This window comes from Marmota flaviventris, chromosome 12, assembly GCF_047511675.1.
Source record: "Marmota flaviventris isolate mMarFla1 chromosome 12, mMarFla1.hap1, whole genome shotgun sequence".
NCBI classification, from domain to species: Eukaryota; Metazoa; Chordata; class Mammalia; order Rodentia; family Sciuridae; genus Marmota; species Marmota flaviventris.
This window is the reverse complement of record NC_092509.1, coordinates 106,848,828-106,918,432: the sequence shown is the minus strand read 5'-3', so window position 1 is coordinate 106,918,432 and position 69,605 is coordinate 106,848,828. Positions and strand designations below refer to the sequence as shown.

At 55.1% G+C, this 69,605-nt stretch overlaps 1 protein-coding gene across 6 annotated transcripts; it reads left to right on the top strand.

Moving 5' to 3' along the window:
- The first annotated feature begins 11,278 nt into the window (after positions 1–11,278).
- Positions 11,279–63,470, top strand: Rcsd1 (RCSD domain containing 1). 6 transcript variants are annotated; one of them, XM_071600352.1, is made up of 9 exons: positions 11,363–11,383; positions 42,847–42,936; positions 47,252–47,353; positions 48,256–48,345; positions 52,224–52,295; positions 55,027–55,230; positions 56,585–57,277; positions 59,069–59,158; positions 62,097–63,470. In XM_071600352.1, exons 1-8 carry the CDS (start codon positions 11,378–11,380, stop codon positions 59,132–59,134), a joined length of 1,323 nt encoding a protein of 440 aa, XP_071456453.1. In that variant the 5' UTR covers positions 11,363–11,377; the 3' UTR covers positions 59,135–59,158; positions 62,097–63,470. The 6 variants fall into 6 exon arrangements, with proteins under 6 accessions (XP_071456455.1, XP_071456453.1, XP_071456452.1 ...); XM_071600351.1 differs by having other exon boundaries at positions 42,805–42,936; XM_071600355.1 differs by lacking the exon at positions 11,363–11,383 and adding an exon at positions 42,075–42,140 and having other exon boundaries at positions 42,805–42,936.
- Positions 63,471–69,605: the final 6,135 nt, after the last annotated feature.

Here is a 69,605-nt window from a genome sequence, read left to right as displayed (position 1 = left end):
CCAGTGAGCACTTACTTGGCCTTTGACCCGAGGAGTGGCACTGATGGCAATTTGTGGTCAGGCATATTCAAGCACTTAAATGTCTTCTTTCTGTCTTTCTTTTTCCTTCTTTCTTTCTTTTTTACTTTCAATTGCTTTGAGATACAGATGCGCACGTGCCCCCCCACACACACACGCGCGCGCGCGCACACACACGCACACACGTGTGTGTGTTTTGAACCAGTTTTGAGTTCAGTAGCACTGACTGTATTCGCATTGTTGTGTAATAGACCTTTAGCCAAGTGTGGTGGTGCACACCTGTAGTCAAGCTATTCGGGGGCTGTGGCAGGAGGATCAGTTGAGCCCATGTACTCAGGACCAGTCTGGGCAACAAAGTTGAGGCCCTGTCTCAAAAAAAAGCAGATCTCTAGAAGTTTTCATCTTGCAAAATTGCAACTCTAAACCTACCAAACAACCCCCTCTCCCCCCACCCCCAGCACTGGCAACCACCATCCTACTTCCTGTTTCATAATTTGACTGCTCTAAATATAAGCCAGCTGGGTGTGGCAGCACATGCCTGTAGTTCCTGCACTCAGGAGGCTGAGGCAGGAGGATCTCAAGTTCAAGGCCAGCCTCAGCCACTTAGAGAGACCCTCAGAAACTTAGATATTTTAGTTTTTATCTAGTTGTTATTTTAGAAAAATAAAAAGGGCTGAGGATGTAGCTCAGTGGTAAAGCATCTGAGGATTAGATCCTCAGTACCAAAATAACTAGATAAATAAATATTAGCGGAATCATATGGTCCTTGGTGACAAGCCCATTTCACTCAGCATAAGGCTCATTCATGTCGTAGCCCATGATAAGATTTCCTTCTGTTTCAAGGTGACATAATATTCCTCTGTATGAATGTAACATATTTTCTGTGCCCATTTATATGTAAATGGTATTTGCTTCTGTGTCTTGGCTGTTGTGAATAATGCTGAAATGAACATAGGTTTGCAAGTAATTTTTGAGAGTCTGCTTTCAATTCTTTTGGCTGTATACCCAAAAGTGGGATTAGGACTCACATGGTAACTCCAGTGTTAGATTCCTGAAGACCTCCACATTGTTTTCCACAGGGACCGCATGGGTTTATAGCTCCACCAGCCGTGCACAGAGGTTCCAGTTTCCCACAGCCTTGCCAACACTATTACTTTCTGGTTTTTAATCACCTAGTTTCAACAGAGTCATTCTAAGTGGATGTGTGGCTTTGGTTTTCATCTCCAGAGAAGGTGACATCGAGCATCGTTTCGTATACTGTGGACCCTCTGTGCATCTTCTTTGAGTAATTGTCTGTGTGGGTCCCTTCCTGTTCTGTTTCACTGAGGGGGACCTTTCTGTGTCCTGGGTGTGAAGCTCGCAGCAGAGACGCATAGACTCGGGCTTCCCGCTGCCTGCGCCACCTCTTAGCTCTGTCCTTTGCTTCATGGTGCAGGGTTTTCAGTTTGATGTGACCCCTTTGTCCACTTCTGCTTTTGTCACGTGGGCTTTTGGTCTCATAGTCAAGGCATCATTGTCACTTCAATGCCTTGAAGATTTTCCCATTTTCTTTTGAGAAGCTTAGGTCTTTGATTCATTGTGAATTAATTTTTTTATTTGATGTAAGGTAAGGGTCCAACTTCATTCTTGTTTTTATTCGTGCTTTCTAGTTAATACATAGATCTATAACGACGTGATCCTACAGGGAGGGAATATAATTTGTCCATTCCAGTCCCTATATGTGGATATCTAGTTTTCCTGTTCCAATTTTGAAGACTTTTTTTTGGTGTGGGATCTTGCTGAAGATCATTTGGCCAGACACATGATTTCTAGACTCTATTCTGTGTGTCTGTCTTCATGACAGTAAGTAATCACATCATCTTGATTACTGTAGCTTTAAACTCACAATGAATAAGGCCTCTAACTTTGTTCTTCTTTTTCAAGATTGTTTTGGCAATTTGGGGTCCCTTGAGATTTCATATGAATTTTGGAGTGTTTTTTCCTATTTTTGCAAAAAAAAAAAATCATTGAGATTTTGATAGGGATTACTTGATCTATAGATACTTTGGGTAGTATGGAAATTTTCATATTATTATGTCTTCCAATCCATTAACGAGATATATATTTCCATTTAATTTTGAATTCTCTAATTTTTCTCAGCAACATTTTGCAGTTTTTAGTGTAAGGTCTTTTACCTTCTGCATTAAGTTTAATCCTAAGTATTTTACTCTTTTTGATGGCATGGTAAATGGGATTGTTTTCTTAACTTCCTTCCGGATTGTTCATTGTTACTGTTTAGAAACACAGCTGCCTTTAATATTAATTTTATGTCATGAACTTTGCTGAATTCATTTATTAGTTCTAACAGTTTTATATGTATGTGTAAATCTTTAGTTGCCTACATATTAGATCATGCCATTTGCAAACAAAGATAATTTTTCTTTTTCTTTTCCAATCTGCATGCTTTCTATTTCTTTTTCTTGCCTAATTGCTCTGGCTAGGACTCCTAGTACCATGTTGAATACAAGTGGCAAAGGTAGGCAAACTTACATTGCTCCTGATCTTAATAGGAACGATTTCAGGGCTTGGGGTTGTGGCTCAGTGATAGAGTGCTTGCCTAGCATGTGTGAGGCACTGGGTTCAATTCTCAGCAACATATATAAATAAATAAAAATGAAGTTCTATCAACAACTAAAAAAATAAAATTTAATTTTTTAAAACAGGAAAGATTTCAGTTTTCACCGTTGAGTATGATGTTCACTATGGACTGTGTACAGTTTTACTTGTGATTTATTTTGGAGGACTAAATTTGGCAGGCACTAGCCAGGCATTAAAAATGACAGCTCAGCTGGGGGTGGAACTCAGTAGTAGAACATTTGCCTAGCTTGTGTGATGCCCTCGTTTTGATCCCTAGCTCCAAAAAGAAGAAGGAAAAGGAAGAGGAAGAGGAGGAGGAGGAGAAAAGAAAGGAAGGAAGAAATGCCAGCCTGCTGACCTAGGATGACCTAGAAGATCATCGTATGGGTTTTTCCAGACGCGGCTTCTGGAGACGTGGGGTACAGGGTCTTGTAGGCTGCGTTCTCTCAAACTCGGGTTTCAAGAGACGTGAGTATTGTGTGCTACTCGGAAGCATTTCCAATGTGGGTGACGAAGGTGAGCCATTTGCCTGGTGGTCCTCAAAGCCAACCCTGTGTTCAACACGAGTGAGCTCAGCGGAGCAGCTGCTATAACAAACAGGACTTTCTCCTTGGGTCTGTTGAAGAAGAAGGAGGACTTGGAAGGACTGTTCACCTCTAGGCTCTTGGTGGCTTTAGAGACTCCGGACCTCCAAGTGTAGAGGTCTTTCTCTCTGGACCAAAGGGGAGGCAGTAGAAGGACAAACAACCAGGAGAGAGAGAGTTGTGCCCTGGCAAGTCCCAGGGCCATGCAGAAGGGGTCCTTCGGCAGGCGGGGGGTGGAGCTGCGACTGAGGTGAGGAGAGCCAGAGGCACCACCTGGAGCAGGACCCCGCTGCCTTCGGGAGCTGTGCTGACTTGGGGTGAAAAGAGGGAGAGAAGCTTCCCTCATTCATTAACCGACCGTTTCCTGCGGGTGAGGAGGAGGGAAGAGGAGCTGCTGAGCAGTGCCCTGGGACATGTCCCTGCCACCTGAGCTAGAAAAGTGCACTTGAGGGAGCTGGGACAAGGCACACCGCGCATGACCTAGGGAGGGATGCCTCTTCAGCATTCGGGTCTCTGCCCAGCAATGACCCTGAGCCAAGATGGCCATCCTTCCTAGAACTCCCTCCCCACTGTGCTTTCTCAACACCCACTTCCTTCTTACCAACCCTAGTTCTCCTTCTGGTTGGGGCCTTACTGTAAGAACGCCTTTGAGAGAAAGCACCAGACAAAGAGCCAACCAAGACACAGCCAGAGAGAGCGCGTGAGCCCTCAAACACAGCTGCAGAATTAAAACCCAACAGAGGAACAGAGTGTTCCAGCTGATGAACTTCCTGTTGATGGTCTCTGGGGAGCAGGGGAGAGCTGGAGTCCTAGAATTGGGGTAGAAGGAGGGCAGGGGCCTGGCGGGGGTGGGACTTGAGTTTCCCAGCATGATCACCAGGACTGGGTCCCACCTGCAAGCGGAGACACACTTCCTGAGGCTGGTCAGAGGAGGCCTTGGGCCACTGATGTGCCCAACCTACAGCAAAACAGGATGTTAGCTCAGACGTGACTGAGCCAAGAGATGCAAACTCCTCCCGGGCCCACCCCACCCCACCCCACCCCACCCCCAGCCCCTGCACCCACACACGGCTGCAGAGCCACGGCTGTCTCCAGGGTGACTGGCGTCTGCGTCCTGGCCAGCCCTGCAGTGGGGGTTAGATTTAGTTCTGACCCATTTCATTAGGGTTTCAGACTTTCGGTCACTCTGACAAGGAGTCCCTTACCACATCCCTGGGGACTGAAGGCAGTTATCCAATGAGGAAGTGAGAGTGGACAGTTTGCCCTCTACAGTCCCCATGTGGTGGGCCCTAGGTGCCTGTGCTCATTGGGCCGTCAGCTGCAGTGTCCGCAGGCCAGCATCTGGGGTCTCTCTCTCTCTTGCTCATTCTTATCTCTTCTCTTGCTCTTCACTGCCACCAAAAAGTCCCTTCCTGTGCCTTGAAGGAAACAGAAATTACAAACCGGAAGCAATTCTGCTCAAGTTCAATTATCTTCAAAATGCAAATATCACTTCTTTTTATGGGCAAATGCCAAGCTTAAAACACCCCAGAACAGCACTCTGGGTGTGGCCACCTTTCCTGTGGAGGTGAGTGGGGGCTCTTGAATGACCACTGCTTGAAGGCCACCTGTGCCCTGTTGGAGCAGGTGCTGTGAGCCAAGGACACCTGAAGCTGGCCCTCCCCACAAGCTCCTCTGGCTCTGGGGCTACCTGTTCATAGGCTCCTTCTACCCAGGGCTCCGCTGTCCACTGTCCATTGTCCACCCACCACCAAGCACACCTAGGTGGGCCTCCTCTGCCTCTTGCCCCTGGGTCTTCCTTGACCACTCCGTCCCTGTGGCCCTGGCTTTCCTCAGGACCAAGCGGCGGTCAGCTGTTGGCGGCCTAGGGACACTGGGTAGTGTATTTAGCGTGCGTTCTGATTCAAACATTAGGGACTGTTGTCACTTTCTCAGATAAATGACACCCATAAGGCAGGCTCCTGGGTTTGCCTCGGGGGGCCAGCATAGCAGGGGACACCAAGAAGAGAAGACTTTTGGAATCCCAAAACCGGGAAGCAGAAAAGGTAAAGAAGACTTAGGCCATGTAATAATGATGCCCCCCCCCCCAAACAGCAAAAGCACAGAGAAGGGGGGCAGGGGTTTGAGAGCCAGGGGGTGGGAGCAAGTGGACCAGCGTATGGGAGGCAAGGCCTGGGAAGAGACCAGAGCGCCCCCTTCCCTGGGAGGCCTGCACCAGCACCTCACCACTGAGCCACCTCCCCAGCCCTTAGGTTTTATTTAGAGACAGGGTCTCACAAAGTTGCTTGGGTCCTTGCTAAGTTGCTGAGGCTGGCCTTGAACTTGTGGTCCTCCTGCCTCAGCCTCCCGAGCCACTGGGATTACAGGTGTGCGCCACTGCACTGGGCTCTGTAGACCTTTGCAGATGTGTTAAGTCTGAGTGATATAAAAACCCCTTTCACCTCCCCTCCTCCTCCACCTCTTTGGCAAAAAATGCAGAATTGCATCTGAACTTGGAATATTCAAGAACCGTCACATAAAACAGGTGAGAAGAATTAAGGCAAAGACAAGTCCTTCCTTTGAGTCGGGCTATAGTCGAGTAGACCCATTTATAAGTAGAAATCGGAACCACAAGCGGAGGCTTGGCATTGAGAGGTGAACTTGGAGTCCCGCTGTGGAGGAGGCTGCGCATGCTGCTGGAACCTGCCCCTGGCTGTGACCTTTCCTTCACGAGAGCATGTGGCTGCCCTTCCTGTTGCTGTGACAACCATGACCCCACGTCTGTCACACATGCTACATGTGCTGACTGTTCCCCTCCCAGCAACCCTGTGTGGTGAGTCCTTCCTCCCCATCTACAGATGAAGAATCTGAGGAGCAAAAAAGTATCTCGTCCAAGGTCACAGTTGGACCCGGGCGGCCTGGTGCCAGAGCTGACCCTAAGTGGCTGTGCTACCCTCTGTGTCACCACAGTTTTAGGTGGGCGTGTAGAACTGGATTATAGATTTAATCGCCTACCTTTCACACAGGGATGGTGCACATTTATTTGTTCACCCGACATGTATTTTTACCAGACTTGAACCCAGTGCTGATCATGGAACCTGAAGACAGGGTGGACTGGGCCTTTGTTGGGCTTGGAGTTTGGTGGAGGACACAGCAAACAGGTGGTTCTAAAATCCTCACCATGACAGGAGCAAGAGAGGCAGGAGCTGGCCATGCCTCCCCTCAGGTGGCCAGGACCGTCTTCGCAGGAGCCTACGCTGAGAACTGAAGGGTGCGAGAGGCAGCTCTCTGCAAAACAGGGTGGGCTGCAGTGGAGGAAAGAGCCCACCGGGAGGCCCACCGCTGGGGGCCGTAGTGAGAGGCTGGGGGTTCTCTGAGGGAGGCCAGGGAGCAGCGTGAGCCCCGCGGGAAGCTGGCTTCATCCCCAATGCAGGGCGCCACCAGGTGTTCTAGAAGGGGCGGGGAGGTAGCGCTGGAGGCAGGGAGGACAGGTAGGAGCTGCCCAGTCCAGAGGCGAGCGGTGGAAGGAGGCGGAGGGCAGCACCCAGCAGAATCACAGCACCCCACTGGGAGACATGAAGAGGGACCAGGAGACTCCCCTTTCACCATGAGCAGAGAGACGCATAGCTGGACCACCCAAGAGGGAAAAAGAGCAGGAGAGGACAGAGGTGTGCAGCTGATTTACCAGAGTCGCACCCTGGAACTCAGGTCCAGGGACTTTTCTCTGCCTGCTGCTGTCCCTGAGAAGACAGGGATGCGCTGCAGGTGGGACTCAGCACCCCTCCTAGAATCCATTCCACCTTATCAGTGTAGAGTCACTGGGGAGACTCCAGTGGTGGCCACGTGGGGACGGCCACTGGGCCACTGTGGCTCCTCGCCTTACTAACAAGAACCTCACACCGTGCTTCGGCCTGGCTTCCTGCAAACGGACCTTTGTTTCTGTACATGTCACCCCACCTACACTCCAGAAAAAATCAGTTCTTTTTCTTTGTATGAGAATAAGGCAGAAAATGGTGGTCCATGTCACCTGCTGCTCTAAATTTAGACAGGAGCTGAGACATACAGATTGTGATGATGTCTTCAATTTTTCAAATTATTTTTTTCCTTCTCAAAGGACATTAGTTTCCAACCCCCTCCTCTGCCACACACTCTCCCTTCACTCCGCTTATCTCTCTGTGTTTCTCTTTCTGACCTTTCTGGAAAATTTCTTTCTCCCCATCTCTGCTGCTTAGTTTTTGGAGGGACTGTCTCTCTCTGTGCTTGTGTGTCTGATTTTGTCTGATTGCAAGTTTGTATCTAACTGGATCAGCTGTATACCTTCAGCTATCACAACAACAACAAGAAAAATAACCCAAAAAGTTTAAACTATAAAGAAATCCCAGGGGGAAATCTCTCCAGGATTGGTCAATTTAGTACCTCAATAAAGTCATCGAGTTCTTTATTAAATGAATATTTACTGAGTGCTTATTTGTGCTTGACCTTGACTTTGGCACACCAAATAGATACCAAGAAAAAAGAAACAAAAGTATCTGTGTTCGGGAAGTTTTGCCTCATGGCAACAAAGTAGCTGCTTCAGTTCCAGTTATCAGGTAGAATAATATTTCTTCCTGCATACCTCTTTAGCATAAAAGATAAACATTTCTCATTTTATCTCAACCAAAATTTCTTTACTTATCCCCCAGTTCTACACAGGGAAAAAGGTCTTTCCACAGTTGGCTTAGACTATTCAGGATCTACCTGTTTGCTGAAACTAAAAAAAAACTAACAAAACCAAGCAAACAAACAAGACAAAACCCATGGACATCAGGCCTTGCTCCCTGTAGGTCTGGGTGGGCTCACGCACAGGTATTTCTTCAAAGTTCCCTGGGTCGTCCCCATTTTCAGCCAGAAGTGGAACTTGTGGGCAGGTGGCTGCTTGGCACACGTCCTCAGGGCTGAGGTTGATGGGTCTTTGGTAGATCTGCCCAGTTTCACTCCTGACCCTGGGATGGTGCCTCAGAGGGGAGGGGCCAGCCCCTGGGACTCCGTCCAGTCCCCTGGGGTTTTCACCAGTGTCGCTCTTGAGCCCTGGTGGTTGGGCCTGCGGCCTGCCCTCAGCCACAGCCTGCCCAGCCTCCCCAGAGCCCCCACTGACTGCAGGGCAGAACTAGGCCTCCCTGGAGAGACCCAAGGCTTTGAGCACCCTCTGATTTTGGTATCCAAGGAGGGGCAGGGGTGCGCGTGCGCGTGTGCGTGTGCGTGTGCGTGTGTGGGAGAAAGAGAGAGAGAGGATCTGTAGAGTTACAAAGAAATTTTGCTTCTCGCTCTGAATTTTAAAAATAGATCATCAGCACAACAGTGTGGCCCTGTACGAAAAGCTGATTGATCTGAGCTTTCTGTAGTTCTGTTTGGAAACTAATTCCGTTACTACTTATCATGGCCTTGATGATCTCTCCTCCCACGGGGTCCTTTCGCCCATGGCAGCCCCATTTCAGAAAAGCTCTGTCTTTGATTTAAAGGTAAAGATCCTACAAATTTGCTTCATTCATTCATTCATTCTTCATGTATCCATCCATCAAATATTTGCCAGAGGCCTGGCATGGGCCTGGGGAAGCCAGTGGCTAGGGGCTCCTGGCTGGGCCTGGGGAAGCCACAGTCCCTCCCTGGTGTTCCTTTCTTAGTCCACGCAGTCTTCCACTTATGGCTTGGCTGGTTCAGACCATCAGGGCATGTGCAGGGAAGGCCCAGGGACTGAGGAGGAAGATCCTTTGAGGCCTCAGACCCCACAGGAGGGGGAGGCACTGACTGCTCAGGAGCCACTTTCCCTTCCCCTAGTTGTCACCTCCTCCCACAGAGCTGCTGCTCATCCAGCAGGCCACAGCGCTTCCCAGCTGGGTTCTCTCCAATCTGGCTTCTGGGGGTCTTGTAGAGGTCAGTTCAGGGAGCACACACCCACGGCCACTCACTCACCGCCCCTCCTCCTCCCCTCCTCCTTCCACTGCGTCCTTGGTCCAAGATCTCTGCCTGGGCCCAGGGAGCTCTGCAGCAGCACCCCACTTTGCATTTGGGACCCAGAAACATGGGGGGGAAAGGTCATGCATGTGCTTTGCGGGTCTTCTGTTCCAGCCCGGGGAGGGCCTGGGCAGGGCGTGGAGAGCAGCCACAAGGCACCTTGGGTGGCTGTCATGTGGTCAGGGCCTAACGGTTTCCTTTGGGTAGGCATTTCCTCCCTTCTGTTTGTGAAGCCAGACACCTGTACAGGGCTGCCCCATTCTGAGCAGAGAGCAGGACGGGTTGAGGGAGAAGGGAGAGGCCCAGGGTGCCGCGTTAGAAGACATGGTCATAGATGATGCTCTGATTATCAGCTCAGTCCTGTGCCTTTAAAAAAAGAAAGAGAAGGGCTGGGGCTGGGGCTCAATGGCAGAGCACTTGTGTAACATGTGTGAGGCACTGGGTTTGATCCTCAGCACCAGATAAAAATAAATAAAGACATTGTGTGTCCATCTACAACCAAAAAGAAAATTAAAATAAATTAAGTAAAGATATTGTGTCCATCTACAACTAAGAATATTTTTTAAAAGAAAGAAAGGGAAGAGTTAGGCACACAATATGCATTGCTGCCAGGAAAAGTGCTCTGCTCCCACCAGCCCTAACCCTGTGACCTCACCTCTGCAGCTGACAGTCTTGGATGGGAGGGGCTTTGCCTGAACTCCTGGGATGCGGACTCTTTTGCCGACCCCAGAGTAGCTGGCTCTAAGTGAAAGGCTCTTATCCATTTGAAACTTACACATGAAGCTAGGGATAGCTTATCCTTCCAGAGCACCTATTACATGGTCAAGGTGAGGAAAATGAGAACCCGAGGCCCGAGAGGTTAAGTGACCTGTCCAAGGAAACACAGGGTTCCACCCTCCTTCTGCAGGTTGCTGAGATCGGGTCTTCCCCCTGTGCTCAGCTGGGAAAATGAACTGTCCAGTCTGGCAGGAGGGCTGCGAGCGATTTAGAAGGTCAGGCCTTAGAAGTCTCTACGACAGGAAGGCAGCCACTTCTCTAAGACTGGTGCACAAACTAGCAGCTGAAGTGCTCGAAGGCTCATATGCCTTGCTTGAAGAAGGGTAAGGGTTGCGGCCAGTTCTCAGCTCCTTCCTCCCCCAGGGTGTCCCCATCTCCCTTCGCAGCACTTGCTCACTTGTCCCACTGTCCACCTCTGGGAGGGACCCCCTTCCCTGGCTGAGTTGGGATCAAGGCTTGGAGACAGGCTGGGGATAAGAATGCTGCAGCAGGACACGGGCACCCAAGTCCCTTCTGCTGGCCAGTCCCAGGGGCATCTCCCCTGTCTCTCTGTCCTGGGAAGCGGGTCCCAGGAGGGGCGCCTAGAGCTGTGGCCAGCACAGACAAACGGGCAGCAGACAATGACCTTGGCACTGATTCCAGTCCCATGTCCTCCCAATGCAGACTCTTTTCGGTCCGAGGGCTGGGCCGGCCCTGGGGAGAGTTAGAGGCCGGGTCTTATGGGAATGGATGCTCAGGATCCTGCCCTTGCTATATTTACTGGGAAGGAAGGAAAGGCCCTTTGAGGCAGCTGTGGGAGCTGAGATTCCCACAGAACCCAGAGCACAGATCAAACCAGATTTGAGGAAAGTTTTCCAACAGCGACTGGAAAGCTTTGCCTTGATTCCTTATTTTTCTCCTCCTGCCTCCCTGAAACACAGGTGGATGGCAGGTGGGCAGAGCGCAGCGGTTCACCGAACTGGGGAGGGAGGGGCGTCGGGGAAGGTGGCCGTCGCGCCACGCGGAGCCGCGGTCTGAACAGCTCCCGCAGGTGGAGCGGCCGCCCCGGGGGACCCCGGGAAAACCAGGTGTGAGGTTCACTGCGAAGAGAGGAGAGCGCGGAGCCCAAGGCAGGGAGGGTGGACTCGGGAAGGAGGAGGGCGGCCGACGCCCCTGACCCCTGGCCGGGCGAGCGGAGCGGGCCGCGCGGGCGGGCCGCGCACCCCTTGTTTGGGCAGATGGACGGAGTCGCCGGCGCGCCGGTCCCGCCCGAGGAGGGACAGTGTCTGTTTAGATCTGCGTCTAAATTTAAACGCGCTCGCCCGCCGCCTCCGCCCCGCCCTCGCCCGGGCCCTCCTCCTCCTCCGCGTCCTGCTGCGCGCGGCCACTGCTGCGCCTCGCCTTCGCCCGCCGCGGCGCGACTCGCCGGGGACATGGAGGTAAGGAGCGGCCCGCGCCGCGGGGCGACCTGCCGGGCAGCCGGGCGGGCGCGGGGGGCCTTTCCCGGCGCGGCTCCTGGCCCCGCACTCGCACGCTGGAGAGAAACCGAGGGCGGCCACCGCTCTGATGGGACAGAGTGCGGCCGCGACCGGCCAGAGGGCAGAGCCCCGAATCCCAGAGGTGGCCCTGAAACTGAAACAGCTGCCGTGAGCGGCTGGCCCTCTTTGCAGGTCTGGGGCTTCCCTTGTCACTTGCAGAGTGGCCTTTCTGGAGTCCCTCTGTGCCCGCCTCATCTTTCATAACTTTCTGAAAAGCGCCCCTAACCCGCCGTCAGATGACCTTATTTCTAGTGAGACCCTAGGCTCCCGGATGCCCCTGTCCTCTGAGACTGTGTGTTGGTCAGATCTGGGGGGGCTCCAGAGGGGACCCAGGCTCCTCTGACTGCTGGGAGGAGGGCTGGGGACTTTCTGTCCGGTCCAGTCTTAGTGGGGTGAGGGCCACCACCGTTCATAGGAGGAGTGGCTTCCTCTCCCCCTTAAAACTGACACCTAACCTAAATCAACCTTAGCAGGACCTGGGGCTTTTGAAAAGAGCAAAGAGAAGCCGCAAATGTCATGCTGTTTTTAAGGTGGTTCCCACTGGTACTCTAAAGGACACTGCTCCCCTCTGGGCTGTGGTCTGCTGTCCTCAGGATGCAGTAACTGCTGGCTCTTACTAGCCAGCTGTGGCGCCTGAGGCCAGTCTCCTAAGCTGGACTCCTGCTTGCCTTCTCTGAAGGGACAGTGGGTTTGTCCTGCATGTTCACCTCACCCACTTGTCTTCCAGGAACTAGGATCACCTGGGAGTCTTCAGGGAGGGAGGGACCATGAGATCCACTGGGGTCTGAGAAGGACTGTCTGTGGAAACAATCACAAAGCAGAGAAAGTTGCTATAGATGCAGGATCCCTCGTCTTGGAGACTTGGGATGCCTTAAACCTGGGGGAAGGGGTTCAATACGAATTATGCCTTTTCTAATCCCTCCAAGAATGGACTGAGATAAGAGGAAAGCGAGTTTACACTTAAAGCAAGTTTGAACTTCAGGAAAACCTCCAAAGGGCTCCTGCCACTGGGGTACTTTCTCTCCCACTCAGTTGAGGAAGGAGCAGTGGGTGGTGGAGACCCTGAAACAGTCAGCACAGCAGTTTCCTGTGTGGTTTGGGGGTGGGGCATGAAAAGGGAAGGCCCACCCTTTAGGAACTGAGAGATGGAGAGAACTCCCTGGAGTTTTGGGGCCTGGGAGGGGCCGGGAGGAGGCATCCCTCAGCCTGACAGGAAGCCTGGCAGATCACTGTGACCACCCAGGTTTGCTGGTTGGGAATGGCTGCTTTTGAAGTGTCTGTCAAAATCACCTGAAAAAAAAACTGCCACTGCTAGTATTGGTGAAGTGAGGGGGGCACAAGGGGCAGGAAATGACGATGCTCAGCTAGGAAGTTGGCTTGTCCTGGTGGGGCACAGGGTGTGTGGTGGGCTTGGGGATTCCTGAAAAGCTCAGAGTGGTTTTGAGAGGTGAAGGCCACTCTTGAGACATGGGGGGACTGCTGGTTTGGGAAGAAACTGAGTTAAATTCCTTCCAAGACTAGGAATTCAAACCAGACCTGTGAGGCTCACCTTCCCCTCTAGAACCCTCTTACCTGGCAGGAGCCATTGGGAATTTTTTTTTTTTAAGTCAGTTTTATCTCGTCCTCGACATTGGTCCTTCCGTCAGCCTGGACGCTGGCCCTCTGGAATAAACAGGAGTCGGGTGGCTGCCGTCAGACCCCTGCCTTTGACACCCACAGTCCAGTAGGATTCCCTGTGTCCTGTCGGGTGTATGACTTTCAGTGCGTGTGCTAAATAAGTGACTGCTCAGAACATGAATGGAGTGCAGAGCAGGTGAGCCTCAAAGGAAGCCTCAAGCAAGGTGAGAGGAAAACCCGAGGAGCAGGTGCAGGCAGAACATGCCCCTCTGTTCAGGAGAGTAGGCCAGTGGCTGGAGGGAGAGCAAGAGAGGAGGGGCCACTGAGTCACAGCAGGTGCTGCCCAGCAGGTGGGTGGGGGCTGGGACCCAGGCCATCTGCAGGAAGGAAAATCCCCTTGCCTAGCTGTGTGCCCTTTTCCAATTCGTACAGACTGTCTTCTCTAGAAAAGATTCCAGGTGAAGTTATTGTAGACTCCTGGTGTACCCAGAGGACAGAGGAGTACAGTGAAGAAGGAGCTGGAGACTGAGAACTTCAGATTTAAATCAATAGTCTCAATTCCTTCTATGCAGATTGTAGGCCAGCTGGTGTGTGTCCCCCTGGATTCTGCTCCATGGGCAGTAGAAACTCTGCAGTGTTGCATAAGAGCGTGGCCCTGAGGCAGCAGGGGTGAGAGGGCAGAGGTGCAGCTCATGGAGTGTGCGAGGCAGTCAGGGTGGGGAGCCCCTCTGAGTGAAGGTGTATTCTGACTGAGAGACAGCAAGAATGCAGACACAGCAAAGAGGGAAGACCATGTGCTGGAGAGACGGCAGAAGTCACTTCCTGGATCACCGATAGAGGAGCTGGGATCACCTAGGTTTGCGCTCACCAAGGTGTCCAGGCAGGGGCTGTGTGCAGGTCTGCAGACCTCCAGAGATGAGCACCGTGCAGAGCCTCAAATCACGGTTCTCAACAAAAGCTTGCTTGGTGAATTTAGCAGAAACTGGGAGCTCCTCCCCCCTCAATCTGCAGCTCAGAAGCCACCACCTCTGCAAGCCCTCCCAGATGCCTTCAGTCTCAGAATACTTTGTTCAGACCACCATTGGGGCATGGGGCAGCTCTGTGACTGTCACCTGCCTAACTCTCCCTGAAGGTTGCAGGAGGCAGGGCCATTCTTACGTATTCTAGGGCCAGTGCCATCCAATAAAGACTTGTTAGATGAGTAAGTTTGTTGCTAGAAATGAGACAAAGATCAGATTTTTAAAAAAACAGTGTTTAGGTATGTTAGCTTTGATTGTTGTAGGCAGAAATTTCCATGGCTCCATGAGAAATACAGACCTCTTGTGATACAAATGTGGTTCTTCTGTAGAAAAAAATAATGAGTGAAGTTATCATAGATAGGAACCCAGAGAACATAGGTGTTTAGTAAGAAAGAGCTGGAAACTTTGAACACTGAATTTAAATTAGTATTCTCAGTTCCTTCAAACCGTAGGCACTGCCAAGTAGCCTGAGGGTGCTTGAAAAAAAGTTTAACTTTCCCAGACTAAATCCTTCACTTGTTCAGCTAAATAGTAGATAACATGAAAATTCAAAGTATCTCCCCACAACATGTGTCTGCTATTTAGTTGAACCAATGAAAGGTGTAAAGGAGTGAAAACTAAACTTTATCACCACTGAACAAATCAGGAATTCCTGGATGGAGACAGTGAAGGAGCCTGTCCTCCTTGAGGCATGCCAGGTTCCTCCTGGATATTGTCTGCACCGTTTATTTGATATCCGTTGAGCATTTATTATGTGCCACATCTTGTACTTAAAATGTTACTTAAAAATATAGAGCCTTGGGTCTGGGGCTGTGGCTCAGGGGTAGTGCTCACCTAGCATGCATGAGGCACTGGGTTCGATCCTCAGCACCACATAAATATAAAGGTATTGTGTCCACCTAAAACCTAAAAATAAATATTTTTTAAAAATATAGAGAGCCAGGTGCAGTGATGCAGGCCTATAATCCCAGCAGCTCTGGAGGCTGAGGCAGGAAGATTGTAATTCAAAGCCTCAGCAACAGCGAGGCGCTAAGCAACTCAGTGAGACCCTGTCTCTAAATAAAATACAAAATAGGACTGGGGATGTGGCTCAGTGGTTGAGAGCCCCTGAGTTCAATCCCTGGTGCCACCCTCCTCCCCCCAAAAATAGAGAGCTGCCATGTCTTCATCCTCAAGGAGTGACAGTATTGGTAATGACAAGAGTGTACGCGCTGGTATACCTGACGTGTCCACTTTGTAGTCTGTTTTCATTCATACCGTTTGGCCTTATTAAACATTTCCTAAGGCATTAAAAAATATTACGAGGACAGAGGAGACCCCAAGCCCTAGAAAACGTTGTTTGGAGGTGTCCCCGCAGAAGCCCACACTCTCGCTGCCCTCCGCCCACAGGCTGGGGCTGGGGTCGTCATTGGAGGTATCGCAGCCTCTGGAAGCTGGAGTGGGGACTGACACATGCCCTGCATTCCTCTCTGGCTCCACTGAGCTCTGGGACCCCTGGCAATGGCTTCACTTGGTTGCTTGTCCCAGGGGAAGAGGGGCAGTGGGGCCGTGGGGCACCCTGGCGGGCCAGATGAGCACTGGAGGCAGATTGCAGAGCCTCCGTGGGAAATCTGAGCACTGCAGCTCTGCAGCCCCGGAATCTTATCAGGGCCGCAAGAGAAAGCATTTCAGTTCCAGAGAAATCCGAAGGCAGCTCTGCCTCCCTCCAGTGATAACACCAGAGGTCTACAGAGCCAGCCTAGCCGGCTCAGCTCCCTGGAAGTCCTGGAGAAGTCACCCAGCTCTGGGTGGAACAGGGCTCTCTGACTGTCCCCACACACAGTAAAGAACAGAGGTCTGTGGCGGGCAGTGCGGCCCTCATCTGGGAAGGTGCGGCCTGGGCCTTGAAGTGGGTCCCGGGGGAGTCTTCTTATCAGAGTTTCCTCACAACAGCAAGATGCACCTCATGTTCAGCCTGCAGGATGTTGTGTGGATACTTTTATCTCTCTGTGCCACACACCAGACAATGACAATGCTGACAAAGTAGAGACTCAGCCACCCCAACCACATGGCCCCAGGGCCCTGCAGGAGCTCCTCGCCCAAGGGGGTCTGCCTGGGCCAGACCAGAGAGGACACTGTCCCTGTCCTTTGGTCTTTGGGCAGTGAGCACCCCATCTGTTTCCTCTTGGGCTTTCTGAATACCTTTCTCCTGGGAATCGTGGAAACTGGGCCCCTGGGGCACACCCTGTAGTTTGTGTTTGGATGCACCAAACCCTATTCCAGGGAAAGGCCTCACTGCCAATCCAAGCCTCTAGAGTCTCTGTAGAAGAGGCAAGGTGGACAGGCAGGGTCCCCTGTGAGGGACCCCTCTGAGATGCCACTGAAGCCCATCCCTTGTGGTAGTTTTAAGAAGCCTTAGCCAGACACTGTGAGATGGGGACCCCGAGAAGCTGGATGTTGGAGCTGACATTCTCCCCGTCTGAGAAACAGGCGTCGGTCACATCAGAGATGTCCCAGCCTTCCTTTCTAATGCATTTGCCCTGCATGTATACCTGCTTGCACTCCACCAGGGCCATCCTCCTGGCCTGGGGGCAGGGGTCACAGCTCTTTCCCAGGCTGGACCTTTCTAATCATTGGTGGCAATTCACAGGATGCCACACTGGCATATTAGACTCAGCCAACACCAACACGCCCTGGACCCTCACTGCCCACCGGGCACTGGGGATCCAGACCAGAATGTATCTGTCACCTTGCTGGCCCCCGAAGAACCTGCAGTCTAGGAGGGGAAGCACCTAGACCGGATGCCATGTACCGCAGGAAGGAGGGGCCTCCCAGCCTGGGGCTCATCCGTTAGAGATGGCAGAGGTGGGTGTTGAGAGGAAGAGGACTCAGCTGCCCAGCTCTCTGAGGGGCAGGTATCCCAGTCAGAGGGCCTGGCGAGAGCGGAGCCCTGGGTGCCTGCCGAGCGGGGCTCACAGCTGCTCCTGGAAGAGAAGCCCATAAATGCGTTCGCAGTGGGAGGACTTGCTGGGGGACACGGAGAAATGTCAGGTGCCGTTGCTGCCATAAAAGGCACTCTCTTCTATTTGGGGAAACAAAATATACGCACATGACATGACATAAAAAGTACAAGATACTATCTTGATGAACTCGGAGGTACGTGGGAGTTCAGAGTCAGCTTCTCTGTAACGGGGTGGAGAAACCCCGCCTCAGCCGGGATTCCTCTGCCGTGCTGTCCTCCCCTCCTGGCAGCCCTGGGGGTCTGCGGGGACAGGAGACCGAGTCCAAGGGTGAGCACACTCCTGCCTGTGTCTGCACCCCAAGGCTCCTGCTGAGGAAGTCGATTTGAAACAGGTTCTTGGCCCCAAGGGAGTCCCCCAGCTGGGGGCTCTCAGATGGGGACACTGAGAAGCTCTGGATATTGCAGCTGATGTTCCAGAAATGGGCGTCACATCAGACATGTCCCCAGCGTTGTTTATGAACTCTAGGCAAACCCACCAAAAGGCACCGCAGGCCCTGAGCTGCTCCGCCCAGAGGCCTCTGGGAGTAAACCACACACACACCAGCTCCTGTCCCACTCACAGCCACCACAGCCCACTCGTTCCTCCCACTGGGGTCAAACCCCGGGCCTCACACAGGCTGCGCTCACGTCTGCGGCTGAGCTCCCCCGCCCCACCTCTGCACTCCCTGAAAAGCCAGCGTGTCCCCTCCGAGCCCAGGGCTGCCCAGGGACGAGCCAGGTGGAGCAGGAGTAACAGCCTGCCACAGGCCTCAGCCCCCACCCAACTAGACCAGGAACAGAAACAAGAAGCAGAACCTGCAGCTGCCATTGCACAGCCCAGGCACCTGCCCCAGGGCGCAGAGAATTTCATCACTGGAGGCTCCGGCCTCCTTGGGCCTCCCTGCTAGACCTCTACCTGAGTAGTTCACTGGGCTAGACGGACCCTACCCCCACCCATCTCAGCTCCTGAACTACATTCCCAGGCCTCAGGCTCGGCTTGTCATGCTCTCGAGATATGCTCTAGGGATAGTGGAAGTTCTCTTCTGAGCAGCCTCACCGCCGCGGTGTGGGACAGACCTGAAAGCTGGCCCTCGGGCTCCTGACTGCCTCTGTTGAAGGCCCACCGGGTGGACTTCTGCTTAGATTTATCATTTTGATCTCTAGGTAAGGATGTTCGCGCGGCTTGGCAGACCTGGGAGGCTGTGGCTGGGGTCCTGGGCCCTGTTCTTCCCTTGTCCTCCTCCAGGGCGGTGTGGTTCCTGGAGAAGCCACAGGCCTCCCGGACTCACCCCCGCTGCCCGCTGCTGCCAGGAGGCTCAGGGCTGGGCCTTCACCTCGGGTTGCCTCTTGGCCCTCACCTGCACATCTGGAAGCCTCCTGAGGCCCTGTCCCTGGGGGACCCTGGTGCCAGCACCTAAGGTGGGGGAAACAGCGGGTTTGTAAGGGGTGCCAGTCAGGGTATAAGCACTTTGAGCAAGGAGGAGCGTGAGCACTTTTTCTCACCCCCTTAATTTTAAAGATGAGGACATGGGGGAAGGCAGTGGCCCAGCTGTAGTGGGTCTAGGCCTCCTGGCTGCAGCTGCAACAGGACCCTGGACCCTTGTGCTTAAGTGGACCCGTGACTGTTTATTTCCTCCCGGCTCTGAATTGCCCCCTCGGGGTTCTTGGGGGTCTCCCACACTCCAGGTCTCCCCCTCGGGCACCATCTCCTGTGCAGGTGGAGAGGGCGGGTGAGCAGCAGTGAGCGTCAGAGGGCTGGAGGGCCCCGCCCCGGGGGCGGCCCGCACCTTCCTTCCTACCAAGAGCCTTTCTCAGGGCCCTGGGCCCCTTTGCCCAGTCATGCTGGGTTCCCCTCATGAAGGCTCCGGTTTGAGTGTGGGGAGGAGGGGGACCCGGAGGATTGTAAATGGATTTTCTTAGGGGAGATGGATGGGAGGTGTGGGGACATGCCTGGTGCTCTGGCCAGGTGCCGCCGTACCGCACAGGGGAGGCTCCAAGCCAGCCGAGCAGGCAGGCCTACCTGAACAATGGACCACCAGCTGGCTGGCTCAGAACACAAACGCTGATTCTCTCCATTCTGGAGGCCAGAGTCAAGGTGCCTCCTGCACCTCTTCCGGTTCCTGGTGGTTGCTGGGTCTTGACTTACAGAGGGCTACGTCACTCAGCCTTTGCTGGTCCTCGCCTGTGTTCCTTATAGGGACGTGTGTCACTGACAATTCAGGATGACCCCTCATCTCAAAATCTTTACATCTCAAAGACCTTCCAGATACGGAGGGGAGGTCTCTGGGGTGATGTGGAGCATTTCCATGCAGGGATGGGTCACTTCCAGTGTCTTTCCAGAGAGAGAGCGTGGTGCCGCAGGGTAGGGGACCTGCTCCAGATCACGTGCAGTCCCCACCTCCATAAAGGACCAGGCCTGGCACGATGCTACGTGATCTCCTTCAACATCTTGCTCTCCAATACCCAATGCCTTCACTGATGAACTTTCATTCCCTTATTAAAGCTGTGTGCTGAGAAATCAGCAATGAGAATAATTAAGTCACAGTGTTTACCCAGAAGACCCACAGACTCCAGAGGCATAATGAGAAACAGAGACGAAAGAAATGGTCACAAAACCAGAGGACTGTAAAGAGCTCCGCCGCATGAGTGTAGAGAGGCGTGAGTCGCCCTGACACACAGTGCCACAGTTTAGTGGCTTCTCACACGTGCTGTACGTCTCTCAGGGTGGCTGGGGGCTCTCTCCAGGTCAGTGTTTGTCCTCCTGTGGGACCGAGCTGATGAAGCAGCTACCACACAGAACATTGCTGGGGATCGGGGCAGAAGGGAGGAAAGTTCTGCAGGACGTGCAGTGGCCATCAGGTGCTTTCTCCTGGAAGGGTCAGCTCAGCTGCAGGGGCCAGGAGGACTTCATGCATGTCTGCAGTGCCTGGCAGAATCTGCAGGCCTCGCGGACAGCTGCAACCGGAGCAGCTGCAGCCGTCTCTGAACTGGTCTGAAGTGCCACTGCCTCCCGCTGACCTGGCGGGAGGCTGAGGAGGAGCCCTCCCGCCTCTTGACCTGGGCTTCGCGCTGTTCTGGGAGCAGGCGCTCTTCTTGGTTGACCTGAGGGCTGCCACCCAGGCACAGGGGGCTTCAGTGATGCCCTCTGCACTTCAATGCGCTGGGGAGATCTAGAGAGGCAGGCGGGCGTGACTGGGAACCCAGGGGTGCGTGTGTGTCCCATTTCTACAGAGAATGACAGCCATTAGGAGAGCCCTTTAGGCTGCTTCTTGACATCCTGGGACCAGTGCAAGAGCCACACCATCAAGAGGAGCAGTTTCCCCCCTGGTGGTGCCTGGGACTGTGATCCTTCTGCTTCTTGTGCTGCATTCTCCACAGCCCTTCTGATTGTAGAGGCGCCCCACGGTGGGGACTGGGCGCCTCTTCCCTGTGGAGTTGTGCGGCTCCTAGAAGCCCTCATCACGAGTCCTGCCTCTCGTGCCCATGGGAGGGTTCGTGGGGGTCACTCTGCTGGTCACGTTGGAATCAGGTGGTAGTCTGAAGGACCGGGTGGCCACAGGCTGTGATAGGCCAAGGGATGGACGGGGTACAGAAGGCGGACGGCGAAACCGGGGTTTCAGGTCCACAGTGGCGGTCAGGTCCTCGTCTGTGACACCTGCTTTATTTTTTTAAAAATATTTACTTTTTAGTTGGACACAATACCTTTATTTTGTTTATTTATTTTTATGTGGTGCTGAGGATCGAACCGAGGGCCTTGCACGTGCTAGGTGAGCGCTCTACCACTGCGCCTCAAGCCCTGACACCTGCTTTGCTGACTGACAGGCTGTGTTGAGGAGGCAGTAAGATCATGCATGCAATAAGTTAGGTGATTTATGAACCCACCTTAAAAAGTTGAGCTGTCCCATAAAACCAAGGTGCTGGTGTTAATTCTAATTGAATCAATACCGTGAACAATCATAACAGCCCGAGGGTGTCTTCTAGTGGGAGATGGCAGGAGAGGGTGACGCTGTTGAGTGTGAGCTGAGCTATGCGGCAGAGAGTCTTCCTGAGCAGGACAGGGAGGCTTTCTACAGCAGAAAGGAAGCTCGGACCTGTGCAGTGGCCACAAAGGAAGTGCTCTTTCTTTTCAAAGCCCTTTCCCATATCTCCTCTGGACTCTAAGCTCTGAGACCCCACTGTCGGCCTGGTGTCCCACGATGAGCTTAATGTGTGCTCTACATATCTCAAGAACAAGGGTGGGATGTGGCTGCACACAGTGGAGAGGCAGCCACGTGGGAAGAGCGCAGACGCCGAGCCAGGAGGCTGGGTGTCCATCCCGACTTTCCCATTTAGTAGCTGCAGACCTGCCTGCAGCTTGGCTTGCACGTCCGTCCGTCCGTCCAATGGAAACGCTGATGGCACCTGCCTGGGAGGGTCCTTAGGAGGGCCGACTGAGTCAGTGCTTGTCCAAAGTAGGTGGTTGGAATGGTGCCTGGCACACAGTAGGTCAGCAGTTCTCGTCGTGGGAGGGAACAGCCCACCCTACCCTCCACCGTGAGTGCAGCTCTGTCTGGGACATGGGATGGACGAGACCATCTGGGGTCCTCTCCAGCCCAGGAGTCTGGTGGGGTGGTCAGTGCTGCTGGCAAACTCTCTGTACTTCCATGGGACACTGGGCCTTCTTAGGGCAGTGCTGGGCCAGAGCCTGTGTCTCCTGCATCTGTCCAGACTGCACCCTGGGGTGTCTTGACATGGAGTAGCCGGTCAGAGCTCAGCTCACAGGGCCTGGGCTTTCACATAAAGGAAGCCCTTCACCTTTGCTTTGGCAGACCTGAATCACCAGCATCACTACTCATGCACTTTGGGCCTTTCTTAAGTAGAATGAGGGTTATTTGAACACAGGCTGTGGATCTGAGCCAAGACAGCTGCCAAGTAACCAGCAGGCAGGTAGCACATACCGTGTGGAAACACTGGATGGAGAATGTGATTCACATGCTCGGCAGGCAGGAACATGGCAGTGTGAAATTCCATCGTGGTATTCAGAAGGGAGTGCAACTTCAAACTGATAAACTGTTTATTTCTGGCATTTTTTATTTAATATCATCAGACTGCAGCGGATCACAGGTAACTGAAACTGCAGAAGGTGAAACCCTGGCTGAGGGGTTACCAGTGTGTAGCTTTTCTGGCTTCCCCCTGCCTCACCTGGTTCTGTGTCTTGACTGGTCTTTTGCCCCACAGGGAGGGTAGAGTCTGAGTCCACAAGATAGCTGCAGGGAGTGGAGGGTGAGGCCAGCCGTTCACAGCAGAGCCATCCCCCTGCCTCAGTGGGCAGCAGTCTGGAGCTTCCAGTGGGTTTAGGGAGTTGAGTGCCTTCTTGTTTCTCAAACAGTCACATTGCTTTTACAACAACGGATATTTTTGCTAAGATGGATTCAGAGTGGACAGAGCTACCTTGCTGGAAGCATCGTCATCAAGGACCCCTGCCTTTCCTGAGGATAGGAGTCTCCAGGGCAGGACACAGGGCTCTATTCTTGGTCCTGGCTTATTAAACAGTTTTGCTAATGACTTGAATGAAAGGTAGAAAGAATCCAGATGACCCACAGCTGGAATTATTAATGGGACACAGGACACACTCAAGTCGAAAATGATTAATGCAGGATGAGACACCGGCCAGAACCAACAGAATGAAGTTAAACAGGGATGGTGCGAAGCCCTCTGCTTAGCTGTAGGAAGGGGCCTGGCCTGGAAGCGCACGCACATTGTTCAACCTTTCCACGAACGTCCAGGGCCACACGAATGCTCGGTTCTGCCCGAGAGAGTGAGAGCCAAGAGCCTTGTGGAGGCCGAGGGAAGGGACTGGCCCTGGAGGCAGAGGCCGAGGGAAGTGACCTTCCGGGTAGAATGAGCTGCGGGGACGCCCAGGTGCTGCCACCCCCTGGGTTGAGGACGTCAGCCAACAAGGACAGCCTCTGTGTGCTGAGCCGCACCCGACAGGCGGCCATGGTGAAGGGGTCAGGCGGGGACAGCGGCTACCAGAACGCAGGGTCTCCTGAGTGTGGGTGCGTGCGCACGTGTGTGCGCGGAGGGATGGGAGAGCAGGTGGTCACGGCCAGGGGGCTGACGAGCAGGGCTCTGCAGGCCAGGAAGAGGGTGGACGGTGTGCTCTCTGCAGGCTGCAAAGGGGACCCTGGATGGCAGGGCTCACGGGAGCACCGAGGAGCACCGAGGGTGGCCCTGCATCTGGCCCTGAGTGCCCCAGCGCAACCAGAGGGAGGGACCAGAGGGAGGAGCCGGCGAGGCCGCTGTGCCGCACCCCTGGGAGGACTCAGAACAGTGAAGGACAGCCCGTGCTCAGGTTTACGTGAGAAGGCCTGAGCTTTAGCTGACCACCAACACTTTTATTGATTATTATTCATTCACTTATTGAGGAGCCGGGGATCAGATTTAACCCCAGCCCAACAACTTTTGTTGAGGAAAAAGACAACTCAATCTCAGACTTTATGTTCACACCCCAAATGCAGGATTTGAGTCTCTCCTCCTGCCCAGGCCTCCTGGACTCTCCTCAGGTCCTTTCCCCAGATTCTCTCTCTAGCTCCGAAAAGGAGGCCTCAGGGACACGGGAGCCTGTGGGCTCTGGGCTGTGACCTGAGGCTGGAGAGGATAGGAGTGGGGTAGCCAGATGTCCTCCAAGTGCCTCTGTGGCACCCAGGCTGTGGCCCTGCAGCAGATGAATCATGAGGCTTCAGCCGTCCACTGACAAAGTCTGAAGGAGGAATGTTCTGGTTCTTGTTTCTCAACCAATGATCAAAGTGTGATCAAGAAAAAACCCTTGGTGCATGCCTGTGATCCCAGCCACTTGGAGGCCTGTCTGCGCAACTCAGTGAGATCCTGTCTCAAAAATAAAAAAGAAATAAATAAAATAAAAAGGACTGGGAATGTGGCTCAGTGGTAGAGCACTAGTCTGGCATGCATGAGACCTTGGGTCCTCTACCCAGTACTATAAAAAAGTAAGATATTCCCTTATTATTAAGCTAATCTTGAACATTTTCAGGTAAACCATAAACCTTCATCATCCTAACACAATGACTATTTCTCTCTCTCTCTCATTTAAAAGAAGGGAGAAGTGGATAATTCCACTATATATAACTACTTTCAGCTTTGGGTCTTTATTATATTTAGCCACACAGGATTCTTACATAATTGGAGTCAGCATATACGCAAGTCTGCACTCTTCTTATTTACTGTTATTTCCAAGATGACGTCCTTGTTCTGCGTAGCCGTATTGTCATTTTAAACGCCTTCTCCATGGTCTATGATACACTACACCATCCTTTATTTAGTCGCTTTTCTATCTTGGGCCATGGCGTTGGCTTCCACTTTCTCCTGTTATAAATAACCCAGCTATAAACAGTCCTGTGTCCTTTTCTTCTTCTGAATGATTTCTTTGGAAGCAATTCCCAGGAGTGGATTATTAGGTCGAGGACATGGATGTTTTTATGGGTCTCCATGCATGTTGCCACTTTGGCCCTGGCCTCCTTCCTTCCTTCCGCGAGGCTCCCCGTACAGCTTGCTGGCTCAGCGGGATGCTCTAGGAAGGGAATGTGAGGTGAGAGGGCCCAGGAGCCGTGTCCAACCAACGGCCATTTCCTCCCAGGGTATTGCTGCCAGCCCGGGGAGCGGAGGAAGGGGGTGTGGACACCCTGGGAAATGAAGCAATCCTCTGGTACTTCCCCCTGGAGCGTGGGCCGCTGGGGGGAAATTACATACCAGATAGGGGTGGGGCAGGCAGTGACAGTGACACTGGGGACACAGGAACCTCTAGTGGGGTCAGGAAAAGAGCAGAACCTGAGTGTTTAAGCTGGCTTCTAGGTGATGGCTTGCAGTCTTGGGAAGCGTGTCTGAGCGGGGGAGGACAAGCAACCCTGCTCGCTGGCTTGCTGAGATCTGTAACCAGCACCAACTGTGTCGGGTTCTCTGCTGGCACCATGGATCCCTTGGGGAATGAAGCTTGGCTCCTGCCTACAGGGGCCTTGCAGCCTAGTCGGGGAGTCAGAAAGGCAAGGTGTGATTGCAGCAGTTTGGTCAATACTGGGTAGATGGGTTCTATGTGGTGATCTGTACATCCTGCCTGGAGCAGGAGGAGTCCAGGGAGGGGAGGCCCCCAAGGAGGGGATCCTGAGCTCAGTCTGCAAGGACAGGGAGGAGACGGGAGCTGAAGGGTGTTTAGCTGGAGGACCGAGAAAGTGTGTGTAAAATATGCCCTGCTTAGTGCGGGGACCATGCCAGACCTTCAGGGCCTCTCCGGGGCCTGATGGGGAAGGAGTCGGGATCTTCTCAGAGCAGGCGTTCAGGGTCAAGTTGCAAGGGAGCCTGGAGGACCCACCCTGAAGCTGCGTCCATGCAGCCAGCACACTGTCCCACTTACACTGGATACAGCTGATGAGAATGTGACACCAAGAGCCACCTCTTTTTGTCACATTCATTTTACTCCTGGAGCAGGGGGTGCTGGGAGTTATATGATCAGACGTATTTTAGGAAGCTCACTCTGGCTGTGGCTCTGAGGATGGACTGGAGAGAGATGTCATGGAGGCCTTCTGGAGGCCATTCAGTCACCCACACTAAAGACCAGGAAGCTGGCTGCACGGGGACCAGGGAGGGAGGGGGGACAGGAATTTGAGAGGAGGACCCTTCTTCACAGGGACAAGATGTGGCTGAAGACTAGGCGTGGTTCACAGGGATGCCCAGTGCACCACGACATTTAAAAAGCAGACAGGCCAGGGACTGGGTTTCTCATGTCTCCCAGGCACCTGGGAAGGTGCATTGTGTGAGTGTGGGTGTGAGTGTGCTGGAGGAGAGAACCCAGGGAGCCATTCAGGGGGCCAGGCCAAATTCCACTGCTAAAGCATCTTGGATCAATGGTGCAAGATTGGGGGCCTCACCAGCTTGATAACTCCACCCCATCTGGCTTACGGGGAGAGTTAAATGAGATGAGATAACTTAGAAAATGTGTGTAGGATCCACATGAGCAGGGGTTTCACCACCACATCTTGGAAAATGCCGGGGACAAACCTGGAGATAACTTGGCCCATCAAAGAGAGGTGGTGCCCTGGAGCCTAGGCGCTGACGTAGAGCGGGGTAAGCTGCCTGTTGTCCACCTGCGCCTGGGCCTCTGCTTCTTCCTCCTCTGTGGCTTCTCTTTGAAGCTCTGGGAGGCCAGATTGGGTGGGGCGGGGACCACTCAACCTAGGCAGAGGCTGTGTTTGATGCCATCAGCTGCGGTGCATGGAACTTCCTGAGTCCCTGGTGTCTGGGTTGGGCTCCAGCCTGGGGCAGGGAGAGACCTGCTGTCCACCCCAGAAGGACCACTGCCATCCCTGGCATGAGCTCTGGCCAGTGTCCAGGAGCTACAGGGACTCTGCTCTGTCTAGGGAAGGATTTTGCATTTTCCATAGAGAAGCACCAGTTAAGGACAGAGCAGGGGCCAGGATCCCAGCCCTGCAGTGGCTGTGCTTGTGCAGGCCTGAGAGCTTTGATCAGGTGGGAGAGGACATGAGACGCTCTTGCCTGACGCATGCTGTGAGCCAGGGGAGTGTGCTGCAGTGGAGTGAAGGGTGGCCCAGAGGCCCCTTCCACAAGGCCACCCATGCCCCAGTAGTCTGCTCGGCTGTCACAACACAGATAGGTCGGCTGGAGCAGCAGAGCTCTGCTTCCCCACGGCTCTGGAGGCTGGGAGGCCAAGGTCAAGGACTGCAGGTGGCTCCTTCCAAGGCCTTGCTTCTGGGCTTGGGGCCAGCCACCTTCTCCTTCTGTTCTCACATGTTGTGTGTCTCCTCCTGAGGATGGCAGTCAAGTGGCATTAGGGTCCACCGCGAAGAGCTCACTCTGACCTCACTACCTCTGTAAAGACCCTATGTCCAAACACAGTCACATTCTCAGGTGCTGGTGACCAGGCTTCAATGTGGGGATGGGGGACACAGTTCAGGCCTCACCTTCAGCTGTGGTGAGAGCAGAAAGGACGTGGCAGAGGTCCCCTTGCCACGGCAGCTGTGGGGGCCGAGTGGCATGCCCAGGGCTCCTTGGAGCCAGGTGACCACTCCCACCAGGCCTGTCCAGCCGCAGCCTGGGGAGAGGGCCAGGCACAGTGCTGCTGAACGGCCTCCTGCTCCCGCCCAGGCGCCGTGCCCACCCCCTCCTTCAGGGTCGGTGAGCCAACAGGGTGTAGTGTGCTCCGTGGCCACCTGAGCCGCCCCCAGCCCTCCTGCCTGGGACGCCCCCAGCCTCTGCCTTGTCCTGCGGCTTTCTTCCTCTGGGGCCTGTGGCGAGCCGCTCTGCCCAGCCCAGTGGAGGAGACGGGTGGGCAGGCTTGGGGGAGAGCCTGGCTGGGAACGTGCACCAACCCTTATCAGCCCTCTGTCTTCCCAGGCGACCAGGGGACGGCTCCAACAGGCTGCGTCCCTCCACCCCTCGTCTGGGGCTGGGCCCAGATGTTTCTCCTCAGCCGGACAGGGGACAGGTCCGCTGCCTTTCTCACAGGAGGGCGGCCTGGCTACCAGCTGGGTGAGGAGGCCCCTGGCTCTCGTCTCTCCTCACCCTGCCTCCCTTATCATCAGGACTGGGGGGTGGCGGGTTGGGCTTAAAAGGAACTGGGCCCCTTTAAAACTGAAACTCCACGGTGCCCAGACGCTCCAGGGTATTTTCAGCCTGGGCCGGTGAAGATACACACAGCAGCCAGACTGGCACCAGGCGCTCCTCCCCAGGGCCAGGCTGGGTTGCAGCCCCGCAGGGACACAGGATTACCACTAACTCCGGGAAGCGGAGCAACTTCAAGGCTAGCGCACCCAGTCTTGTCGGTGCGCACACACGTGTGGGTACGGATCGTGTGGGTCCCGATCGCTGGGCCCGAGCTCTGCAGGGTTTCCGGCCAATGTCCCAGTTCCACGTGGACCTCTGTGGACCTCGTAGCTTTAGAAAGTCGAGGTCTGTCACCTGTCACTTTAGTGGGCGCGTGCTGTTTCGTTACTCTTGTTCGTAGGTTCTCTGCCGCTCTTCTCTAAAACATAGTGTTGGGGTGGCCTCTGACGCCTCAATGTCGTATAAACTGCATTCTCCACTTCCTTACTGTGTTTTCTAAAAAAGAACAAGGCATTTTCAAAGTCTCGTTGCACTGCCCCAGGTTATTGACTCAGAAGAGGCAGAATTGTCAGCGCGCGCTGCAGCTGTTTTGAAGGGGCCACTTTTCCCCGTGGTGGTGGCACCTCGGTTTTACCGTCCACACACACCTTTGCCAGTGGCCATGCAGTGGTGCCTGGCACCGCCCAGTGATCGTCAGGGTCACACCTTTCTTCCCAGATGGAGACTCTGAGAGGGTCTCCTCCCTTGCCTTCTGTTGCTTTCTGGTGCTGACGGCGTGGGTTTCACACTCTGGATGGGGGTTTGTCTGCATCCCCCCTGGCAGCTTTCCCTCTGCCAACTTCTCTTCAGATGAAAGCAGGAAGGCTCAGCTGGGTGGACGCTGGGGTCCATGGGGAGAGGTTCTCCAGCAGCTGAGCTCGTGGCTGGGCCTGTGCTACTCACAGAGACGTGAGGCCCAGCAGCAGAGACACAGTCTACAACACAGACCTGCCTTCTCCGAAGGCTGGAGCTTGAAATCAGCAAAGAGTCATTGGACACCTGTCACATGTGGGTGCTAAAAGTCCGGGAAGCCAAGGAAAAGGCCACAGTACCTCCTTCACCCAGAGGTCACAGTCTGGTGAGAGGGACCGATGGGTCAAGGTTAGCAAAGCAGGTGCTGCATGAGAGGCTCCCTTGGGGTGGTCGTGATGGCACTGTCCAGGGGATAGGTCCCTGAAGGAGCGGGCAGGGAGCTGGGTCTTGGAGGAGGAAGATCCATGCAGGTGGCGGCAATGAGGACCACAGCGTTGGAGGTGGGAAGTACACGGTGTTCAGAAAGGCACAAGAGGCTCAGGATGGGAAGAGCCGGGGCCTGGTGTCAGATTGCCAGGGCTGAACCCCAGCCCCTCTGCAGCTCAGAGGCCTTGGCAGCTCCTCAGCCTCTCTGATCCCCACTCCCACTGTCCAAAGCCCGACAGCCAAAGCATCGGAAGAGCTGGTCTCCATCAAACGCCCAGTGTGGCACGTGGTCTGCTCAGCCAGCGCTGCTGCCGTGAGGAGGTGTGACCTCGTAGGAAGGAGAGGGGACTGGGGCTCGTGGTCTAAAAGGTCAAGGGCGCCTTATCCCAAAGACTTGAGACCGGGGTGGTTTTGATTTTTACTTTTTCCAGATTCTTGAATGTTTGCATGTGCCTATCTTGAGAGATTTCAGGGATGAGACCCAAGTACAAACGTGAAAGTCATTTGTTTCACATGCACCTTATTCACACGGGCCAAAGAGAATTTCATGTGACCATTTTTAGAGTTCCTTTGTTTCAGCCATACCCATCACGCGAGGTCAGGTGTGGACTCTCCCCTCATGGTGTCATGTCTGGTCAGTGTTGGAAAAGTTTTCAATTTTGGAGCATGTCAGATTCCGGGTTTTCAGATTTGGGATGCTGAGCCTGAGGAAGGTGTTTTGGCCCCACGTAGCAGGTGACCAGGTGAAGACACGGCAGACTTACAGCTGAGAAAGACCATTTGGGCAGCAGAGGGGAGAATGGAAAAAGGGAAGAGGAGTGGAGACAAAGAAACCAGTTGGGTGACCATGATCCCCCCCCCACAGTCACAGGAGAGAGAATGGCATCCTGAGGGTCAGTGGCCACAGTGAGGATGAAGAGACGGAGCAGAAATATAAATAAAGGACAGAAGGACAGGCCTGGTGGCCGAGTGGGTGTGAGGAGCCAGGGAGACAGGATCTGATGTTTCCCAGTTGCTGTCCCCAAATCTGCTCGTGAGCTTGGCCACGTCCTGCAGACCCAGCACCCTCGACCTCTCCGGATGGGCCTGTCATCGCTGCTCCTCGCGGCTCCCAGGGACAGACTTCCTGGGGTTGTGGAGAGTGTGGGGACAAACACAAGGCCCCTTGTTTCCAGAGCGGGATGGAGGATGCACCTCTCCCCAGGGAAATGAGCTCAGCTTTCCTCATGCTCCCCGCCTAGCGAAACCCCGAGCCTGAGACTTAGCCCCTGCTCCAGGACCCTCGCTGACCCCCACTCTCAGGCCCACGTCCGCCCGGGGAGGGGCGGCCCCAGGAGGGGCGTGTTTGGCAAAGAGGAAATGGCTCCAACCAGATATCGCTTTGTTTGTTTTCCCTGTGAAAAGAAAAGAGACCATTTTTCCTCTCTTATTTATTTTTTTTAGGGACCAGGCAGATATTTTTAATTCCTCTAGTTCCCTGCTGTCTACAGGTGCTTCCTATGTGCTGCTGCCGGGCAGGACAGAGCCCATGACATAACCAGCTCTGCTCCTGAGATTTCCAAAACCCCAGCTGTGCCTGTGGGTGCCGTCTCAGATCCCCTGGCTGGGCATGAATGTGCTACTCCTCCACAGCCTGTCACCCATGGAGGAGACAGGGCTGGTTCCCCCAACATAGTGACAGGAGGCCCCAGGGGGCAATTGGAAAGGAAGAGCTCTCATGTGCAGCAGTGCCCTGTGGTTGCTGAGTCCCCAGGAATCGTGGCACTCATGGCCGATCAGAAGCGTCATCTTTGCTTCTGATCCAGCGGACAGCAATCCCTTCTCCACCCAGTGGGGGCAGCCCCGCAGGACAGGCTGGGAGACGGGCATTGAGAAGATGGAATGCTTGTTCATTAAAAAAAAAAAAAAAAAGTTTTACGTAAGCAAAAACTAGGGAGAACAGTGTGTTCTCCACGCACCCAGAGAAGCCCATTATGGGAAATCCTTTCGTAAAGTGAAGAGACTATTAGTAAAACAGCAGTAATCCCTCCCAATTTATTTGTTTACAGTCTGTGTGGATTTATGGAGCCTCGTGTCTGTCTTCTAGAAGGAGTGGAGCAAATATTTACGGAGCACTTTTATTGCACAGCTTGTCTTTGAAAGCCTCGTGGGCATTCTGTGAGCTGGTAATTCTGACTCATTCTGCTGATTCGGAAACTACCATTAAGGGGTCTCGAGGCTGGCTGGCAAGGGGTAGAGGACGCTAACCCAGGTCTTCTCACCCCGCCTGAGTTCTGTGTTAAGATCTGATACCCCTTAGACTTCAGTGAGATGTGGTAGTACCTTTGCTGTTATTTGATACTAAGAACAATGATATAATGATGTGCATAAAATAATTAGAAATAAATTCATATAGTGAACCAGAATTGTCCACCTGGAGTTGTCCAGAGAATGGTAGGTAGGATCAAAGCATTCTTCCCAGAAACCAGGAGCAGCCTACAGGGGCCCTGGGGATGGAACACGGCAGGCAACACCACCCATCCCACTCAGATTCTCTTGTTTTTAAAACATTGAGCTGATTTTTTAAAAACAAACAGATTAAACTTAAAATCTTCTGTTGAAACATCAGAGCATTTGATGATGCTGGGCCTTGAACCGTCTTTGGAAAAATGACCCACTGTGCACATGCAGGCGGTGGGCTGGGGCTGGGGGGCAGCAGCACCCTTCCCCCATAGGTGGACTCAGGTCAGCACCCACCCACTCTCTCACCTCGCCCACCTGGCCTCTGAGGACTGGAGTTGGCAATGCGCCCCCCATGATGGCCAAGAGGAGGGAGAAGACAGCTGCACAGGCACCCGTCTGAGCGGACCCTGCCCCATCCACTCTGAGGGCTCGCGGCTCCCAGGTGTCGAACTGCGTTCCCAGAATGGCGGCTTCTGTTCAGGACTTACACCATTGACACGTGGAGTGGAACCGTGACTCCTGGGGACACAGGCTGGGAACTGTCCAGTTATGAGTCCACGCAGACCAGTCCTAGAAAACCAGGGGTACAGGGCCTGGTGGAAATCGCCTGTGTGCCCGACTCCCGTTTATGGTGAGGTGCAAGAGGCTATTTGGGCTTCAGTTTGGTCATTTTCTGGAGCAGAGAGCAGTAGGGCGTGGAGAAGGGACTGTGATTTGGAATGTGCCTGGGCCACTGCAAGTGGGGCCAGCTGGCCTGGACTTTCATGAGCCTCAAACTTCCTAACAGAGCTTCAGGCTGCGTATATTTAAACTTAGCAACAAAATATCTTTGTAGGGCCCGGGCTGTGGCTCAGTGGTAGAGCACTTGCCTCCATGCGTGAGGCACTGGGTTCGATCCTCGGCACCACATCAAAAAATAAATAAATAAAATAAAGCTACTGTGTCCATCTACAACTAAAAAATATTTTTAAAAATCTTTGTAGAATTATTAGTAACTCTCCACCTCCCTTATGGGCATGCCTGCCTTCTCCCCAGGCCGCTGGGATTGGTCTTGAGGTCTTGACATTTTGAGAAGGTTGACAGCTCACCGCTTGGGGTTTTCCAGGTGTTTGCCCCGGCTCCAGCCAGGCTTTCCCAAAGCAGTTGGAGAGCAGAGCTTGAAACTCTCATTTCAGCTTTTCTTTACTTGATATTTTTCATATCATCCTATGTCTTAGCAACTTGCCTTATAAATCAGCTCTACCTCGTAGAGTAGAGGAAGGAGACAGGGGAGGGAGGAGGGAGGGAGAAGGGGGTCCTGGAGTGTGAGAGTGACCGAATCACGTTCTGTGCCTGTGTGAGTACGTGAAGGTACCCCCTTATCCTATGTAATTGGAATGCACCCGCAAAAAATAAAGTCACACTACAACTGAGAACCCAGGAGAAGATACTTATAAAGAGCCGAGGTCTCTATATAGAACATATAAAGAACTCTTAAAATTGGAAAGAATAAAAAGCCCATAAACCTGAGAGAGAAAAGAGAGCAAAAGATAAGTAGCTGACTCACAAAAAGATATAAAATCATCTTCAATCATTTGAAAAGGTTTCACTTACAACAAGACAAAACTAGACCCACCCTGAGGTGCCGTTTCTTCACACCTTCCAGACTGGAAAGAAGTTAGATAGTGTTCAACACACTCTCCGCCAGGTTGTGGGCCACCGGCTGGCTCACACGTGGCTGGGGACGTGCAGAATGGCACCACCTCCATGGCAGGGCATCAGTCACATCCACCAAGTGTGCACACACCTGTGCTGGTGGACCTCACAAGCCCGCCTGAGAGAACTCGCCCGAGAGCTGCACTTCTGTCAGTCTGAACATAGAGGTGCATGTCCGTCAGTCTGGACATACGGGTGCACATGATTAGTCATGGCAGTGCATGTGTAACTGTGACGTACTGCAAAATGGCCTAAGTGTCCGTATGTCAGAAAGGAGTGGTGTGCACTGTGGTCCATCCCCACAGCAGGTCACCATGCGGTGGTGGGAGGAATCCCTCTGGACTGGTGTGGATTGATTTCTGATGTAAGTGGAGCAAAATCTTAAAAGCTTTCTGTAGCGTGTTTCGTGAACGTGTGCGTAGGGTAGATCCAAGAACTCAGAAACTGGTCAAAAATGAAACAAAAATAGGCCGATCAGCTCCAGCTTACTCACACACACACACACACACACACACACACACACTTTTAAGTACCCGAGGTGTAACTCAGTTGTAGTCTGACTTTTATTTTTTACGCGTGCATTACAGTTATACATAAGAGTGGGATCCCCTCCCATGTTCACACAGGCACACAGCGTGATCGGTCACTCTCCCCTCCAGCTGCTTCCCAGACAGCTCCCTCCCCGGCCCCGTTTCCACATATGCTACACACTTAGGCACACAGGTGCACACCTAGGGCCAGGTTCTCAGAGGCTGCTTCTTTATAGATCTCCATGCCCCCTCTCCGCAGCCTACTATTCTCACCACAACTTGGTGAAATTGGAGCGTGTCATTCGTTCTTCTTCACAGAGTTAAAATGGCCCACTGGGCGGATATAGGGCAAGCCGTTTCCCTTTACCGGCTCTTCACTCTCTCCTGGGCCCTGCTGCTGTAAACAGCTGCCCACGGCCTCCTGCTCTTAAACTTAGAAGTCTGAGGGGCAGGGCGGGAGCTGGGCCCAAGGGTTTGTGTAATCTCATTTCATAGATGCTGCCCAGTCACTTTCCCAGAAGGCTGCACCACTCACCTCTCCTCCTATCCTGGCTCCCAGGACTCCGCCCCACACCCTCCTTCCTCTGACCCCCTCCCCTCCCCCTCCCTGCTTCCCTTGGCCCCCTCCCTCATTCCCCTGCCCCCCTCCTCCCTCCTCCCTCCTGATAAGTACAAAGAGAAATTATGTGAACTTGCATTTCCCTGACAACTTTTCATGTTGGCAGTTCTCTGGATGGTGCATGTCCTCTGTGGTGTATTGTCCGTGTGTCATGCTGCACTTGACAGCTGCGACCTCTGCTCCATCTGCTGTAAGCACTTCCAGAGCTGCTATTTCCTCTTCATTTCATTTTCACTGTGAAGAAAGTGCTTCATTTCCACCAAAAAAAGTTTTACATTTTTTAATAGACAGGCATTGGGGGGGGGGACGCTAAATAACTTCTAGAATTCTGTCTTGGTTCAAAAGGAAAACATTGCATTTTTATTTTTTAAAAAATGCTTATTGGTGCATTATAATTGCACGCGATGGTGGATCTGCTGCTGCGTGCTGGCTGCTGGCCGTGCACACAACAGGACAACTTGATCTGGTCCATTTGTTTCCCTACCTCTGCTTCCGTCCTTGCTTCCTCCCTCTGGTCCCTTCCTTCCACTGGTCTCCCTTGGACTGGGAAGTGTTTCACTTAACACTCTCCTTCTACACTCTGTTGTCACGTGCTGTGTTCCCTAAGAACCTCAGTATGTCTTCAAAATGTCACAAACTCTGGAGCCTAGTGAGGGAGGTCAGCAGTCCCTCAGGTCCCCTGACCCCGGCCCATCCTCTGGGTAGCTCCTGCACTGACACAGTCCGGAATGCCTGTCCCCTGCTCCCAGCCTCCAGCGTCTCTCCCCTTCCCTGCCACCCACCCCCATTTGCTCCTTAAATGGAAGTTTTCCTTCCATTTTCCCAGCTCTCTTCCATGTGTTGCCCTTTCTCTGGTGGTGGATGTGGAGTGTCCCTGGCCTCTCCATGGCCCTGCTCTGGGACCTGCCAGAGTGGCAGATCCTTCCTAGTGGCCTCACCGGGTGGCCCACTCGTCCCTGGACCCCCGCCCTCTCTCCAGAAGGAGGCTGCATCGCCTTGGGGCTACCTGGGACTCCCCTTTGCAATCTTGGTTTGGCGTGGTGAGAACTCAGGACGAGTGTTTTCCCTCAAGATTCCCGCCACACGTGCCCTGAAGGGTGGAGTCCAAGTTCCTGGGCTTTGTGTTGAGAAGCAGGGTTTGCTGAGCGTGTGTTATACTGAACAGCCCACCTGTGCCCTCCCGTTGGATTCTCATATGGTCTGTGGGGCTAAGCGGTATGGTCCCCACTGCACAGGTGAGGTTGCCTGCCCATGGTCACATAAGGAGTAGAGGGAGCCACAAATCAGACTCTGCCCCAGAGCACGTCCTGTCTCTCCCTCCTCTCCCCGCTCCTCCCCCCTGGGCTCTGACAGCACACTGGGGCTCCTGCAGCTGCTTGGCCAGGACCCCCTCACAGATTCGTCCTCATGTGCTTGTATTGGGTCCCCCTTTGCTTCTGTCAGCTTCCACGGAGCAGGGGCCATGGCTCAATTTCTCTGTAACCCCAACCAAGAGGCTCAGTCAAGATTCCTAGAGATCTCAAATCTTAAATGTCACTTGCACAACTATAAACCTGTAGAAGGCCTGCTTAAGTTAGGGTTATTGGCAGGTCCTAACCCAACCCAGCCAGTGCCCAGCTATACTAAGTAAAATCAGTGTGAAAGAGAACAACAAATGGGAGGGGGGGTGTAATATTGTTTTAAGGCATTTCTATGCACATTATCTCACTCATAGTCATAATGATCTTCTGTGGTGGACACATCCTCATGTTACAAAGGAGGAAAATAAGTCCAAAGGAGACTATTACCTTACCAAGTCCCTGCTAGGGAGGCAGATCCAGGACATGCTTCGGCACACGCTAGCACACGCGCACATACACACACACACACACACACACACACACCAACCTGTGCCCCAGAGTCAGGCTGGCTGCAGACAGGCAGTGAAGGCCAGTCTGGCCTTATGGCCAGCAGTGTGCTAACCTTGGGTGGACGTGAGCACCACTTCTGCCTTCTGCTTTCTGTGGGGATCCAGAAGGTCCTTTTGCAATTTCAGATCCTTTCTGTATGAGGCCAACTAGAAGCCACTAAGAGAGGAGCCTCCTGTCCTAGGTAAGCCACAGCAGCCACCGTCCCAGGCTCTCTGGAGTCCACTCAGGAGGGTGTGCTGAGGCAATGGGAAAAGTACTGCCCGAGCTGTGCACGGCTCCACTATGGATTAAAAAAAATGTGGGGCATCTGCTCAAATACCTGCCCAAGGAGCAGAGGGAGTGTAGGACAGGTTCTTTGTGTCTTGGATCTGTGAGCCCTGCTGCTTGGTTATTTCAGCGCTCACTCCTAGGAGGACCTTCTTGGGTTTCCTCCGAGGAATACAATGTGCGGATTGGTCTGTGGGCACCTTGTACACTAACCCCTGCTCGGAGCCTGGTAACCCCGACCAGAATCGCCCACCCGGGGTCAGTGGAAAGCCCTCCCTGGAGGACTCATACTCTCATTACGGCTCCGCCCCCTGCGTGGATCCCGCCTGCTGCAGAACGGGAGCTCCCGGCAGAGCTGCGCCCTGGTGTAGCGCACTGCAAAAAACGTAACAGGAAAGTAAGCAAATCTTCATCCCTCTTTGCATGACTTATGATAAAAAGGAAGTGAAGGTTACTCTTTGCCCTCCTGGGCAGCAGCAAGGCCCGTAGGGCTGGGAGGTGGTGGAGAGTTCCACCTAGCACTCTCCGGGTCCCCCTGCGCTCCCCCATTCACTTCCCATTACCATAGCTCTTCCTGGCCTTGCATCCTACAAGGGTTCTGATGTCCCTCTGCTGTGTCCCACCCACCTTTTCCAGGTGCCCCTGGAGGCCCCTAGACAATTTGAGCCTCCCTCCTGCCTTCTGGAAGCTCCTTTCCAAAACAGTTACTGAGCCCAGCTCGCTATTTGTAGTGGAAAGCCCCACAGGCTGCCCGTGGTTCTGGGGAGAGGAGAGAGGAGAGGCTTCCATTCTTAGGCTCTGGCCCAGGCGCGCTGTCCTGCGGCAGCCTCCAGGTGGTGAGTTCCTGTCGCCAAGCGCCTGCCAACCCGCTGCTCTGCGCATTCCTCCAGGGCAAGTCCCTTGTGAAAATAACTTGGCCTTGGCAGACCTCTCCCATCTCCTGCAATTGTTTTGTTTTGTTCAATTTTTTTAAAAAATGTAGATGGATACAATACCTTGATTTTATTTATTTATCTATTTTTATGTGGTGCTCAGGATTGAAACCAGGGCCTCACACATGCTAGGCGAGCCCGTCCGCTGAGCCGCGTCTCCAGCTGCCCCCCTCCCCCACCCGCAATTCTTTAGGGCCAAACTTGCACCCGCCTAGCATCCCCATGAAGAGTGACCCTACTGTGTGCTGGTGGGCATCTTAGACCCCCACACCCATGGCTGAAGCCAGGGAAGTTAGCTGGGCGCTGGGCCCTGTGCTTGACCGGCCCCAGGCTGCTCTAGGCTCCCTAACAGTCCTGCTGAAGAAGTGCTGCTCCAGACCTGCTTCACAAGGCCGGGGGCTCGGAGGCTCTGTGAGCTTGGGTGTGTGGCCTGAGATCACGCAGGGTTTGAGTAAGCAGTCAAACACCATCTCTTGGCATCTGCGACCCAAGAGGGTGGTGTTACCCGCGTCTCAGAGACTCTAAGCAGTTAGGTCAGTTGCCCAAGATCCCACAGCCCATAGATTGGAGAGTGGGATGCACAACTGGGCTTGTCAAGCCCCCATTCTGTTCTCTCTCTGCTGTGTTGCTGCAGGAGCCAGGGACTGGACAGGAATGGCCAGATGAGGCCTGCTCATGGCAGCTGCCAAAGGGTGCCCTCCTGCCCGGGCCCTGGGCTCCTGGGGCTAGCACAAAACAAGATGAAGTACATGTCAGCCTTTGTATTTGAACTGTATCAGCGCTTCAGCAAATTGTTCAGCCACCTTTACAGGATAAGGTGGACACACGATTAACCTGCTTTAGTGCCCAGCTCAGGGAGTGCTGACTCGGGTGCAGTCACGCACACCACTCCTGGACACCAGGCCACATTCCAGGTGCTGAGCCTTTCCCTCATGCCAAGTTCCTCCTGCCCCTCCAGTTGATTCCCCACCTGGACCCAACCCAGGCCCTGGCAATCAGTGACCTGCTCTGATCACTTTTTAAGGGCAGGAAGTAAATGAAATCATGCAGGTAGTCTTGGTGGTGACTCCTTCCACTTGCCATAAAGCTTTCGGGGTTCGCCTGTGTGGGTGGGCCAGCCTCTGCCCTTTCACTCTGAGGGGGCTTGCATGGTGACATAACACAGTCGGCTCGTCCACTCTGAGAAGTGTTCCTAGACCCGGGCTAGGAGTCATGATGCTTTCCTGAAGATTTGCACACGGGTCTTCCTGTGCACGAGCGCTTTCCCTTCTTTGGGTAAACACCCACGAGTGCAATTGTGAAGTCCTTTGGAGGATGTATGTTTAGCTTCATGAGAAGCTGCCAGAATATTTTTCAAACTGGCTACACATTTAGCACTTCCGGAGCAATGCCCTGCCGTGGGCCAGGTGCGGACTGGGGATGGGGATGTGGCTCACACGTAGTCAGGGCCCAGGGCTTCTGTGGGAAGAAACCTTGCAGACTGGGGACATGGTAAGTGCTCTCTGGGTTCCGGCGGCACAGGGCCTCCGTCTTCAGTTCCCCAACACCTGGTCTCAGCTGGCCAAGGCAAACTCCACTTGGGGTACTCTCAGCCACCTCAATCCCCTACACACACACACACACACACACACACACACTTGGCCTGGGTCACGCCTACTTGTCTCAGTGTAAGTGTCACATCTTGGGACCAGGCTCCCTTCTCCTGTGATCTAGTCCTTTTCCTCCATGGCATTTGTTGCTCTAATAAGTAATAAACTGGAGTTAAAGTGGCAGTGGTTGGAAGCAGACCTTTCCGGGGGACTGTGATTGGTAGGAAAGGGCCTGGTGCAGGCGCGGGGTCCAGGAAGGAGTGGCTGAGTCGGAGGAGTGCTGAGACACCAAGAGGGGCAGCTGCTCTGCTGAGTGGGGCGGTGCCCAGGGGCACGGGCCCCTCAGGGTTTGCTGGAAGGATCGGCAGCTCTGCTGAGGTGGGCATTCCCCAGGCTGTGTTCTCTGGGCAGCCAGGCTCCCAGGGGCTCCTTCTGTGGTGCTGTACAGTGTCTGTGAATGTAGCTAAACAGGTTTGTGAACTTGAGAACTTATAAAAACTCGGGTTTTCATTCTTCTGATGTTATTTAAACCCAGTTATTTTCTTCTGCTTCCAAGTTAGAAGCTTCCATGTGCAATTCCAAGTACAATCACGTATCAAGAAAGTAAATGGGGCCTGTGAAGAAGTTTCTTCCCATCTGCCAATAATCTAATGACTCTATGACTTCAAAACATTGGAAAAGCCCCGTGTGGGAGTGCACGCCTATAACCCTAGCTACTGGGGAAGCCAAGGCAGGAGGATCGCAAGTTCAAGGCCAGCCTGGGCAACTTAGCAAGAGCTGGGGATGTAGCTCAGTGGTAGACTGCTTGCCCGGAATGTACAAGGCCCTGAGTTCAATCCCCATCCCTGGAAAAAATAATGTGGAAAAGCCTTGACCTATGAGGTTAGGGCTTCTGGGATTTTCAAGGGACGGTCAGTTTGATCACATGGCCATATTCTAGGCCATGTGCAGTACATACTGACCAAGTGGAAAACGTTCCTCTTTTTACTCACTTCCTGCTCACATTGCCTGAGTGACATGAAGCAGGCCTCAGCTGTGCCCTGGGCATCTTTCCCTGCCTGACCTGTCCTCTCCGGGTCAGCACATACGCAGCCGCAGAGCCAGATGCCCCGTGGCCCTTGCCCGGCTCCTCCTTACGCTGCTCCTGAAAGTCCTCATTCATGGCCCAGACCCCCGAGGCCTGAGCGACCTCTCCTGCCACCACTCATTCTGTGGCTTTGGAGAAACCACCCACCTTCTCTTGCCTCAGCTTCCTCAGTTGAGTGGGGTGCCTCGGTGACTCCCCCTTGCAGTTGTGTGAATCAGGTGAGACCACCCACAGGGGGCAGGCACATGGCGGGTGCTCAGGACGTTAGCTCCTGGAATCATACTGTGATTCCTTCTGCATGTGACCTCCACCCTCAGGTCACATGATGACACTAACGTCTCCTCGCCCGCCCCTGTCCACCTGCCCTGTGGCCTTCACGCCCTGCCAGTGTTCAGCCTCTTCCACCTGTAACATGGCCAACATTCCACCCTGGGCTGCTCTCGTCCCCCTGCAGGGCATCATGCGAGCCTCTCCAGGGCAGGCACCCGAGGGCCCCCTGTCCTGAGGGCCTCCCCACTGAGAGTCCAGCTCCAGAGCTGCTGAGCCAGGAGAGGCCACAGCGGACTGGGAGGCAGGCCCGGCCTGGAGGCTTGTTGTAATCTCAGAAGGCAGGCCTCCTGTGGCCTGAAGGACTCACTGTCCCCGGACTCCTGCTCAGGCAGCAGGAGTGACCCCCAGCCAAGGGTGTTTGAGCAGGGCCCACAGGTGGCCCTGGCTCACCAGGTGTGCTACTGAACTGACCAGCGTGAGAGTGGCCCAGGTAGGGGTTTCTGGACACACTGTGGAGACAGAGGAATTGCACGTTCACTGCAGGTGCAGTTGAGGGGACCCGTCCCGATCACATGTACCTCTGTACTGGGGCACCCCTCCCCACTCTTCCCCTTTGCCCTCAGCAACAAGAACCCCACAGTCCAAGAGCCACTGGCCACAGGCTGAAGCTGTCCTGCTTCCGCCTCTGTGCTCTTTGGCGAGAGGAGGAATTTCAGAGATGTGGCCCAGGATGCCTGGAGCCTGCGGCCTCTCCTCAGCCACCCCGCCACCTCCTCTGTGGCCTTCACACCCGCCAGTCTTCCGGCTCTCCCACCTTGTAGCATGGCCAAGGTTCAACCATGGGCTCCTCTGACTCCAAAGATCCCCAGCAGGTGCTTTTGGGTCTGCCTGGCCCTCTGCTGCGTCCACCGCCTGCTCCGAGCTCACCCTCTGCTGCATCCACCGCCTGCTCTGACCTCACCTCCTGTGACTTGCCACCTCTCTCCTCTCTCCTTCCAGCCCTGCTCTTGCCTGGGCTCCTTTTCTGTGCATCCTACAGAAGCCCGAGCTGGAAATGCAGGTGGCATCGTGACTCTGCCCTATTCCTACCCATTCAGTCGCCCATTCTGGTCAGTCTTTCCTCCTAAATGGCCCTCGCGGCCCGTGCTCGTCAGCTTCCATTACCGTGCGAACACTTGAGATGATCATGATGAGAAGGGTGTATTTGAGCTCGCGGTTTGGGGGTTACAGTTCACGATTGGTGCCATTGCTTCTGGGTCTGTGGAGGAAGTCAGATGGCTCATCTTGTGGCCCAGGACAAAAGAGGAGGACAACACTGGGCCCCACAGTCCCTTCAAGGGCACTTTCAAGGGCACACCTCCCTGTGACCTAAGTACCTCCCCTAGGCCCCCCTCTTAAAGTCTGCAGGCTGGGGACCAAGCAGGGGACCACACAGGCCTTAAGGGATTCCGCAGACCCAACCTATAGCAACGTCTCCATGGCACTGACCCTTTGAGTCCTATTAATGATCTCTAGCTCCTCTGACCCCGTGCCAGGCTAGGCTACCATCCTCTTCAGTTTCTCAGACCCCTGAGGTCAACAGAGTGTCAGCACCAACCTCCACCCAAAGCCATCCTTAAGATATCGACTCATTCCCAGACAGAGCCGTGTGCTCAGGGTCACCGCTGGGCCCAGCCTTCCGCCTCTGCTGACTCCTTGTTCTCCATTCCCCTCTAGGCCCATCAGACCGGGGCACCTGCAGGTGGGAGCCACACCTGCCCTGCTCTCAAGTCCCTAGACTGGCCCTGGCCTGGCAGGTGGCGGGACTCTAACACCCTCTGAATGGCTGACTCAGTCAGCTGCAGGTCTGCAGCTCTTCCCGCCCCTCCGAAGGTGGGCCACAGGCTCGCTCCTGATTCTTGGTCCTCCCCTTAGAAAGCGCCCACAGCGAAAGGGTCTGTGGGTGGCAGGCAGCGCTCGTGCTGAGCCCCCACAGCAACAGGGAGCTGCACATCTAGAGCGGGGTCTCCTGGACCCTGTGATCACGAGGGCCACCCACACAATCCGGGGTGGTCCCCTGCTTTAAGGCCTGTGCTGGAAGCCTGGATCCATCGCAGCCTCCGTCCCCCTGAGCCACGGGGCTTCATTTGCTGGCAGGTTCCAGGCTCCCTGGAACAGACTGAAATGCCCCTCGGTGCAGTATCTGCTCTGGAGTGTCCTTCTGGAGCCAACTCTCCCCCACCCCGGCCTTCTGCCGTGCAGCCTCAGGGACGGCTGTCCCCGGGACTCCCCGTGTCCTGAGTGGGCACTTGAGGTGTGAGCAGGTACCGAGGAGACCGAGCGCTGGCTGTGAGGACCGCCTCTGAGGACTCATCATCACTGCCTCTGTGGCGCTCCCTGACCGCCAGGCTCCCCAGCCCAGAAGTCCCCAGGGACCCGCTACCCAGCCAGACATCAGGACCCATCCATCCCCTCTGTCCCTTACTCCCTCCCACCCCTGTGCCAGGGGTCCCAGGTCCCACCCCTGAGCCCTCCTCCCCACCCCACTCTGTGACAGGTGTGGTCCACTCACTGCCACCTCTCCGCCAAACCTTTCCAGGACCTGCCTCCTCTCAGCTGGACCTTGCCAGGGCCTGCCTCCTGGTCTGCTTCTAGCCGTCCATCCTCCACAGAGGCCTGTCAGTGGAAGGTCAGTCCCTCCTTGAGTCCCTCTGAGTGGCACCCCATCACTCAACAGGAGGCACCGACGCTTGCCCTGCTGCTGCCCCAGACTGCCTGGCCCTTCCTCTTTCCAGTCCCCTCTGGTGCACAGCCTGGCCTGCCCCACTTCTCTGTCCCTGTCACTCAACCTGGGTTCCCATCTGAGTTTTTTTTTTCTGTTTTTTTTTTAATATTTATTGTTTAGTCGTCAGTGGCCACAATGTCTTTATTTCATCTTTTTTTATGTGGCGCTAAGGTTCGAACCCAGTGCCTCACATGTGCTAGGCGAGCACTCTACCACTGAGCCACAACCCCAGCCCCATCTGTGTTTCTGTTCAGAATAATTTTCCTTCCGTCTTGTCCCTGACTGGGATCCAACCGGATCCCCCTCCTCAGTGCGTCTTCCTGCGCCCCGAGCAGAGGTGCCCATTTGACGTCCTCAGGGCGTTGGCACAGGCCTGGCTGACCACTGGAGGTCGACTGCGGGAGGGAAGGACTGCTGTCTCGCTCAGCGTCAGCCCCGGAGGCTAGAACAGTAAGAGAGGCGGTTAGGATCAGTCCTGGAGGGAAGCCGGGGCTGGGTGCCGCGCGCCTGGCGAGGAGGGAGCTGGGTCCCGGAGCCAGGCCCAGGCGTCCCTGTGCCAGTGCTTACTAACCTGAAGAGCAAGGTGCTCGGCCCCTCTGCCAGCCTCCCTGCTAGAAGTGGTCAGCCTCACGGGGACACGCCCACTGTAGCCACAGGTGCTCTGGGTCAGCAGGTAGGGCGAGGGGCCCACGAGGTCCAGTCCAGGGGCCTTCCCGTCATCCTGCAATGGCAGTGCTCAGCCCTGGATGGCTGGGGAGTAGAGGAAAGGGAAGAGTTAAAGGATCAGCAGCATGCCGATGAGAGACCACCTGAGCCTCAGTGACAACGGGGTGCCTCTTAGGTGATGGCTGGCATCTCAGAGGGGTGGCCCCCGCAGGCTGTCTTCGGCTCTGCCGTCCTGCAGGATGGAGGGGGCGAGCCGCCATCTGCCCTCGAGGCCCTGGCCCTCTGGCCTGTTCTCCTGAGCAAGAGAACCTTCCTTCTGGCCAAGAGCAAGGGCTCCTCGGCCAGGCAGAGCCTCTGGTATCCCTAAGCGGAGGCCCAAGGCTGTGGGGCACTTGGACCCTGGAGGAGGAGGGGGAGGAGCAGCAGCGCCAGGAGGAGGGAGAGCCCACTCTGGCTCCACAAAGGCCGCCCTGTGTGGACGGTCAGCAGCTTCCAAACCGTGTTTCCTCCACGTGGCAACCGTGGGAGAGGTCCACGCAGTCCAGCCACAGCACTCCTCGGTTCCTTCAGAAGAACGTGCCAAAGGAATGGAAAGAAAACACCAGAGGTGACTTTCTTCTGGCCTCGGCACAGCCGGACAGCACCCACAGCCGTCTGTCTAAGCTGGCGGGTGGGCATGGTGACAGGAGGGCTTAGCAGGCACATCAGGTCCCGGGGGATGAAGGGAAGGCCACAGTCTGTGGAGGCCAGGGAGGACGAAGGCAGGACAGGGAGAAGTGTCCAAGATGCTGTGTTGCCAGGGGTGAGCTGAGGGTGTCCTTGGCCTCTGGAGCCGGTGCCCAGGCCCCGACGCTGGCAGACCAGGTGGGAGGCAGGAGGGGAAGGGACCAGCCTTGGCGAGCACCTCCCACCTCAGGCCCTTGCCCGGTTCCTTGTGGGCCAGGAAAGGAAACGCAATGCCGGGGAGCCCGAGGGGTCTCAGGAAAGCCCGGGAGTAAACGGGAACACTGAGTCCTTCCCAGACCTAAGACCACAGTTCAGGTGAGAGTGTGGCTTTCCCCAGCAGCTCAGAGCTGAGAGGGAGCTGGCCAGGGGCAGAGCCGGACGGGCGAGGTTACTGGTCTGCTGCAGAAATGCAGGCAGAGCCTCAGGCAGACTGAGTCACCAGCCCCGTCCATCCCCAAGACCATGCTTCCTCCCCTGCACCTGGCACCCGAAGGCTGATGACTATTTGGAGCTCACATAGCACCTTTTCAGCTTCCAGGGCACTTCCCCCAGCTCCACCTCTTAGCGGACGTCCATGGCTGTCTTATCAGGTGTTGGGACAAACGTTTATTCCCCTCTGCTTCTCCTGTGTGACTCTGGCTAAGTTACTTGTTCTCTCTGGGCTCTCATGTGCCCAGCGGGCATCAGGCAGCGATCAGTCTGGCACAGCATGATGGCAGGTGTCTGGGCTTGCCGGACCCAAGAGCTCTGGCGTCCTGCAGTCTGAGACCCACTCCCTGGGCCCCAGGAAGACACATAGAGGGGCTAGTCTTCCCTGCGACCCAGCTCTTCAGCTCTAAATGCACCAGAGCCTTACGGTGCTGCTGCTGAGCCCCTGCCGAGCCCGGTTTCCAGACAGGGAAGTTCGGGAGGAGGTTTTGATTCCTGCCCTGCTCTATTTTTAACTGGAATGTGTGCTGGGCCACCAGCGCCGGCGCCCGGGAGGCCGAGGGAGAGTGCGCTGTCAGCAGGACCCGCGCAAGAAATAGCAGTGAATGGAGGCCGATAGGTTGTGTGGGCAGGAAGCTGGACAGATGGACAAGCCAGTGGGCCAAGAGTGGCTTGGTTCACCACACCCGCCCCAGAGGCTGTCCCATGTTCCAGGAGGACAGGTTTTGGTCTCTGACCTGGCAGATGAGAAGGCCCAACAGGTGTGAGTCCTGTGAGCCCTGCCCCGTGGGGCGCTCCCGGGGTGGGGCGCTGGACGTCTGTCCAGCACTAGAGGCAGTCTGGCGTCTTCAGTAGCAGTGAAGTGAATCTTTCAACCTCCAAGTGAAGCCAGTGTGGGTGTTGGGTTGGAATGCAGGTGAACGGGAATCAGGGCTGGCAACAGGACGAGGTCGCTGCCCAGCACAGCCCCTCAAGGTCAGAAGTTCTCTGACCCTGGAGACCCTCCCGCCTGTGAAGGAAGCTTCTCCAAATTCATCTCATTTACTTAACTCCATTTTTTTTTTTTTTTTAGTTTTTAGTTGTAGATGGACACAATACCTTTATTTTGTTGATTTATTTTTTATGTGGTGCTGAGGATCGAACCCAGGGCCTCACACAAGAAGCAAGCGCCCTGCTGCTGAGCCCCAGCCCAGCCCCTTGACTCCACTATTGGGAGCTGGTGGGGGCTGGTGGGGTGGGAGAAGCCAGGAAGCTTTGAGACACTTGTCACACAAAAAGGAGGCTCCAGGAAATGGGTGTGTGCCCGGTGTGTGGGGGGGGCGCCTGCTGCTGGGGTCCTGTCTTTAGGGCCACGAGGCCTGTGGGCAGGCAGAGATGGACTTTCTCAAACTGCTGCCAGTCCTCCCAGTTTCCAGCTAGATGTGCAGGAGGGAGGTGGCAGTCTAAGAAATGTCCCCATTGTGACAAAGAGGGTGAAGCCTGCTGCCTGGGATCGGACCTGAAAATGTCATTAAAACCAGGTGTCATAGGCCCCGCGTAACGAGGTGGGAGCAAGGGGCATTCCTAGGGCTGCTGCTAGCCCTGCCTTGGGGACACAGCTCGGTGACATGTCATGTCACGTCTTGGCCTGAGACTTGACAGTGAGCAGTGACCCGAGCTGGAGGCAGGATGACAAGAACCCTGAAGCACTCGGAGGGCTCCAGGCCTCGTGCCTATCAGCTGACCCACAGAGCAGCCCTGCGAGGGGCACCTGCTGCCCCGTGGAGGCAGGGAGAGGTCCAGCCAGGCAGGAGGGTCGAGTCCGTGGTGGAGTCTCAGCGGCCTGGTTCTCACCCTGCAGGCCACCGCCTCCTGAGGCACCTTCCTAATGCAGCAGGTATCTGTGGAACAACTCTTTGCCCAAGGCAGTCAATTAAGCAGGAAAGCCAAGGCCCGTGTGTTAAATTCAGCAGGGGCGTCTGCTCACCCCTTTCCTACCAACAAAGGCCCATCTCTCTAAATGCACGGTGCAGCCCCCATTTGTCAAAGTTGCTGGGTGACGGATGGAAACCACTATGCATACAGTCCTTTTCTGGGTCCTTGCAGAATGAGAAACCCTGGCCTGTGCTACCCCCGCATCCCTGGGTCCCCCTCCAGGACAGGTCCAATTTATTTGCCCCCAGGTCCCCAGAGGCATATCCAGGGCAGAGTGTATTGTAGATATTTGCTAATCCTGGTTGACCGCATGCTTTGTAAAAATTCCTGAATACAGGCGCTGACGGCAGAACACCATTACTACCCTGTCACCCATTCCTGCTTGTGGCCACAAAACAAGTGCCCCTCGTGGCACTGGTACTGATACTCTGAAGAGCCAAGTGCCCACTTGCTGATCAACTTTTGCTTCTCTTTGGCTTGCCAGGAAAGGCCGGCAGAGACAAATGCCAATGTGGACAGTTCAGCATCCCTGTCGGTGGCCCAGCTGGCCGGGCGGTTTCGGGAGCAGGCGGCTGCAGCCACAGAGGTGAGCCTCCGGGCTTCCTGTTCTGGGAGGGAAGGGGAGTCTGCTCGGGCTGAGAAGAGGAGGGAGAGGCTTGCTATTGCCAAATTAGGAAAAGAAGCCAGAGGGGTCCCTGGGATCCGGGGAATGTGCCCTGGGGGCAGAGCCTGAGCAGTCCTGCACTCCACACTCAGGTGGTCAGCCGGGACCGGGAGGTGTTGTGAACAGGCCCACAGAGCGGGCTCCTCTGGCTCTTGCACTGGCCCAGACTGAGCTCCTGCACCGCTGCCAGGCCAGGCTCCGAGGGCTGCCCTCCCCCAGAGATCAGGAGCAGGCCCTGAGTTGAGCAGGACGAGAGGAAGCACTTCCTGGAGGAAGCCGGGCATCGGGGACAGAGGGAGTCCTGCTCAGGGGGAAGTGTGGAGACGCTGTGGCTTTGGGGAGAGCTGGGCTCGGTTTCTCAGCCTCAGGGACCGGGGGTGAGCGGAGAGGAGCAGGGTGGGGGGCCCCTGGCAGCCTGCTGACCTTCTCAGGTGCGCTGTTTTGGTATTTGGTTTTCTCAACTGAAAAATTGGGCCCATAATTCCTCGACCTCATAGGAGCGTCCTAAGGGACAAAGGGGATGACATGGATCTCAGGTGCTGGCACTGCCTAAAAAGCTAAAGAGGCTGGATGTGGCTGTCATTTTGAGGTGCTGGTCCAGTCAGTGAGTCGGGGAAGGAGGGGTTCTGCAGGGACGGAGATGCTGAGTCCCAGAGCGGCCCACTCCCGCAGCGCCGGGCAGCCCACCCACACAGCCTCCTGCATCCCGCCTTCTCCAGACGCCCTCAGCACTCCTGTGGCGCCCACTCCTCCCTCTTCCTCCCTGTTGCCTGATGGGCTGTCTCTTTCTCTCTCCCTGTGTCCGTCTGTCGCCCTCCCTCTAGACACCAGCCACTAAGCCAACAAGAAGGAAACCACCCTGCTCCCTCCCCCTGTTCCCCCCCAGGCTAGAGCTGGGCCAGAATGGTGAGGAGGTAAGTGTCCCTGGGCGGAGGAAGAGGCACAGCCATCACACTTGCAGGCCTCCGAAGTCTGGGCAGGGAATCTCTCCGTTACACATTCAAGGATGAATCTCTCTTTTTAAATTTTTTTCCTGGTTGTTTGTTTATTATTAGTATTTTGGGGTTTTATGGTGCTGGGGACAACCCAAGGCCTTGCGCATGCCGTGTATGGGCTCAACCTGGCCACACCCCCACCCCGAATCTCTCTTCTTTCTGCTCCTTGGATCCTTTACCTTGGAGTCTCAGTGCCCACTGAGCCCCTGCATGGTCCACCGAGGACAGGAGCACCACTCTTCAAACCTAAGGATGCCAGCCAAGAGTGGGCCCCATACTGTCACCGCACCAGGGTCAAGCTTCAGGGAAGCCATGTCCTGTTCCCAGGCCTGACGGGTGGGTTCGGGATGAGGTGCCCAGAGGGGCTGTGTGGCCTCAGGGTCCTCCACAGAGCAGGCCGCGTGGTGGATCACTGAGGCACACCGTGCAGAGGCCCGCTGCCTTGCGGTGAAGAGCCGAGCCGCGCACACCGAGGCCCTGGCAGACAGTCCGCGGGGCAGCAGACCCAGCCTCACACCCTCAGCCGGCCTTGCCCAGTGGCAGCTGTGAAAGACTCCTCCTGGGCCTGTCCCACCGCCCAAGGACCTTCAGTGCCAGGAATGCATCTGCATGTCCTGTCGTCCAACCTGGAGGCCGACCCCCGAGCAGAGCCAGTGAGCCGAGGACAGTTCAGCTCCCAGACCCACTCGGGCCACCTCTGCTTCCCTCCCCCACTTTCTCGGGGGCCAGCATTTTGGCACACACACTGAATACCGCGTGAATTGGGGCGAACTTCGTGGCGCCTGCATCCTCTCCTCTACTATGGAACGGGGCGAGGTGAATGCTTTCCCAGTGTCTATGGCCCCCCAAGGCTGATAAGCAGAAGCCCATCAGAAAAGTATAAAATATGGCTGCAGCGGTCAGGTGGGAGGAGGGCAGGGGGCCCTGCTGCCCTGAGAGTGCCTCCCTCCCTCCACTGAACCCCAAGGAGTAGGGTTTTCAAAACACAGGGTCTCCTGCTGGCCTTTCGGGCGCTAGCGCTACGGTTCTGTGGTTTCGTGGGGTTCCAGCCAACGCTGTAACGAAACACCTACAGCAACTCTCCACAGAGGGCCAGCTCCTCCCTGTGGCCTTCCCCCGGGACTCGGTGTCCCTGCCGCCGCACAGCAGGCTGGCTGTGGCCGTGCAGTGTGTGCTCTGAGGACCTGGGCTTGGCCCAGGAGGTCAGCACACCATACTGACTGTTTTCTTTTCACAAAGTAAGGACAGAATCACCAACCAGAGGCTGGGGAGCGCTTACTGTCGGCTGGAACAAAAGTAGCGAGGGCCAGGTTGAGGGTGTTGGGTTTCCTGAAGTGAGCTTAGAGGTCGAGCCCCCTGAGGCACCCCTCCTAGTGCTGGGAGTGGAAGGGTAGATGTCAGACTGAAAGCCCTGCCTGTAGTGACCGGCCGCTTGAACCTAGGAAGGACACTGTCTCCAGGAATCAGTGACTTTTTGTCACCTTGAAACTCATATAGAAATAAAGTGGGCAGCCAGCTTTGTCCCTCTGGGTGGGGTAGAGGCTGCAGGCCTTGCTTCTCCCGTGCTCTGGGAGATGCCAGAAACCTCAGGGCCTGGCAGGGGGAGGGCCCGGTCAGGCCGCCCTCCTTCCTAAAGCTCAGTGCTAGGAAGGGCCACTTTGTTCCTTCTTCGTGTGTGTGTGGTACTGGGGATTGAACCAGGGTGCTTTGCCACGGAGCACCTTCTTATTTTCGCTTTGGAGGGGGTACTGGGGATTGAACTCAGGGACTCTCGACCACTGAGCCACACCCCCAGCCCTATTTCGTATTTAACTAAGAGACAGGGTCTCACTGAGTTGCTTAGCTCCTCGCTTTTGCTGAGGCTGGCTTAGAACTCGCGATTCTTCTGTCTCAGCCTCCCATGCTGCTGGGATTACAGGCGTGTGCCACCGTGTCCGGCTTTTTTTCATTTTTGAGACGGGGTCTGGCCAAGTAGTCCAGGCGGCCACCTGCTGAAGTTTGCCGTCTTCCTGCCTCAGCCTCCTGAGCCTCTGGGATCGCAGACATGTGCCATGAGCCTTGTGCTTCACCCTTCTTCATCCCTGCCCTCTCCCCATGCCCGCTGGGGCCTGAGGCCATGGGTTCAGCCCCTGGAGACACCTTCTGGCTGCAGGGCCCCTCCTGCAGGAAAGTGACCAGGGGTTTCCCTTTTTTGCAAGAACCAGGATGTTTAATGCAGTCACAGATCCTGCCTCATCTGCTCAGAAAAAGGCTAAAAACACTCCCATATGAAAATTTAGGTCCACAGCTTCTATGGTGCGCTGACCTCCTGGGCTGGACATCGTAGGACATGATTGGCATGTCACACAAGCACATAATACACAGACGTGAATGTAAGGCTGTGTCCCCCAACCATTGTCAGCCTTGTTAAACTGTAAAGGAAATGCTGCCGCCTGCTGTCAGTCCCAGGAACTGCAATCACGACTTCCACGGGATTTGGCTTTGCTAGTGCATTTGGGCACAGGGACTGGACCCCCAGTACTGTTCTGTGGCTAACAGGTAGCATTTGTTGAATTTATGCTGTCTTCAGAAGGCAGTGTTCAGTCAGGGAGGCATTTATAGCATTACCTAGAGTGAGCTTTGTAGCAAAATTGTTGCTGCAGATTCTGAAACAGCACCTTCAGACACGCATTCCAACCACAAAGCACAGCTGCTAAGGACCAGCCCACTGGGATTGGGAGTTCTGTGCTCACCACGACGGAAGGCTGCTCCAGGAGCATGTCTGATGTGGAGGCAGGGGAGCCCGTGAGAGTCCTCAGCATCGTTCATTTCACCCCACTGGTAGAGGGGGCTGTGGCCAGGGCACCCACCTAGCTCCTCCCAAAGCGAGAATTAAAAAGGTGCGATATCCCTGCCAGCGGACATCCCTCTTCAGCATGCTCCCCCTTGGTGATGGGCCTTAAAGGTGACAGGGGATCTGTTGAGTCAGGCTCCCTCCTGTTGTCACTAAAATAAAGCCCTCTCACTCCACGGGCATCTCAGAGTGCTCCTAAGAGGTCAGCCTTCTCCTTCCTAAGGTTCGGGTAAATGAGCACCTGGCTGAGGGCAGGCAGGAGACGTCGGGCCCAAGCTCTAGGAGAACCCCTGCCACCCCTCGGAGAGGGAGAGTCGTCGTCTTCACCAGATTGTCATACCACCACCGTCACCCCTCTCACCTGGTTGCAGGGAGTTTACATAAAGCAAAGAGTCCATCTTATTAGAACTGTAGAATCCAGAGGCAGACAGGGTCCCTGACCTGAGTTCATCCCAGACACACCTGTGACACGTCAGCCGGGGACGGCTGCCTCGAGGGCAGGAGCTGAACCATCCTCATACAACTCAGCCGGTGGCTGGAACACGACAGATCTGCAATCCACCTCCACTGGGTTAAAGTGCCTGGGAGAATGGAGAGTTCTAAACAATGCCACAGGCGGGAGCTTCCAGAAGAGATTAGTGCAACAGAGGCCTTGGGCCTCTTGTGCCCCCAGGGGGTGACTCACCTTGCTGGAGGTTAGCAGGTGCAGATGTGCTGCCCACAGACACAATGAAGTCATTCTCCCTGGCATGGGGGACTCCCTGACTTTTCCTAGACTCAAGTGGTCTTGCTGGTGGTGAGATGGGGGACCGGGCTGCCTGGGCCTGAGGCCAGGTAGGCATGGGACCAAGCAGTGGGGTGAGGAAGGCCATGTCTCCTCTTGTCCTCCACCCGGCTCTGGGCGCCACAGAGCCCGCCCTCTTCACCTCACTCACTTGCTCGTGTTGGTCCATTTGTTCCATAGAAATCACCGCCCAGTGCTGGCCACCCGCCCAAAGTCAAGGTGAAGAGCTCGCCCCTGATCGAGAAGCTCCAGGTAGGTGCAGAGTGCGTGTCCCGCTGCTCGCTTTCTTCCATTTCTCATCCCAAAGTCGCAGGTCTTGGGGGCTTCAAGGGGTGCTCCCCATTTTCACCTGGATAGTTGTCCCCTGTCACCAGTTAATGACCAAATTGCCCTAAAGGGCGAGACTGGCAGCCTTCACCTGGGGCAAAGATCTAACAAGGACCATGTCACGCATGAGTGGACAGGTAATGGGTGCCTCGAAAGTCTTGGAAAAGTACACTTTAACTGCAAGAAACACTCCAGGAAGACGGAGCCCTCTGCTCAAAGGCCTGTGCCAGCCACACACCGCTTCAGCCTTACTCAGGGCTGCAACAGAGCCACTGTGTGTTGCGGGGACATGACCAGATCCCTTGGTTGGCCAGCATTCTGCCCTGCCCCTGCACTGTGTGCCCAGAACCCTTGCAAACTGTACCCACGGCTGGGCAGGCCCCGTGGGGTGTCCATGAACAGACGACTCTGCCCTGAGCTCAGAATATTGTGGGGGAGACAAGGTTTTCACACCTGATACAGTGAAAGACATGGAGGGAAAGGCTAAGATCTGGTGTGTGGTGGGCCAGCTCCTGCTGATCCATCAGGGCCTCTCAACCTTGGTCTTTGGGGGCCAAGGTACTGTCCTGTACTCTAGGCTCCGGGCTCCACGTACCCTCCAGGGATCTCAGAAGGGCCCAGCACTCCAGAACTCCTCCTGGCAGCCCACTAGGGGTGGAGCCGGGGACCTGCCTCTGCTCCCTGCGGCCCTCCATACTCTTGTCCAAGTGCCAGAGATTAGTTCCCAAGTTCTGTACCCTGCTGTGCGTCCGTTCCCTTTCCCAGTCACTAATGAGCCTTTTTGGAAAACTTGGCGAGTTCAGAATGAGATCTGGACATGTAACTGTTGAGCCTCCTTAAGAAGGTCAGCCAAAGCCCATGGGGGGACGGGTTGGGGAGGGGACAGGGAAGCCACTGTCAGCGTGGATTTCCCTCTCGTGTCCTACTGCATCAGTTAGGAACTGGATTCTCTTCACTAGAATGTCCTTGATTCAAAGGTCAACTTTCTTTGTTGCTGTGTGGTTGATTAGTAAGATCCACTTTACTTGCAAGCAGCCACAGGGAGGGATCTCCCTGCGAAAAATCTGGAGGGGCGCAGAGCCCTCCTTTAACAGCCAGGAGAAGGCGCTCTGCCCCAAGCCCTGAGCTGGCCCTGCTCCACTCCCTGGGCTCTGAGGGCTGAGCCTCCCCGTGGCACTGATTACGTGCTGCTTCTTGACTTGGCTTGGGCTCAGGGCGTCGCTTCTTCACTTGAATACTTTATACGTTTCATTTTTTGTTTATTTATTTATTTGTACCAGGGATTGAACTCAGGGGCACTTGGCCACTGAGCCACATCCCCAGCCTTTTTTGTATTTTATTTAGAGACAGGGCCTCACTAAGTTGCTTAGCGCCTTGCTGTTGCTGAGGCTGGCTTTGAACTTGCAGTCTCCTGCCTCAGCCTCCCGAGCTGCTGGGATTCCAGGCATGTGCCACTGCACCTGGCTACATTTAATTATTTCCATGATTCATTCTTGCCTTATTCATCCTTTATTAGGATCACAATAAAAATACTGATGCTTTCTTAAACCCGTTAGTACTCTGTAGTTTGCAAGTCCTGAGTGCACCGAGGGTTGTCCAGGGCAGCAGCCTTGGCTGGAGGAGGTGGGGGCCCAGGGCAGTCAGGAGGGTGTGCCTGTGAGGTAAGAGCCGTGAGCCACAGAAGACAGCAAACAGGGTCCTCTATAAAGATTCTGGAGTTCAGCCTAAAAGGAAAGGAAAGATAACAACCTGAGACTCAGACAGGCTCCTGGGCTGGCAGAAGGTCACACAGCAGCTGTGAAGTGCAAGACCCAGTATTTGCAGTCGGGTGAGTCATCATGGAGAACCCATGGACCTCCGGTTGCAGCTGCCTGTCCTGGTCTGTGTCTTCTTGATGAGGTCCCACTGCTGTCTGGAGGACACACAGTGACTTGGCGATGAGAGGGCAGGAGGGGGACACTCGCGCACTCTCTTCGCTGATGCCTCCTGCCATGGCAGCGGGTGGGTTGGGGTCTACCCGCCCTCCCCTGCCCAACCCTCCCTTTGGTCACCCTCGGCGATTTGGATGCAGACTCACCTGCACCGTGACTTCCCAGTGAGGCACGCGCTGGTGTGTTCTGCCCCTCCCACCTGAGAGGAGGCAGCGGTGGCCACCATGCTGGCCACCCACCAGGAGGGAACCAGGAGGCTGAGGCACGAGCTCCGGGGAGAGGTCCCTTGCCAGGTTTCCGATGTGTTCGTGAGAACAGACCCCACGCGCAGGGCTGCTGCCCAGGTGACACCTGCCAGTGCCAAGCGGGGCCTCCGCTGCGTAGCAACTGCTGCTGAGTGGCTGGCAGCGATGGGGACCGACCTTCCGTGAGACCCGGGGACCTGCGGTGCCTAGCAGCTGCTGTTTGGGCTACCAGCTGGGGCGGTACCGGTGCCGGCCCCTTGGTTGGACCCGCCAGCGTTGGAAGACAGCGTGTGGCAAGGCAGGTAGCTGGAGAGAGGGAGCAGGCCATGCTGTGGCCCCAGAGAACTGGCTGCCAAGTAACAGGAGAAGCCTCGAGTTAACCAGCCTCAGCCAGTTCCGAGCCAGGAGACCCACAAGCCCAAGTAGAAGCCCTGGTCCTCTCCGCACCCCTATTTGAAATTCCTCACCTTTTCTCAACAGGCCAATTTGACCTTCGATCCAGCGGCTCTGCTGCCCGGGGCCTCGCCCAAGAGTCCTGGACTCAAGGCCATGGTGTCACCGTTTCACAGTCCCCCGTCCACCCCCAGCAGTCCTGGGGTGTGGCCCCGGCCTAGCGAGACAGAGGAGGTACCTGTCAGCTTCGACCAGCCACCCGAAGGTAGTCACCTGCCCTGTTACAATAAGGTAAACTCCGGTTCCCAGGTGCTACGCTGGGCCAGGTGACCCTGCATGTCCCCTCCCCTGTTGTATTCCTGGAGAGGAAGAAACTGCTCCTCTCCCCCACTAGTGACTCCTGAACTAAGCTCACCTTCCAGCTAGCCGCCTCTCTCCTCCCTCCCTGCCTTGTCCCTGTGGTGGCCCGACACAGTCTGGGGACAGAGTAGGCTCTGCTTTGTGGAGAGCAGTGGGGATTCAGAATGGAGCCCAGCTGCACAGGCAGGGACCTCAGGATCTGGAAACAGATGTGAGGACCTGACCTGTGGCTCACACAGAGGGCTGCCGGGGCCACCAGGACCGCAGGATTCCCTGTTCTGACCCGATGATGGGCAGGCTCGAGTTGCTGCCTGGGCACAGAGCAGAGGTCCTTCACCACAGGGTGCTGGGACCGGAGGCAGCTGGCGCCCAGTGGAGAGCCGTCCTTCCCACAGGACAGTCCGCAGGGAGCAGCAGGGAGGCAGGACAGCGCCTGGTCACACACCCAGGGGCTCCGACAGCAGCTAGGGAGCAGGTCCAGGGAAGTCCCCTGAGAAACAAGAACTTACTCCAAGCCTCGGAGAAGGAGCTAGGATCCACAGACACCACATGTCGTCAGCGGGGAAATAAGATGACAAAACAGTTAGTTTACATAGTGTTAAAGGAGACATGGCTTCCGTCACGTAGGGCAAAGCCTAGTGTCCCCGATGAAGCCTGATCCTGGGCCCTACATACTTTTGATGCAGGGGATCACACCGAGCTGCTGAGGTAGGGCTCCCGACCCTGGGCCTGGCTCCCAGGAAGCCAAGGATTCGCGGCTCAGCTTTGCCAGTGTGAGCCAGCTTTGAGGGGCAAGGCAGACCCAGCCGGGGCAAGAGAGGAAGCTGGTCACGGCCGTGCAGCTCAGCCCGTGAGGTCCCTGACCGGGGCCGGGTCATCTCCAGACCTCAGGCCTCTTCCTTGGTGGGCTCACCTTTGTCTAAAAAATGTTAAAGCCCGACTCTTGCCAACTAGAGCCAGACTGTGTCCGACTCGTCAGTGTAGGAAGAAGCCTGGCGACGGCGGAGTCCACTCAGAGCATTCGAAGAACTGATTGCTTATAGGTACAGCCTTAAAAAGATCTCCCCACAAAGTCGCTAAGTCACACACCAAACCGGTGGCGTTTCCCAGGGCAGCGCCGTGCCCAGCTCCCTTGTTTCTCAGGCGAGAGGCCCGAGGGCTTCTCCAGGAAGCTGAGCCGTGGGTGGGGGGCAGCTGGGGAGCACTCGCGGGCCCTGGAAGGACAGCAGCCTCCTCTGGGCCCTTTCACAGGTTCTGGGTGATGTCTCTCTCTCTCTTTCTCCAGGTGCGGACCAGGGGCTCCATAAAGAGACGCCCTCCCTCCAGGCGGTTCCGAAGGTCGCAGTCGGACTGCGGGGAGCTGGGAGAGTTCAGGGCATCTCAGGGGAACGGCACCCGGGAGGAGAACGGGGAAGAAGTGTTCACAGCCAAGAGCAGGGCCCCAGGGGTGCCCCCGGCCAGCCAGGGGGCAGAGGGAGAGGGGGACAGGGGAGCCCCAGGATGCGATGGGAAGCCTCCTCCGGGGACGCCCAGCAGGACAGGGAAGCCAGAGGAGAAGGCCAGCACCCCAGGGGAGGCCAAGCAAGGTGAGGCCGGGCAGAATTCAGAAGCAGCTGGCCAGAGCCCTGCACAGGAGGCCCCAGAACCTCCCCGAACGGCCAGCCCAGAGAGAGAGGCTGGGCCCGGGGGCCTGGTGCAGGAGGAGGCAGCCGGAGAGGAAAAGGAGAGGGCGAGGTCCACGGAGGAGAAGGGGGAGAGGGCTGGAAACGGAGAGGACCCGCCTGGACACGAGGGCCCAGGTGCTGAGGAGCCGGAGCGCGAAGCTGCCGGGGACGAGGCCGCTCAGCGTCCTCCTGAAGACCTGAAGGACGGCCATGTCCCTGCACAGGAGCAAGGCCAGGGAAAGCAAGAGGAGCCGGCAGCTCTGCAGCCAGGCTCCAGCCACGCCACCCTGGAGGCCAGCAGCAAGGTCCCCACGGTAGGTGGCCCGGCTCGGTCACCAGGACAGCTGTGCAGGCCCGGGAGTGCCCTGTCACACGCCCTGTGCTTGTGATGAAGCAGCTCAGTGGGCGGAAACGAAGGCGGCTGGCTCCAGCCGCATGCAGGCTGCAGGGAGACAGGCTGTCGCTGACAGGACAAGGGGACAGGACAGGAAGGGCAGTGTGTCTCTCGTGGTCAGCGCCTCGCTGACGGGGAGTTCCGGGAGGCTGAGTGTGTGCCGAGGGCGTGAGCCCTGCACAGTCGGGAACTGAGGCCACCAGTGCAGGGCCCTGGGCTCACGGCTGTCGGGGGCCCCGGGGTGAAACCAGGGTGCTCCTTCCAAGAAAAGAGAGAGACTCCCAGACTAGCAAGTCGGCCAGCGGCTCCTCGGCACGTGGACGTGGAGGCAGGACACTCCTGGGGAAGCCCAAAGCACGAGGGACGGAGAAGGGGTTGGTGTGGGGATCGGGGAAGGAGTTGAGGACCCTCCAGTGAAGGTGGCATTTGAGCTGGGCGGTTAGCCCAGGAGGCTCTCTGTGACATCCACTCAGGCCCTAGGCTCCTGCTGCCCCTGAGGAGGGGACAGCTGGCCTCGCTACCTTCCTCGCTTCTGGACCTTCCACCTTCCTCTGGCTCTTCCCCCTCCCCAGCTCCCAGGATCCCAGCTGGAGCTCACCTTTAGGGACAGAACCAGCCCCAAAGACTTGGGAAATTTCCCCCAAAGACCTGAAATCTGCCCCCAAAATCTCACTGCGCTGAGCGTGGCACTTGCCTCCTGTGTGCCTTGGGTTCGGTGCCCAACACCACAAAAAGACAAAGGCCAGACCTTGGCAGCACCCACCCATCCCCGTCAGCCCAGCACCCCGTGTTCTCCCCTCCCTGCTCGCTGTGCCTCAGGGGTTCACTCGCCACCCCCGCATCCTACCAGGCGCCTCCCCTGGCTCTGCTCCCACTTTTATTCCCACCGCGTATTCTGTTCCTGTGCAGCACCCCAGGGTGGGGGCATGGTGGGTGGTTAGTTGGGATCACCTGCTCTTGGCTAAAATCACTCGCTCTTGTGTCGGTGCTGTCTATGAGTGACCACAAATGTGGCAGCTTAAAACCACAGAAAGACACTTCCTCACTGTTCTGGGGACCTGGGCTCCAAAATTAAGTGCCGTGACCTCTGGACCTGGGGCCTCGGGAGAGCTGTCCCTCCCTGCCGTGGCCCTGCAGCCTCTTCCAGCCCTGGGGCTCGTCAGCACTGCTGGCCACACTATGGCCGGCAATTGTACCTTCACCCGGCCTTGGGCGGCCCCTGTGGGATTCAGATTTTCCTCTCCTCTCCCTTGTAAGGTATCAGCCATTGGGCATAGGGTATGCCCTAAATCCAGAGTGATCTCACCATGAAATCCTTAATTACATCTGCAAAGACCTTATTTCCAAATAAGGATGCACTGGCCAGCTCCAGGGGCAGGACTGGACGTGCCCCTCTCTCCCACCCCTCCCCGCTGTGTGCTCAAGCCGGGATGATGTTCTGGTGTTCCTCAGACACCGGGTGCACTCATTCCTGCCTTTCCCCTGGAAAACTTCACCTTCTGCCCCCTCGCATGGCCACTACCACCACCCCCCACCCAGCTCTCAGCTTAGATGGCCCCTCCTCGCCTAAGCCTGTCTGGACGCTCTCTCAGAGGCGTCCATCCTCCCCGTCAGTCACTGTCCACTAGCCCACTGTGTCACTATGGTGGGTATCACATTGTGAAATTCTCATGTTTGTTTTATTATTATCTTTTCTACTCTTTTCCCCTAGTGCATCCCTGATACCTACCTACTCCAGAACTTGGAATGTAAAAGGTTCCTAAAAAATATTTGTTGAGTGAATGAATGAACTTTAAAAGAGGTGAGAAAATTGCTGACCCCAGAGCAGTAACCCAAGGACAGGACTAAGGTGGAAGGGAAGTGGGTGGTTGAAAAACTCCCAGGCGCCCTCCACTCCATCACGCAAACCAGAGGGAAGACAAGGAGGTGTGACTGAGACCCCTTGGGCTCCTCCATGAAGCAAAGATGCTTCCGATTTCCTACACCCTCCATTCTAAGGGAAACACCTGTAGCCTAGATTTTTTTTTTTTTTTTTTTTGTGTGTGTGTGTGTGTGTGGTGCTGGGGATTGAACCCAGGGCCTTGTGCGTGCAAGGCAAGCGCTTTCCCAACTGAGCTATGTCCCCAGCCCCCTTAGCCTAGATTTATAGTGCGCAATCTAGATTTAAAGCCCCTGGAGTTCGGAGAGTCCACCATGCCCCAGAAGGCACGTACAAGCCTGTCCTTCCTCCTTCCAGGGTCCAAGCGGGTCCCATGGTTCCCAAATCTGATTGTGCTCAGGCTAGAGGTGCCTGCCTTGCCAGGAGCTTCTCATCTCACCGACAGCATCCTCCCATCCTGAAGGGTGGAGTCCCTTGGATTTAGAGCTGGCAGGGCAGGACCGCACCTCAGGGGGTCTCGGGGAGGAGGCTTCCCGCAGCCTGAGGGAGCCTGGGGCTGGCTCAAGGTCTCCCCTTAGCACATACCTGACAAAGGAACCTTGGCGAAGCCCCCAGGGGTCACCCCCAAACAGCAGCCTCTCCACCCTCCTCCTTTCCTTATTTCACTGAGATGCAAAACCTGGGTTTTAACCCAGTCCCTGGGTTTACAGAGACAGACATCCAGGCTTCAGGAGGCCCAGGAGCTGCCCGGGGTCACTGATTTCAATCACTGTGACAGATTGGGACCCGCTGTGGTCATCAGCTCAAACGGCCTTCAGAGCTCCTCCGCCCCGTGCGGACTTCAGTCTGCAAGGGTCGTTGCCTCGCCTCTTCTGTCCCTCCCCAGCCTGGTCAAGGTGAGGATCAGAATGCCCGCGGTCCAGTGCGAAGTCAGCACCAGCCAGCGAGGGCGACCGTGACAGCCTCGGGTACCGCGGTCCTAGGTCCTCCCCACCTGGCAGAGGCAGACACACCCTAAGCCGCTCCTCCACCCGCTGATCCAATCCCTGCCGTGTGCCTTGATTGGCAGAAGTGCATTGGTCAGATGAACTAGTTCTGACCGGGTGAATGCAAGCAGCGTGCGCTGACCACCACTCACCCCCACACCGGGGGAGACACCGGGGCTCCGCGTGGGAAAGACAGAGGCCAGTGCGCGGGTCTGCCCTCCACCGGCCGGCAGGGGAGCCCCCGGACGGGGCGCTCTGCTCTTCAGGGGAAGGCAGGGCAGAGATGTGAGGGGGCCTCTGAGGGGCCAGCCCGCTCCTGGTCACCCCTCACGGGCATTTAACATTTCCTCGCAAAAGAGTGAGTCTTCCAGGGGCTTGCCGTGGCGGGCAGGTGGCGCATTGGAACAGCAGGTCGCGAGGGAGGGAGGCGCTGCAGGGGGTCCCTACAGCACCCACCATCCCACTGGGCGGGGCAGCCAGGTTTGCCAAGGACGAGCCTCACTGGGGTCGCGCCAGCCTGGGCACCTCCTCCTGCCCAGCTCCAGGCTGCCCCAGGCCGGGCTCTTTGCTTCCTCCACTTTCACTTGGAACCTTCCTCCTCTTCCTTAGACTCCCAGACCCCGGGCAGGTGGCTGAGGCTCCACTGATGGCCCTGTCCCTCCAGTTCTTGGTGGTGCATGGCCCTGCATTCCCACCTCCACCTTCCTTAGCCACGGTCCTTCCCGGGGACCCCTCTGCTGGCCTCCCTCCCAGCACTGCCACGGTCTCCTTCTCATTTCTGTATCAGCCACAACAACTCCCACCAGAATTCCTGGGCTCCAGACCAGCCCCTCACACTCACACCAAATTCATCTTCCTAAAAATACCACCTCTGTTGGCGCCTCTCCTGCCCTGAGACTGGATACTGCTGGCAGGGAAATGAAGTCCACTCTTCTCTACCCGCTGAGCTTTGCTGGAGTCCCTGCCCTTCATGGCTCCCCATTGCCTCACGGTGGGAGCCAGGCTGCAGCCAGCCAGCCTCTGCACCCACCATTCCCCACCAGCAGCCGCCTCCTCCCTGCTCTGCTGTCCTTTCCACTGAGAGCTCTCACTGCTGCCCTTGCTGCAGACCTACCTGGGCCCAGCCCTGGCCGCCAGGCATCTCCACCCTCTCCTCCTGGGCCTTCTTGATTGTCCCCAGGATAAATGTCCAACCTCCTTGTGCATTTGCTTGGGGTCAGGAAAGCTCACTAGGATGGTCCACATCACATATCATGGGCACGTTCATGAAAGTCTCCATTTCTCAGTTGGTGGAGGAGGCCTGAGTCCCGGCCCAGCTGCTGGCGCAGGAGGAGCTCGCCAACAGTGACCCTTAGAATGGATGGCAAGTGAATCGCCCGTGGTTGTCCTTTTACACCAGCATCGGGCCTCTATTTAGTTTTTGCAGTGCTGGGTGTCAAACCCAGGGCCTGGCACAGGGCAGGGGAGCCACACCCCGAGCTCAGCAATCTCTTTTCATTTCACTGTGATCTTTTCCCATGTGTATGTTGCCATAGAACTTGGAGCGATATTTCAGGAAAAGGAAATTGAATGGGAATCCCCTTGGAGTGGAGGACTCAAGCTCTGGTCCTTGGATTTAAATCTTGACTCCACCACTTACTAGCTGTGTGACCTAGGGGAAGCCACTTCCCCACTCTGTGCTTCACTGTCTCACCTTAATACAGAGTTAATGGGGATGGGTGGGTGCCTGTAAAGGTGATGTCAAGCTCCTAACGTCGTGAACACTGCTGCTGCCAGCCTGGGTCTCGCCTCATGGGGCATCCCCAGGGAGGCTGCTGAGCGTCCAGCTTCCCATTCTCATTCGCTTCCAACTCATGCTCTCCCCCTCTTTACAGGATGACAGCCCCTTCCAGGACACCAAAATGTGAAAAGGAGCTCGTGGTCCCTAGTGGCAAAGCTGCTACAGACATCTCTTTGGAAGTGGCAGCAAAAATGGTAGCAGCAGCAGCAGCAGCAGCAAACGAAGCCATCGCAGAAGCAGAAGATGCCGTCCGAAGCCGGCGGGGGACACGGGAACCCGGACGGCTGTTCCTGGCCTCCATGCCGGACGTCCCAGTGGATGGAGAGTGAATCCACGGGCAGCAGCTTATCAGCTTGAGCTTGTGTCATTTGATGGACTCTGTCAATGTTTAAAGCCACTGACTGTGGTGACAGCTCCCCAGGGAATGGGACAGCCTGGGGACCAGGGCACCCCCCCACACTCTCCCGGCAGCCCACCGCCCGTTGAGCTGACTGGGCTGACCTGATGCTGCCTGTGTACAGTCGCAGCCTTTCACTAGTCTAAGATCTCTGTGGTTCTCCAAGGTCAGTAAAAATTAACTTTGGGTGGGTGGAAAGGAAGAAAATCATCTTGCTAAAAATAGAATTCCTGTAAGTTATAGAAAATCTTAAACTGTATCAAGGCCCCAGAGACAGCGTTTCCGCTTCTGCACATGTGAGCTGCCCAGCCGATTCTGAAAACACTGGACCCAGAGAGAGCCTTGCTGAAACCTTAAAGAGAAAAAGGGTTGGCTTATTCCACCTCAGGAGCTCTCCTGTCCACGGTCTCCAGCTGAGACTCCCAGTGGGTGCTGGCTCAGGGCAAGCCAGCTGCCACCAGGAGGGGGCCCGAGGGACTCCACAGAGAGGCTGGTGGCCAAGCTGGGCCCCTGAGCAACGCTGGCTGATTCCGCCCGCCTGTGTAGCCGTCGGTGCCCACTGCTGCCTCCGGGAGGAGCCGCCCATGCAGACACCCCTCCTGCTCCCCTGGCTGCAGCCTCTCCTGAGCCTCAGCCCGGCCTTCTGCTGACCCAGGCGGGTCTGTCCTCACCCTCACCGGTGGCTCGTGTTTAATACCGTTGGAGAGAACATGGAGGTGCAAGGCCCGGCCACCGCTCCTTGACCCGTGAGGGGAGGGGTCCCTTCGTGTGCCTGGGGTCTTCTCTGGCTTGGCATCTAGTGCCCCAGCAGCTGGTGTGGCAGTGGGAGCTCGTCAGGCCACTCGGCCCCTGACGTCACAACAGTGCCAGACAGAAAGGCCTGGTGTCACCAGGGTACCTCAGGTTTCTCGTCCAATTTAGTCTTTCTAAATCCAGCAGTGTTCACATTTGAGATTCTCATGCATTTTTTTTTCAAATTGTTTTTAAATAGTTTGTAACTTTGTAACGAACTTGAAACCTGGTTGAGACTGATACTGTGGTTGCTATGATAAACTCTAGATTTTAACAGAACTTGGGAGATACGTGTGTCGGTTATTTTGAGGTCTGTGTACTGTTTGTCTGTGGACGGGGTCTGCTCACACGCAGATCTGGGCGAGCTCCGGGGGGATGTGCACACGACTGTGCTAAGAACAGTGTGGAACAGAAGCCTGGGGTGGAGAAGGAGGGCACACTTCTTGAGGGTCTAAACCCAGTGGCACATGGGAAAGGAGCAGGGGAGGGGGTGGGGGTTGGGGGAGCCGGCCTGATGGCCAGGAGCCCTTCCTACCCTGACCCTTGTCAACCACACCATTTGATCCGCGTGAGAAAGCAGTGACCCACCCCAGGCCATGCCAACTGCTGATGGGGCCTCTGGGCAGGGGTCCCCTAGGGACAGGAGGCCCTTTTGTGGTACTGCCATAAAGGTGTCCTCTGTCCTCCTGGAGCCCCTCCATCAGGCCTTGCCCCGGCCTGGTTGACCTGGGGACTTCTGAACTGGGGTTGCAGAAGGCCATTGGCATCTTAGGTGGCACAAAGTCAGAACCAGGGCAGGAAGGCCTTTATTTAGGTTCATTTAGAGGCTAAAAATAGAACACAGATCTTCCACAGCAATAAGGCAGGAGAGGAGTCGGACTCCTTCTTCCACTCTTCCTGTAGTCACGCTCGAATTTCAGACTGGGCCTTCCTTACTCCAGAGAGAGAGCAAGGGAAAAAAATTCTGTGTGCTTTGAACAGACCTGCCGGTGCCTGCAAGGGGGCCTTGCTGCTCTTTCAGCCGCACAGGGGACAGCAACTCCGCGACCTTGAGGAGCCCTGGCCTCTGAGCCTCGCGCTCTCACACAGGAAACCAAGTCCATGTGGCTGCGCAGGATTTGGACCAGGACTGGCCGGCTGATGCTCAATTAATACATGTCAAATAAAGGAATAACTGAGTGGAAAGGAAAGCAGTTGATTCTTTCAATTGGACTCTTTTGTTCTGGTGAAAGTTTGATGCCATCGAATGAGTGAGGACACTGCTGGTGACAGGAGCCCAACTCAGATGGGCAGAGGAAGGCAGAGCTTGCTCCCAGCCCCTCACACACCTCTCTGCTGGTCACACGATGGAAAGTCCACACGCAGGCGGAACAGGTGCTCGAGTAACTCAGGGATCTCACTTGGGGCCCTGCTTCCCCCTCTGGGGGGCTTGGCAACACTGTCCCCAGCCCAGCAAGGCTCTAGGACATGATCCGGACGCTGCCCTCCTCAGCGGTGGCTGAGTGGATTACCGGAGGTGGGCCCAGTTGGAGGAAGCTGGTCACTGGGGCTGATCCAGTCCCAGCCCCCTCCCCCTCCCTCTGCTCCTGGGCAGCTTTCCTCGCCGCCGTGCCCCTCCACCACGATGTCTCTGCAATGGAGCCAGCTGACCATGGACCGAGACCTCTGAAACCGCGATCCAAACGCACATTTCCTCCTCTAAGATGTTTTGGATAAGTATTTTGGTCTCAGAGACAGAAAGCTGACTCACACAGTGGGCCATATCCTTAGGCAGGCTCCTCCCAGCCTGCAGACCCCAGGGAAGGGTCCATTGGCTCCAGGGACTAGAGAGGCCTCTGGCAGGCAGCAGCACCTGCGTCTGAGAGACGAGAGGCCCGATGCAGTGTCCGCTCCTGCAAAGCGCTGTTACCAAAGGACACCACCCGGGGCAGGCGGAAAGCGACTGTCCCCAACTGAGCAGCACCCACAACACTCGTCCATTGTTGGCTTCAAAATTAAATTTTGCTTAGTTCTAGTGAACTTTGTGCTCTGTGAACCAGGTAAAAATAACATGAACAGAAGGTCTCACGAAAGTGTGATCAGTTGGCTCATGAAGACGTCACAGGCACCGGGGAAAATCAAATGCTGCGCAAATAAAATGGGACTAGGTTTCACAAGTCACCAAGGAAATCAGCCTTGTTGTTCTGTGCCATAAAGTGTCACGTGTCCAGAGTGCACCTGAGCCCCAGGAGGTCCAAGACGTCACCACTACTACCCGTCACTGTGTCCAGGCCGCTGACATAGTAGGTACTCAGTGAATAGTTGCCAGATAATGAATGATCGAACCAAGTTCACAGTGGGAAGGGGATTGTCTTCAACATCGTTGCCTCCCACCCCTCCCTTGTCTCATCCAGTTGTGTAAAATGTCAAAATTAGCAACTGACTCCCTTGGTGACCTCCTTCCCAGTCAAAAGGCAAAAATTCCAGAGAGACATCATGTTTTGCGCCTCCTGTGTCATTCACCCCATGGTGCGAGTTGGTTTTTGAGATCCTTCCCAAAAAGGGTTAAAAGGGAAGAGCACAGGGCACAGAAGTCTTGGCGAAGACACCACTTCTCTGACTCCCTAGCTCCCCCCACCTCCCGCATGACCCTGGCTCCAGGGTGGCCCTGGTCTCCTGACCACGGAGGAGGCTGAAGAAAGGCCATTATTCCAGCTCTGCCCTGAGTCCCAGGAGAGCTGTGGAACTCCAGGGAGGCCCACTGTGGTGCACTGGGGCAGGAAGCTGTGGCTCTCTGAGACCCCCAGGGGAGAGGCCGTGATGAAGGAATGACAGGCCTTGCAGCCAGAGGGAGCCTGCGGAGCCAAACCACGCCCCTCTGAGCAAGAGAAGTCTCCTCAGGCCCTCCTGCTCCGGGACAGCAGGACAGCGGGTGTGTCCAAAGGAGCTGGAGGGCCCTGGCTCCTGTCCAGACGATGCTGGCAAAAGCGGCGGCACCCTGTATCCCAGCGGGTGCAATGGTAAGTAACGAACGAGGCCCTGCACTGTGTGGTTTGACCCAGAAATGTAGGAAAATTACTTGAAAGTGGTGGACCGTTCAGGTCCTTGGCCCATTTATGATCTTGGGTTATTTGTTTTTTTGGTGTTTAGTTTTTTGAGTTCTTTGTGTACCCTGGAGATTAGTGCTCTAGCTGATGTGAGGGGTAAAGATTTGCTCCCGGATGCAGGCTCTGTTCACCTCACAGAGTGCTTCTTTTGCTGAGAAGAAGCTTTTTAGTTTGAGTCCAGCCCATTTACTGATTCTTGATTTTAATTCTTGTGCTGTACGAGTCTCCTGAACAGAGACTTCTCAGAAGAGGATAGACAACCAATCGACAAACATGAAAAAATGCTCATCACCTCTAGCGATTAGAGAAATGCAAATCAAAACTAAGATTTCATCTCACTCCAGTCAGAACGGCAATGCTCAAGAATATAGGCAACAGTGAGTGTTGGCAAGAATGTGGGGAGACAGGCTCACTCATTCATTGCCGGTGGGACTGCAAATTGGTGCAGCCAATATGGAAAGCAGTAGAGTGTGGGAGACCAACCTTGCACGTGACTGAGTCACACTCCCGGCTGGGTGCTGAGGCGCTCAGTCACAGAAAAGTGGCAGAGCTTTCCCCACCCTTCTTGGGGTTCAAGGGTCAGTGTCTGGTGCACGGGTGTATCTTCCTACAGCCCCGTGGGTGGAGTTACGCTCACCTGTTCCTTTGTAATAACCCCTTGCCCTGTTTAGGATAGAATCTTCCATGGAAGTGCCTGTGTGTGTCCCCTTCTCTTACTGTGCCCTTGGGTGTGGCCTACCCAGGTGTCAGACAACCTGCTGACAGTGGACATCATGAGGATAGACTCAGCCCCCTGAACCTGACCCCTTGCCTCATTTGAATAGCTTCTCCTCAATAAAAGGGGTCAGCGCGTGCTCTCGCTCGCTCTCTTCCTGTGGACCCTTAAGGTCAGAGGAGCCATCACAGTGACCCCAATGAAAAAGGTGTTTGTGTCTCTTGTGGGGTTATTTTGTGCAGCCCAGTCAGCCCAGTTCAACTGGAGTAAACCCTGAGCCTTTTAGTCGAGAGAACAGAAACCCGGCAGTAGAGATTCCCTGGAAAACTGGGAATGGAACCATCATTTGACCCAGTTATCCCTCTCCTCGGTCTATACCCAAAGGACTTAAAAGCAGCATACTACAGGGACACAGCCACCTGAATGTTTATAGCAGCACAATTCACAACAGCTAAACTGTGAAACCAACCTAGATGCCCTTCAGTAGATGAATGGATAAAATAAAATGTGGCATATACACACAATGGAATATTACTCAGCAATAAAAGAGAATAAAATCATGGCATTTGCAGGTAAATTGATGGAGTTAGAGAAAATAATGCTAAGTGAAGTTAGCCAATCCCAAAAAACCAAATGCCGAATGTTTTCTTTAATATAAGGAGATGATTCATAGTGGGGTAGGGAGGGGGAGCATGGGAGGAATATAAGAATTCCAGATAGGGCAGAGGGGTAGGAGGAGAAGGGAGGGGGCAGGGGTTAGAAATAATGGTGGAATGTGATGGACATTAGTATCCAAAGTACATGTATGAAGACACGAAAAACAAAATAAGTAAATAAATAAATAATATCATATATATATATATATAGTGGGTGGACTTGTAGAAGTAGTTCTCACACTTATCAATGGCTTGTTTTTGTTTTTAGTACTGTGAACTGAACCCAGGGGTGCTTAACCACTGAGCCAGCAGTGCCTCCTTTTTTCTTAGTACTGGGGATTGAACTCAGGGGCACTCAACCACTGAGCCACATCCCCAGCCCTTTTTTTTATTTAGAGACAGGGTCTCACTGAGTTGTTTTGCGCCTCACTTTTGCTGAGGCTGGCTTTGAATTTGCAATCCTCCTTACTCAGCCTCCTGAGCTGCTGGGATTACAGGTGTGCACCATCACACCCAGCTCCCCAGCCCTTAAATCCCAAGGTAGGCCAAGTCAGCGCCACTTAAACTTAAGTTGGGTCAGAACTCAGTGGTGAGCAAACATTAGTTATAAAGTTCACTAATTCCCCCAAACAAATGATTTAACATTCTGAGTTTCAATACACCATCCAGAGTCATTCTTATCACCCTCCCCTCCTGCCTGTACTGGGGGTTAAACTGGCGTCCACCACTGGGCTCTATCCCCATCCATTCTTTCTGTTGGTTTTTGAGAGTCTTGCTAAGTTTCAAAGGCTGGCCTCTACCTTGTCACCCCACTGCCACGACTCTCTCCTAACTTCATCTGCTCCCTCTCATACATTTGACCCCAAGTCAGCATTCTCTTCAATAATTCTTTTTACAATATCACCATTCTCAAAAACTTGTTTGCCACCCAAACCCTGAAGTGGAATTAGAAGACTGGATCATGGGTCTCAATGAATGGCGGAGTTATACTTGGCCGGCAAGGGCCTGCTCCTCTTCTTCCTGTTTTTGCCTTACTTGCTAAGCAGCCAAGTCAAGCTCCTTGGGGATGCATCGCATCAAGAGCCAGTACAAAAACAAAAGCTCACAAAAGCAGTCAAGGTGTAAAATGTTCATCCCTCTGACCCTGCCAACTTGGAGAGTATACCCTTTGGAAATAATCCAGAAAATGGGAAAAGTTTACACCCAAATAGGCTAATTGGGCAATATTTATCTCAGTGCAACTTTGGACACCAGTTTTTTACCATACAATAGAAGAATAAAGAAAAGGGCGCTCATTGTCTTGCTGGAATAGTTGGAAGCCATTACAAATGGCCGTAAAGGGATGGGAAAGCCACCACCACCAAAAAACATGGAGAGTGCCGCTCTGCAAAGGTGGGAAAGGTCTCAGCTTTGCTGACTCCGTGCACCCTGGTGAGTGGAAGGGGAGGATCAGGCAGGGCGCAAGCACCACCTCCCCGAAGGGCGAAACGTGGCTTGCCCGATGACTTCTCCTCTTCTCCCACACTCACGCATCCCTGAATCAGTGGGGACAATACCCAGCTCTCACGACTCAGTTCAGCAGGAGGAGGAAAAGTGGTGTCAAAAAGGAGAGCGGTCAGAGTTTACAGCGCCCAGAGCCTAAGGAGGGCATAGACGGCGCTGCCCTCCAAACAGACCGAGTCCCTGCCCCAGGACCATCAGGTCTCTGCCTCACCTTTTGGTCTTTATTTCCATTGTCCCCACTTGTATTTCTCCTTACACACCGCCCAAGGGCTTGAGCCTCCTCTGACCTCCTCATTAAATGGCGCCCCAAGAGCCCTCAGCATCAAGAGAGGGAGGGAGAAGGAGGAAAGGAAGAGGAGGGGAGCTCCCGATCAAAAGGTGAGAGGGCAGCAATTCCGGAGGCTGAAGCAGGAGGATGGCAAATTGGAGGCCAGCCAGCCAGCAGCTAAGTAAG

Coding starts and splice junctions, on each gene's coding strand:
- Rcsd1 (XM_071600355.1), top strand. CDS start 42,090: ATGGCTGACTCAGTCAGCTGCAGGTCTGCAGCTCTTCCCGCCCCTCCG. Junction 47,354..48,255: donor AGGCGGCTGCAGCCACAGAG/GTGAGCCTCCGG, acceptor CCCTCCCTCTAG/ACACCAGCCACTAAGCCAAC. Junction 52,296..55,026: donor CCCTGATCGAGAAGCTCCAG/GTAGGTGCAGAG, acceptor TTTTCTCAACAG/GCCAATTTGACCTTCGATCC.